This window comes from Chelonoidis abingdonii, chromosome 16 (genome assembly GCF_003597395.2).
Source record: "Chelonoidis abingdonii isolate Lonesome George chromosome 16, CheloAbing_2.0, whole genome shotgun sequence".
In the NCBI taxonomy this organism is placed as follows: Eukaryota; Metazoa; Chordata; order Testudines; family Testudinidae; genus Chelonoidis; species Chelonoidis abingdonii.
The window spans coordinates 20,157,021-20,226,627 of record NC_133784.1 but is presented as its reverse complement, the minus strand read 5'-3'; the positions used below and the strand labels follow the sequence as shown (position 1 = coordinate 20,226,627).

Genomic DNA, 69,607 nt, shown 5'->3' with positions numbered 1-69,607 from the left:
GCTAGGGGCCAAGGCCAGGGCCGGAGCTGTGGCTGGGGCTGCGGGCAGGAGTGGAGCCACGAAATTGGGGCAGAGCTGGAGCTGAGGGCAGAGTGGGGCTGGGTGGCGCTCCCTCCCTGCCCTCTGTGGAGGCTGGTCCGGGCCCTGCGGTGTCCCCCCTGCATGTTCCTCTGTGTGCCCCTGGGGGGGCGGGGGTGCCCCACAGTTTGGGAACCAGTGATCTGGACAGATATTCTGGGACTGCTAGAGAAGGACTCAGCAAACTTGCCAGACTGGATCAGAGCCAAGATCCATCTAGTCCAGTGTCCTCTCTGCCTCCAGCGACACCCGCGGCCCTTTGACGGGGTGATGGAACCCAGCCGCTGCAGCCCAGCCCAAGAGCATCCAGGAGAGCAGCGAGCTAGGACAGATCAGCTTAAGCTGAGACACCCACCATCTCCGGTGAGCAAAATGCTGGGAAGCAAAGTGATCTTCTGGAAAGACTTGAGAAGCGCTGGCAGGTGGAGGGGCTCCTGTGATCACCTTCAGTAGCTTTATTCCAGAGGGGTTTTTAACATGTGGGAGGTTCTTTTGTCAGCCCAGAGCTCCCCAGCTGAACCCGCATTAATATACAAGGGTAACCCCAGGGCTGGCAGAGCGTGAGAAGGAGCAAGGGTGGGGGAGGGGAAAATCACTGACTGGGGCAGGGCAGGGCACTTCACCTCTTTGTACCAGTGCTTGACCAGCCGCAGCAGGTTCTTGAGCTTGGCCGGGCGACGCTTCACGAAGTCCCTCTGCAGCTCAGTGAAGGAGGTGCAGAACTCACCGGGCCCGGCTCTGGCCTGAATCAGATCCTCGTAGACCTGGGGGGAAGGTTTGATGCCAGGAGTCACCTGCCCTGGGGGAGAGAGTGGAGGAAGGGTCACCACACACAGATCTGAGGGGAGTCCTGTCCCAATGGGCCTTGGGCTAGTCCTGTGTCCCATACATAGGCTGCACCCTCATTCCCATGAGCTCTCTCAGGAGAAGCCCTGGGGCCCATGAGGACGTTGAGAGGGGTGGATAGTCCCACACCTGCTGGATCCCTGGAGGCTGAGCTGAGGGGCAGGGATATAGTCCCTACCTAAGGCATCGTAGGCCGGGAGCACATCCACCTCAATGGATTCCGACCGCCTCTTCGACTGGATGGTGATGGAGAGCGAGCGTGGACAGGTGCCCTTCTCCTTCGGCTGGGAAACCTCCACGTCAATGCTGAAGGCAATGGTCTGTCGGCACCGGTTCAGCTTCTGCTTGATGATGTGGAGTACAGCCGCACGGTTCTCCATCTGGTCCCGGTAGCTGGAGAAGCAGCTGAGGAAAAGGACCAGATCCGCATCCGAGTTGTTCTTCAGGGCTGTCCCCTTCCCTGCGGAGCCGCCCTGCCAAGGAACAGAAGCATTTGCTCACTGTGCTACCCTCTCAACACTCCCAGGGCACTGAACCGTACGGGGTCCTGCACTCCTGCACCCGCTGAGCCAGGTCACCTCTCTGGAACAACCCCCACTTCTGGGCAGCCAGAAACAAACCAGAAGTGTTAGGATGGGATAGAAAATATTCCTGGGATGAATCCTGTGTTGTAGTGTACACTGCTGGGGGGCCCTCTCCCCGCATCTCCTTCTGATCACTGAAGATGGGGCAGAGCCTTGAAATTTGGCAGCAGGGTGACCTGAGTCTCAGGGATGCGCCTTTTGCCATGCCCGTGAAAATCCACCCAGCTTTGCCCAAGCTAAGAACCTTTGAAATATCTCCCTTTGTACATGCTCAGTACAGATGTGTCAGAGTTTGGCCAGCCCTACAGATGACGTAGCATTTATATAGCATGTTGTACTGTCAAAGCCCAGCTCCCGTTGGCTTCAATCGCAGCTGTGAGCACTCAGCAATTCTGCAAATCAGACCCTGGGGGCTCTAATTGGGCACCCCAAAAATGAAGAATGCACACGTTGGGAACAGTTTGGGTTAAGTGACTTGCCCAGCATCACACAGGAACTCCAGAGCAGAGGCAGGGATAGAGTCCAGTTCTCCAGGGCAGCATTCAACTGTCTTACCCAGGAGACTTTCCTTTCTCTCTCTGGAACCCTCTGCCCCATTCATTGCACATCTTCCATCTGCTGCAAAGTTCTGCAGACAACAGTCTCCTTTACTACCTGGCCCTGATTCACCCGTAGAGCAAGTCCACCCTGTGCACTGAATGAGGCAGGGTCCCATGGGAAAAATCATATGTGATCATGTCATTAAAGCTTGTATTGTAAAACGTATGCACAATGGGGCCGAAATGAGGTTAAACAGGCCACCTTACCTCTGGCACATCCTTATGTTTGAGTTGCAATCTCAATAACTCTTTTTCAGTGTAATTTTTCTGGACGTAATAAATGGGATTGGGGAGAGGTTTTGCAAACTTCCTGTCCTGTTATTGGTAAAGGGAGTGCTGATTACCAAGGTAGAGACCCACCAGGGGAAAGGTTGAGAGCCATTGATTCAGAGAAGATGTATCAGATGTCTAATAATGCTAGATTAAAAGGCAACACATTTAAAACAGCTCAAAGGTACCTTTTGTGACACAGCATATCCGTGGAACTCACTCAAATGAGGCCATGAGCTTGTCAGCCCTCTCCACAGGATTAGACATTTGAATCATAACTAGAACATCCCTGTTTGTTTTCAGCAGAAAGGGAAATGTACGAGGGAGAAAAGACCAGGAGTACATGTGGCACCTCAGAGACTAACAAATTTATTTGAGCACAAGCTTTCGTGGGCTACAGCCCACTTCATTGGATGCATGCAAAGAAAGTAAGAGAACGCCATTAGCGTCACCTTCAGCCCCCAACTAAAACCTCTCTAGCGCGTCATCAAGGATCTACAACCTATCCTGAAGGCTGATCCCTCACTCTCACAGATCTTGGGAGACAGGCCAGTCCTCGCTTACAGACAGCCCCCCCAACCTGAAGCAAATACTCACCAGCAACCACACACCACACAACAAAAACACTAACCCAGGAACCTATCCTTGCAACAAAGTCTGTCACCAATTCTGTCCACATATTTATTCAGGGGACACCATCATAGGACCTAATCACATCAGCCACACCATCATAGGCTTGTTCACCTGCACATCTACCAATGTGATAGATGCCATCATGTGCCAGCAATGCCCCTCTGCCATTTACATTGGCCATACCGGACAGTCTCTACGCAAAAGAATAAATGGACACAAATCAGACATCAAGAATTATAACATTCAAAACCCAGTCGGAAAACACTTCAACCTCCCTGGTCACTCAATTACAGACATCAAAATCGTAATTCTCCAACCGAAAAACTTCAAAAACAGACTCCAATGAGAAACTGCAGAATTGGAATTAATTTGCAAACTGGACATCATTAAATTAGATTTGAATGAAGACTGGGAGTGGATGGGTCATTACACAGAGTAAAACCTGTTTCCCCGTGCTAATTTTCCCCCTACTGTTATTCACACCTTCTTGTCAACTGTTGGAAATGGGCCATCCTGATGATCACTACAAAAGTTTTTTTTTATCCTGCTGATAATAGCCCACCTTAACTGATTATTCTCGTTACAGTTGGTATGACAACACCCATTTTTTCATGTCCTCTGTGTATATATATCTTCCTACTTTATTTCCATGGCATAAATCCGATGAAGTGGGTTTTAGCCCACAAAAGCTTATGCTCAAATGAATTTGTTAGTCTCTAAGGTGCCACAAGTACTCCTGTTCTTTTTCCTGATACGGCTACCACTCTGAAACATATCTCTATACAATGGAGACAAACTCTCATGCTTCAGAGCATAAACTGACCACTAACAGCCTGTGGTCAGGAAGAAACTTCCCCTATAGGCAAATAATTCTATAATTGTCCACGAGGTGGGATCTTGTAGCTTCCACTGAAGCAGTTGGTGTTGGTCACTGTCAGAGATAGGTTACTGGGCTAAAACTGCTCTGACCTGACAATGCAGCTCCTACGTTCCTACCTGACCCCACCGGCAACTGGGAAGCCAGGGTGGCTATGGGATAATGCCCTCTGCTGCCAGCTGTAAGTGGGAGCCCTGTTTGGCATCCCTTGGCCCGTCCAGCTGGTGGTTTCAGCTTGCCCTGATCACAGTGTAGGCACCCAGGCTTTTGCCTGCACCAAAGGAGCCCTGACAAGCTCTTTCGCATTGGCAGCTGGTCCAGAACAGACTCACCTTCACCGTCTTGAACACCTTCATGTCGTCAAAGCACGTCTCCTTCAGGAAATCACAGATCCTCCGGACAGTGTCTTTCACCTGCTGCTGGAATTCCTCGCTGGGTTGGAGACGCTCCGCGATCCAGGCATCCAGCGAGCCTGCGGGCACCTGGTACACCTCCATCTCTGCTGCTTTGCTCCCTGTCCCTGCCTTCCTCTGCTGCTGTTACTGCTTTTAAGCAACCCCATCAAAGCCCAGCCCTGCTGATCTCCTCCCTGTGGATGACGTCAGACTGAGCTTGTTAAGGTGGCCCGGGCTCCAGAACTAGAACTGTCCACCAGATGCCTGCTGGGCATGGCCAGGAGAGATGCCTGGGGGCTGGTCCTCATCTCCAGTTCCAGGGGCAGCCCAATGCACTTCCCCCATCCCCAGCTGCAGGGATTGCTAGGAGGGGGCTGTCCCTAGGCCCTGCTTGTGGGCGCTGTCCTTCATGCCAGCCCCTAACCTGAGTGTCTATCTCCCCCACACCGCCTGAGAGTGACACTGACCTCATCCGTGTCAGTTTCATGCTCCCAGGCTGGGACACAGGGACTCTCTGGTAACTGCCCCAGGGAGTGCAATTAACCATTGGAACAACTTACCAAGGGGGGTGGTGGCTTCTCCATCCTTGGCCATTTTTAAAGCAGGACCTGATGTTTTGCTGTCAGAGCTGCAGCATGGTTATTTTGGGGCAGGTCACTGGCCTGTGCTGCACAGGAGGGCAGAGTCCATTCTGGCCCTGGAATCTAGAAATCAGGGAGAACCAAATGAAGGGCCGTGTGCAGGGACATGAACCCCCAGCCCAGAGTCTTGTTAATGTCACTCTGCTGCCTGCTGTCTGGACACCTCTGAGTGCTGGGGGGTCCTGGAGCCGTCTGTCTGCAGCCTCACGGCAGCCTCCCCACTGCTGTGCTTCGTCTCCAGCAGCAAGCCTGCCAGGCCGGCCCCTTCCTTTACAAAAGGGCTGGTTAAATGGTGCTGAGATTCCCCCTTGACCCGGACAGTGACTACCCGCCCTCTTTCTGAGGGGCATTTTCAAGCCTGGCTGAAGGAAGAACAGCAGGATTTGGAGGGCGGGGGCACCTGCAGCGCACCCCAGTGTGGGAGCCAGGGCAGAGGAGCACCCAGGTGAGCACTTTGGAGCTGCTCCCTAAGGCCACCTTAACTGGCAGCAGCAGAGCTAAGGGTTTCCCGGTTTTGATCTGCTAAGTTTCATTTTCCATTCACTAGAGAAACGAAACTGCAAAGGCCCAGCTGGGTGACAAGGGAGGGGCCAGTGTGGGCTGCTGCTGGAAGCCGGGGATCACTCCTTGGCACTGGGGCAGGAGCATCGGATTCGGTTTCCATCTCTTCCCTTCGTGGGAAGTTCCCATGCCTGCCTGGCCTGGGGCAGAGGGGTGGCACAGCAGGTCACAAGGAAGCAGCTTGGCCTGCTTTGTTTGGAAGTAGAAACTGAGCAGTGCAGATTATGTCACCTGCTCAAGGAGCAGCAGAAAGCTCCCAGCAGCGCTGCCCACCAGAGAGCAGGCGATGCAAAGCCTAAGCCAAACGAGGGATTTCATGTATGTGTAGAGTAGGGGGAGGGGGCTACCTTTACTAGCTTGATGCTGATTGGGCGTGAAGGGCCAAAGAGACAGGAAGGGGCAGCTTGGGACAAACCTGCCTCTCGGTGATTCCCCACTCCTGCAATGTCCCAGGGACCTGAGAGGGGCAAATCAAAGACTGCAAGGCCAGAAGAAGCCATTGCTATCAGCTAGTTTGACCCCCAGCCCCTGTCACAGGCCAGAGCCCTGCCCCCCACTAACATCCAGGGCAGAGCACGTGGAAAACCAGCCAATTTGGGTGTAAGACTGGCCAGTGATGGAGCTCCCACAATCTCCTCCTACAGTGCAGGGCGCTGCTCCAGGCTGAGGTACCTGCACTGGCATCACCCCTGGCCTGGCGCGGAGACTTGCGGAGATCAGTGCATGGGAAGCTGTCACAGTCAGTCAGGCCTTGGGTGGCACCAGGCAGCATGTGCCCAGGCCTGTTGCTGCTCTCAGGTGGTGCCCATGCAATGGGCCCTTGGGTCTCCCTTTGCCCCAGGCCCAGCCCTTGGGTTCCTACCCCCAGTTCAGACTCCCATTATGGCCTCAGTCCCCCAGTCCCTCCCTCTGAGTGCCGGCACGCTGTCCCCCTGCCAGTTAGAGCTGCCTGCCCCAGGGCTAGGAGGTGCCAGTAGCTGAGAGAGCCCCAGTGGGGGGTGAGCAATAACAGCCCCTAGTGCTGCCAGAGGAGCCTAAAAGGGCTGTAGTGCAAAGGAGACTCAACCCAGGGCCGTCTTTAGGCATAGGCAACGTAGGCAGCTGCGTAGGGCACCTGAAAATTTGGGGCAGCACTGGGTCTTAGTGTCCCCCTCTTCTTTTCCTATCCCTGTTCTGACCCTTCCTGCAGGCTCCCACATATGTTTGTTTTAGCCTGGTGAGTCTTCCTTGGGAGGGAATCTAGTAGTTAAAAGTGAAAAAACCTCCAGCCTGCCAGACCTATTAGCACAACATTGAAACTGTTAAAGAGACATTCAAGGGGTAATAAAGCCATTTAACAGGCATTTGCCAATCGCTATCAGTAGGTAATATATATGGGCGACAGTCAGAGTGGCAGTCGCTGTTAGTCGTAGCAGCAAAAGAACAGAGGAGCTGATTGCTTGGTGTGGCATCCTCAGAGAGCTATATCTAAACATATGTGGCGGACATAAGCTTTGTGCTAGAACGCGCATATTCATCACGCTGTCCACAGGCACTTCTAGTCCAAAACTAAGATGTATGTTGATAACGTCAGTTTCTAACTTTATCACTGACATAAAAACAGATTAGTGACACGATCCCTAATGTACATATCTTAGCACAGAAACACAATCAGTATATCTACAGAACCTGGAGTTTTAGAATAAAACTTGCTTAAATTTGTCCATCAGTGAGAGCTGCGATGAAGATACAATATGAAGATCACAATTCTAAAAGAATGCTGATAAGAGTATAGTCGTGCCACAAATTGGCATTCTATTTAGCTGCAAATCCTGTTCGTTAGATGCTGTATCAGACAATACACAGTTTTAAATAAATCCTGACAAAGACTCCTTAATCTAAAAATACCATTGTAATTACTATAATTAAAAAAAAAAATAAAGTGCTTACCAAGTCTTCACTGCCTTAATCTGTCCATCCTTCAACCACCTCTCCCACCTGACCTCCACCACTGAAGAGAGCCCTTAAAGGGAAACAACAGTCCTTCCTTCCCAGAATTGGTGGACAAGAGATTTTCGACCTTATACTTACTTCTGAACTATCCGATGAGACTAGCATAAGTTTAAGAGAACCAGCCTTCACAGCAAATAATCAATCCTTATAAGAACATAACATCCTTGTTATATTACCTAAAATCTTTGGAAACATATTTTTTTAAAAGTTGGTGAAATTTCTCAAACCATAGGCTCCTTGTATATGAGTATAGCACACAAAGATAATTAGCTGTTCCCTTTTTTCAAAAAAGACAATGAACACTTGTTTGAACATCAAGACTAATAGCGCTCTTGTGATGATCAATTTAAATAATCGGGCGTTGGTTTCAGTGAGGTTTAAATCATGTTAGTTGAGATGCAGGAAGCGCTGAGGCCTTAAAGTTTGAGTACATTTAAAATATAAATTCAGCTTAGAAATACTGATTAAGAAAATGTAAAACAGAGAAGAGCTGCATCATGTATTCCATTATATGTAATGTTGTATTCAGCAGGACAGCTGACTCACCTTTACTACAAAGTTTTTGCAAATAAATCCCTGACAAACATCAGGGCATATCAAAAAACCTGTGACTGACATTTTTTATTCCCAAGTTTTAGTGCTTTCAATTAGGTACTTTCTTCATGTCCATTCTGCATGAGGGAGAGGGTATGGGAGTCTCTCCGGGGAACTGTGACTCTCCGCCACCATGAGGCAGGCCGGGCATCTCATTATCCTTTGCTGTCTCATCCCTCCTCCCCCTCCCCCACCAGGCTGTGAGCTTGGGCTGCCATCCGGCATAGGGGCACCAGTTTAATAATACTGCTAAGGGCCCCATAAATCCTAAGGACGGCCCTGACTCAATCCTTGTGTCTCCTGCCCCCAGTTCCCTCCCATGCATGCGACAGTTCTGGCTGCTTGCCGGGGCACAGACCCCCACCTCCACTGGCACTGGGGAAGGGCAGGGGGCCTGGGCTGCCTCCCAGCCACAGCCCCCGAGCTCAGCACTGGCCCATGAGTGCCGCAGGTGGCTCCTCCCTCCTCTAATGGCTGGGAGCTGGTGACCTTGGTGCTGCCAGCTCTCACAGCCAGGGAGCAGGGGGCAGCAGCCAGACACAGGCATCACAAGGCTGATAGCTGGTGGGGGGTAAGGGGAGAGCTCTCAGTGCTCTAGGTGAGCTGGGGGGCGTGTGCACACCTACAACCCTGCCCAAGTCCTACCGGCAGGGTGCTGAGGCCGTGCAGCTGTCCCAGCCCTGCCTGGGCGAATGGGGAACTGAACAGAGCCCAAGGTGCAGCCTGGGCTGGGCTGGGCTGGGTTGGGCTGCGCTGCTGTGACAGGACTTTGCCTGCCCTGTGAGTCACCCAACCACCCACTGGGTGGCACCATCCCACCCTCCACCCAAAGGTCACCATGCAGGCACCCTGCCCAGGCCAGAGCAGGGTCAGGCAGCAAGGCCGGGGCAAGGGGCTAATGGACAGGGTGTGCGAGGGGACCTGCAGTGGACTGGGGAGGGGGTGATAGGGCTGTAGGGCGAAGGTGGTGGCACAGCAAGAGAGAGCAGCTGTGAGGGGAATGGTTAGAGATGGGGCAGCTGTGAGGGCCACTGGGTGGAGAGGGGCAGCTGTGAGGGCTACCATGGGATGTCCAACAAGGATGTGGGGGATGAGATGGGGCAAATGTGAGGGGTGCCTCCAGCCTCCCCAAAGCCCTCCAGGCTGATGGGCAGAGTAGCTGGGTGACAGTCGACCCCCTCCTTTCCCCCAGTGCGATCCCAGCCCTGGCGAGGGACCCATCACGCTGCATACTCAGATGACCCTGTCCTGTGGGGAGACAGCTAGAGAGGATCCCCAGTCAGAGCGGGGCCTGCTAGAGCCACTGGGACCAGCCACATGCAGGCACCATGCCCGCTGAGCTTCAGGATCCAGCCATCACTCCTGGGGTGTCCCTTTGCTTCCTGCCCCCTGCCCAGCTCCCAGCCTTTTCATCCAATTCTGCACACTATAATAGCGCCCTCTGCTGCACATACACTACTATACACCTGGTGCCTGCTGGTCCAGCCTGCAGAGAGCAGCTGAGCCTCTTTGAGCCCAGGAGGCTCAAACCAAAGGCACCTGCTTCTTAGCTCCCAGGGCCCCAGGTTTGATCCTGGCTACATGCGGCTCCAGTAGCCCAGGCTCCTCAGCGTGGCTCAGCTACCTGTAGCAGGGGCAAAGTGCTGCCCGAGCAGGTTCAGCCCATTTCAGAAAACCAGCACAACGGTTCATCAACTGCTTTTATTGTGTTAATACATTATAGTCCTGCTGGGCTGGGTCCAGTTCTGTGCCACGCTCCCTTCTCCTGCATCAGGGCTGCACTGGCCTACCGCCTCCTTCCTTCTCTTTCCACCCCCTATTTTCCTGCCTCACTGTCGCATCCACGTGAGCTGGCTCCTGAAGACCTAAGCAGCACTTTCCTCTTTGCTCACCTGCGTCTCCACAGCAGGGTCAGTGGCGTCACACCCAAAGGGGAGAGGAAAGGCAGGAGACCCAGACTGATAGGTTTCGAAGGGGCTATGCGACCAACATATCCACCCAAGCGCCAGATCCTCCAAGGTCTCTAGGAGCCCAACTTCCATTGAATACAACAGGAGTTAGGAGCCTAAATACCTCTGTAGATCTGAGCTAAAATCTCGTCCTCGGGAGAGAGGCCCCATTTTGATGACCTGCTGCTGAGCCTGCTGGGCCATACACTCCATTCTGTGTGGGCATGGCCAGCCAGGGCTCAGACTTAACGTAACACGCAGCTCGTACCTGGAGCATTTTGGTGACTGTTCTCCATGCGCTGGCTGTTCCCTGGGCCTCGTGGCTGGGGGGAGGAGGAGCCAGAGAGGTGAAGGCACTTGGCCAAGGTCCCCTGGCAGGGCAGTGGCAGACTCCTGGTCACCTGAAGCCCGCTGGGCCACCCAGCTGGTGAAAGGTACTGCACGGATGCAGCCTGGAGCTGAAATGCCTTGTCTCTGGCCAGGAGCAACTGGGAAAGCCGCCTCCACCCACCCCAGGGCAGCTCCTTCCCCTGACCCTCCTCTTGGGTGAGAGCTGCTCTCCATCCCCAGACAGGCCTCAGGCTTCCGGTGGTGACACCCAACAAGGGAGGCCAGTTGCGATGGGCTCGCTTGTTTAGTGCCGGCCACCCAAATGGCCAGCAGCCAGAGACGGCCGCTGGGCACTGCCAGAGCCAGGCTGAAAGTGCCTGGTCTGGACCCAGATCCCACTTCCACAAGGCCTGCGGTTATTCTCATCCCACAGAGCCAGGTTTGGGATGGTGGTCGTGGGGCAGCACTCTGTGTCTCAGGCCTCAGGGCCAGCTGGCTCCTGGCCTTGAATGCCTGGCATGCCCCATGGTTCCCCACGGGCCATGGATCAGTTCTCCCTGGGTTTGGGGTCAGGCTGAAGACTTGATGCATTGGGGTCACACAGATGCTCCCACTCCCCACCACTCACTCCTCCTTCCCCCCACCCTGCAGGAATCTGGAGCCACCCCAGCCACACGGTGATCTCTCCTGTGCTGCCTCATTAGGTAGGCACCCTGCCCCTAATTCCAATCAGGGAGCATCCCAAGTGAGGGGAGAGGCTTGGGCTCTGATCTCCTGCCTGCTGTGCCCCCCCATTGCACCATGGGACCACACACACCCATCCCAGAAACCACCAGCCAGGAATGTGCTCACGTACCTAGGACCAGACTAGTGCCCCCAAGTCCGCTTGGGGCTGGGGTGTAGCCTGAGGCGGGTTTACATTCATCAGTAACAGTCCATTAATAAATACATCAGTGGTCGTGTCCCCAGGGGAGCAGGGGGAACCCAGGTACCAGCCTCCCTGCCCTCCAGCACATGCCAAACGGATGTGCAACGAACTGTCTCTGGGAGGTTCCTGACTCTGGAGAGGGCCGGGTTATAGGATGTCGGGTAGGGGCCAAGGGCCAATCGAAAAAAAACCAGTCCCTGCTGGACTGATCTGCCCCTCGGGGGATGATCCAGGCTGGGGCACGGCCAGATCCAGGAGGCGTCTTCGGTGTCTGGATGGCGCAGGGTCCCTGCTCCTCTCCCACTGGCCTCCCAAAGCCTTTGGTCTGAGGCCTTGGGGGCTCCCCCCACACCTGGCTGGGGAGAAAGGTGTCTCAAGGGTGCGGCTGCCCCCACCTAGCTATGTGCAGAGGGAACCCATGGCCGGCTCAGCTCGCCGGTCTCCCCCGTCCCCAACCTCCCTCCCCCCGCCTCCTAGCAGGAGTCCGGTGGGTCACCAGGCGGCGGCACTGCGGGGTCCCCTCTCGGTGCGGGGCAGCTCATGTGTGCGTCGCTTGCGGGCTTTCCGTGTCTCCTCCACATGCTTCCATTTGTGGGGCTTCGCTTGGATGCTCAGCGGGGGAGGCCGGGGCGGCTTCTTCTTGGGCTGGTGGCTTGTGCGGCCCCACAACTGCTGGCAGACCTGATCCATGGCGCTGAGGTTGGGGTGGTCCACCAGCTGCAGGAAGTCCTGGTACCACAACTTGCTGCTGGCTGGCTCGGCGGGTGCCTCCTCCCGGGCACCGATCACCTCCAGCGAGAGGCGGAGGAGGGTCTGGGTGAAGCCGTGCTCCGTGGCCTGGCAGTGGTAAAGCCCGGCATCCTTGCGTGTCACGCTGCGGAGGAGGATGCCCCGCTCCGTCAGCAGCACCCGCTCGTCCAGCTGCACCTGCGGACCCGGGAGAAAAGGCAGAGCTGGAGCTGGAGGAGCAGGACCAGCGCCAGGGCCAAAGTGCAGTGCCTCAGTGTACCACCCTGGCCTCCCAGGCGGGGCCGGGTAGCTCAGAGGCAGGGCTTGTTGCTAGCAGGCCATGCGCTCCGCCAGTGCTGCTGGGCGGGAATGGGCTGAAAGGGCATCAGAGCACAGCGATGCCTGATAGGTGTTGAGAGCTCGCTTCAGAGCTGGAGCTGACTGAGCTGGCATAAGGGAAGGATGGGCCCGGACAGCTGGAGCGGAGCAGGGTGGGGAAGGGCAGGGTCAGGCTGGGTTGGGTGTCCTCGTGCCAGGGAGGGATCAGGAGGGGAGAGTGAGGTGGTGGGGCTGGAGGGTCTATGTAACCAGGAGGGGTCTGGCTGGAAGTGGCCATGTGTCATGCATACACAGCAGTGAGTGGGGTGGGAAGGGGCAGAGGATGGGAGGGGGGCTCTGGAGCCCAGCCGGGAGGGCACAGGGATCCAGGAGCCTAGGGTATGATAGGTGCCAGCCTGTGTCTTTTGGCTCTGATCAGCCTGGGCACAGCCAGCCCAATGCCCCGGTATCAGTGCGGCACGTGGATCAGGACAAGCAGCCCTGCTCCTAGGGATGGGGGGCCCTGTACCTCCTTCCTCGGGGTGTCGCTGGCTTTCTGGTAGGTCCACAACACCCGGGCCTGCAGGGACTTGGGCACGCACTCCAGGAAGGCACTGCTGCCCTCCACCCCGTACAGCTTCTTCTCCGGCACGCTGCTCTGGTGGGGATCTGCTGGGCATGGCCCACAGAAAGCATGAGCATGGGAGACACACCGGGGCACCCGCGCCATGGGGCCAGAACAAGCAAACATGCCTGAGCCTTTAGGTCATGTGGCACGGAGGAGGCATAAGTGAATGCACCAGGGTGGCTGGGCCAGGAAGAGTGTGGCTGGCATGCGCTAGAGCCATGGGCCATGCAGCAGGCATAAGCTATTGCCCACCAGGTGTCTGTGCTGAGGGGGCAGAGGCATGGCCATGATCTGTGCCCATGTCTCATCATGCCAGGCGTGTGAGCAGGGGGAGCGCCCCGCCCCACATCCAGCGGCACATGAGCAGGCAGCAGTGGCACTGCCCAGGAACGTCTCTTTCTGGGAGGATGGGCACGCAGAGGGCTAAGGGCTGAGCTAGTACCCCAGGGACGGGGAGTGGGCACACTGACCTCCAGAGCACAGCATGTTGGGGTCTCCGTTCCGGACGTCCTGTCGCCGAAAACGCCTGTAGGGAAGAGCAGGGAGAGGGGTCAGGGTGGGGACACAGCGGGGGACGGATAGACGAACAGACATTTTCTGAGGAGCACAGAGGTTCTGGCAGCCTCTCCTAGCACCTGGGGAGCGAACCCCCTTCTCCTAACACCCGCCAGGAGCACCCTACATCAGGCACCCTGCTGGACCTGGGTGTAGAGCCCCACAGTTCTGCAACACGGGGCCAAGGCGTCTCTCCCGTCAGTCCCTAGTGAGGAGTTGTCGCTGTTCTGAACAGGCTGTTGCTGTGCTGACTGCTGGCAGCGCCAAGATTCCTACCAGGCCCCCCCCTCACCCTAGTATCTGGGTGCCTCATGCTCTTTAATGTCGCTCTCCTCACACGCCTCTGGGCGGCAGGGCAAGGCTCTTCTCCCCATTGCACAGATGGGGAAACTGAGGCCAAAGTCACCCTGGGAGCCTGTGGCATTGAACAGGGGCCTCCTGCCCTGGGCTGGATCTTATCACTTCAGCTAGGCCCAGGATAAGGTTGGCACAAGATCGCCACAGCACCAACCCTACCCCAGACGTCATCCCAAGCCCTGCAGTGTAGGGGGCAGCTCTGATGCAGCTGGCATCCCCTGCGTGCCTCTCCCCGGTCCCCCGGCTTCCTCTCCGGTCCCATGGTATCCTCTCCATGGCTCAGCACTTCTAGGAGCAGCGAGGAAATGATCTGAGCGAGGAGCCTCTGGGCCCCATGTGGCTGGAGCAGAAGGGGCCGTACCTCTTGGTGTTTGGCATGTACCGGGTGCAGCTGGTGCCATTCCAGGCGCAGTAGGGATCTCTGGCCAGGCAGCACTCGGCACAGCCTTTGCCGTAGATCCCGCAGCGGTGCAGGGGAAGCTGGGAGAGGGATGTCGGGGAGCCCACGTAGAGTTGTTGCTGTTGGAGAGGCAAGGCCAGACGGTTGGGGGCGGATCCAGCACCCGGGCACAGGCCACGGCACCACATCCCCAGGAAGGTGCCCACGCAGCATGTGGCCAGGGGGTCACCGTCCCCATGGGGCCTGTGTCTCAGAAGGTGCCAGACTGGGGAAAGGAGGGGAGAATCTTCCCCTGGGAATGAGGTGGCCACAGTGCCCAGCCTCATCCACCGGGCGCCCATGCCAGGGCATCTGGGGGCATTTGGGTCAGGGCGGGTTAGGACCAGCCTAGCTCTCCTGCAGGGGATGAGGCCAAGGGAGAGCCGTGGGGACAGCAGCGAGGGCCCTGGCACAGCACACCAGCTGGGGGGAGGGGCAGACGGCTGCCCAGGCCCGCGCCCACCTGCACTGGCTGCCCTGGACATGTCACCAGGGCAGCCCTGAGCTCTCCAAGTAATGGGCCGACATGTGGGTTGGTCTCCCTACACCTCCTCCGGCCCCTGTACCCAGGACTACTTTTCCTCGGTCTCCAGTGGTGCAAGGACAACACTGTGCCAGAATACGGAGCTAATCCCCAGCAGGCCCTACCCTTGTTATTACAATGGCTGGCTCCAGGGCACTGGGTGCCAAGGGCTGCAGAGACACAAATGGGTCCAGTGCCTCCCCTGGATCCAGCCACGACTAGCACCCCAGCATGGCTGGCACAGTGCCACAGCTGGCACCCTGGCACAATGCCATGGCTGGCACCTTGGTATAACTGGCATGCCAGCACAGAGCCATGGCTGGCACCTCAGCCAGCACCCTGGCACAGTGCCATGGCCAGCACATCCCACAGCTGTTTCCCCATCCCCATCTCTTCCCCTCCAACCCTCTCAGATGCTGCCCATGCCCGCCGGACTCCTTACCCGTTTGGATGAGATCTGCATGCTGGTGATGGGGGACAAATCCTGCCGAGACAAACAGAGCACAAGGCACATTAAGGGGGAGTCCAGGCAAACACCAGGCTCCTAGCACAGCCCAGTCATTGCTGCTTTGCCCGTCTGTCCAGGCCATGCCTGGGGGGGGTCTCACTGCACTTCTCTGGGGATGGTATCAGCCCCATTGACCCGCTCCATGGGCGGGGCACCAAGAGGCCAAGTGACACCTGAGAGCACAGAGTGGCCAAGTGACACACCTGAGAGCACAGAGTGACGGAACCATGGATAGAACCCAGGAGTCCTGGCTCCAGCTGCTGAGTCAGGCTGGCGATGCAGGGTTAACGTGGGTGGCAGGCTGCCCGCCCACGGCACCGCCGGCCCCACCCAACATGGATAGAGGGGGATGGGCCTATGTGGCAGGCACCCAGTCACACACCTTTCCGGGGGGGCTGGTCACCACATGGCCACCATTCCCTCAGACCCCATCTCATTAGCACTCGGAAGGGGAAAGGGATATGCTGAGGCAAAGCAGTTCCAGCCCATGGCTCGGGTTGCTTTTTGCCAGCTCCGAAGCACGGAAGAAGGGTAGAAGGTAGGGGCGGGGGGAGAGGCAGGGGCATGACTGCGCCAGCCTGCAACGAGACAGGTGTGTGTGCGCGCACGTGTGTGGGGGAAATCAGGCCCCTGGCACCTCCCTGCCCTGCCCACTGTCCTACCTTAAACACCTGTAGCTCCTCCAGCAGCAGCTCCTCCATGTTCTCCCAGTTCTCCTTGGGCACCGAGACCACCTTCAGCACCGTGCCAACGTCTGCCGGGGGGAAGGAGGGGGTGACAGGGCATGACAACATCCACAGCGGAGATGTCCCACCCATGGGCAGCTCCCACACACTCACACTCGGCTGGGAAGAGATGCAGGCCCAGGACTCCACTGCCCAGGGTCAGCCTCCCAGATCTGTACGTGGGCATCAAGAGAAGGGGGCCCTGACTGGCAAAGGCAGTCCCAGGGAAGCCAAGGGGGCACAGTCATGGCTTAGTGTGAGCAAGGACAGCATAACCCCCTTATGCTCAGCCCCCACAGCTCTCAGGCCAGGGCAGTATCGTTATCCCCATTTTACCGAGGGGAAATTGAGGCAAGAGCGGGCGAGGGACTCATCCAGCAGGCCAGTGCCAGGGCAGGGAACAGAAAGCCAGTCACTGAGCCACTGTCGCTCCCCTATTTGTCCTTGCACTTAGCCACACACCCAGCTCCCTGCGCTGCAGGAGGGCCTCAGGGCAGCCGAGGTGCTCACTGGGCACGTGCTGCGTGGGCAGAACATTAGAGGTCCCGGGCTCTGCCTCTGACAGCTCCAGGGAAATCTGGGGCTGGCAGGAGTGACCGGGGTCTGGGAGGGGCAGCAGGTGCACCTGTGCCAATGAAGAGGACATCATAGTGCCCGTCGGCGGCTGTCACCCGGTCCACGGCAATGCGGGTGAAGGTGTAGTCCCCGCTGGTCTGCAGGAAAACGGGCCGCTGGTTCTGTGGCAGCACAGGGTTGGCCATGAGTGGGTGGTTGCGGGCGAACTGGATCACATCGTCGGGGAAATCCTTGGTGGAGCTGAAGGTGCCAAAGGTTTTGCTGGGGCACTGAGAGGGCAGAGAGGGGTGAAGTCAGCTGGGGAAAATGCGGAGACGGGCCACAGCACATGAGATGCTGCTGCTCGTCACTCCCAGCCCGCTGCCCCCCAGCCCTCCGAGCCCCGGGTTCCCCTCACAGCTCTGCCGGTGCCCCTCACTCCTGACCACAGCCCCCTGCTATCCCAGTCCTGGGCTCCCCCACAGCTCTGCCAGTGCTTGTCACTCTTGACCCTCAGCCCCCTGCCCTCTGAGCCCCGGATTCCTCCCATAGCTCTGCCGGTGCCCCTCACTCCTGACCCACAGCCCCCTGCTTGCCCAGCCCTAGGCTCCCCCACAGCCCTGCCGGTGCCTGTCACTCCTGACCCGCAGCCCCCTGCTATCCCAGTCCTGGGCTCCCCCACAGCTCTGCCAGTGCCCCTCAACCCTGACCCACAGCGTTCTGCTATCCCAGCCCTTGGTTTCCCCCCCACCCCAGCTCTGCCGATGCCTGTCAATCCTGACCCGCAGCCCCTGTGGTTCATCCTTTCCAGGCCCCTTGGCCAGAGCCAACTCAGTCATTTCCCTTTGGGTGAGGGTGGGGGCTTGTTTTGGCCAATGGACCAGCTCTGAGCTGGGCATCCAGCTCCCTACCAAATCCACTGGTGCTGAGACCTGGCACACAGCCCTGGCTCTGCTGCTTCCTGCAGAACACTGACAGCAGCTGAGCCTTCCCTGCTGCCCAGACCCCTCTCTCAGCTGGCCACTTCCTGTCCCCACAGGCCTCTTGGTGGGGGCAGGATGGACTCTTCCCCCAGGTCAGGCTGGCAGAGCTGTGTGTGGGCACCGAGGCACAAGGGGTCCAGGATGGGGGCAGAATGCAGATTTGCAGGTATCAAGAAGCTCAGGCAGCTGCATAGCCCTGCTGAGGGACGACCCTGGGGGAGGTGCCTGATCCCCACTGGCTGCAGGGGGAGCCCCCTGCCCTGTGTCCCTCCCGGCCAGCTGGGGACCATGGCACATACCATGCCCGGGCGAGGGTAGGGCACACGGCCCTGGTACGACACCCACTGGTAGTTGGGCCCCTCCTTGTGAGCGAAGGGCCCCAAGAAGGCTCGGCGGATGTCGTGCATGTTGTACAGGCAGACGGCGGAGCCCCTAAACACCGAGCTGTGGGGAAAGCAACAGGCAAGGGCATGAGGGGGGCACTGGAAGCAAAGGGGGCATTGAGTGGGGGAAGGGCAAGGGGCACAGGGAGAAGGGGTCAGAGTGGGCATGGGGCAGGAAGGGAAGGACTGGGGTCCCTGGCCCTGAGCACCCCTGTACGTCAGGCCCAGCTACAGAACCTGTGGGTGCTCTGGTGAAGGGGTTGTGGAGGGGTGGCATGGAGCTGGCTCAGGGAGGGAGGCGATGGGCAAGCTGGGGTTGGGTGAGCTGGGGGGGGGCTGATGAGTGGGGGCTGATAAGCTGAGGGGGCGGGATGAACTGGCTGAAGGGGCTGGGCGCATTGAGGTGGGCCCGGTGAGCAGAGGGTCAGTGCGAGCTGGCTGGGAATAGCGAGCGGGGAGACATGTGGGAGGCAGGTGCTGAGGGAGCAGGTGAGCTGGGAGTCGTGCAGACTGCTGGGACTGGGCATGGGGGGGCAGCATGGAACTGGGGGGGGCGGGCAGCGGGGGGAGCGTGGAGCTGGAGGGGCGGGTGGGGGGCCTCGTCGTACCTGGAGGCAGAGAAGACGCGTAAGACGCAGGGGGTTCCGTGTGTCCCTCGTCCTCAGCAGGAAGACGTCACCTGTGAGTGGCATAGGGGGATCGGCATGTCATTGATCAGCCCCCCTGGCACACAGTCCCCCCCACCAATACCGCCCCCCGCCTGATGTGACCAGCCCTCCCCCACAGCACGCAGCCTCCCCACATGCACTATCACAGAGCCCCCCCCAACCCAGGCAGTGGCCCTGCAGCTAGTGCCCGCCCCACGCCACTCACGGAGTTCGTCAAAGAAGGTGTCGCCCCCGTCGCTGCCTGGCACTGAACACACCAGCCTGGCCTTCAGGAATGTCGTCCACTTGTTCACCAGGCTCCGCTGTCCACCCAGGTCGTTCTGTGGGGAGGGCAGACAGGCTGAGTGGGGACCGGGCAGGGGGCTCAGCAGGATGCCCACCCCCAGAGAGCCTCTCCACCCACCAGAACGCCAGACCTGCCAGGTCCTGGGGCACGACAGACAATGGACTCCCCGTGCCTGGGCCAGACCTGCTGCAGTGGCACGGAAGAGCCCGACTGAGCTGTTCCCAGAGTGGGGCTCATGCCAATGCAGCTGGGGAACGATCACACAGGTCTGGCTGGCAGAGCCGCTGCCCACATGCCAGGAGGGCTCGGCTCCAATCGCAGTGTCGCTGCTGCACAGGTGGAGCACAGATGGGGATCACACCTATCCCTCCCGGCCCCCCAGGGGTGCAGTGAAAGGGACCAGCCCCATTGTGCCAGCTGGGCCAGGTGGGTACAGGAGCACTCACCCTGCAGATCTGGCCGATGCGGGCGAAGCTGGCCTTGCCCAGCCCCTGCTGCCCCTCCACTGCCGTCTCGCGGAAGAAGAAGTAGATCTTGTCATCGTCCGGGTTCTCGCTCTCCGGGATCCAGAACACGTCCACAAACTTGGGTTCTGGGCCAGGCAGAACATGAGGAGGAAGGGAGGGTCAGGCAGGGGGAGGCATGAAGTGAGCACCGGGCACCCATGCCAGCCAGCACAGGCGCTTAGGCAGAAAGTAGAGTAACAGTTGCACTCAGCCCATGTTATTGGGGACAGGAATAGCTCAGTGGTTTCAGCATTAGCCTGCTAAACCCAGGGTTGTAAATTCAATCCTTGAGGGGGCCAGTTGGGGAACTGGGGTAAAAATCTGGGAATTGGTCCTACTTTGAGGAGAGGGTTGGACTAGATGACCTCCTGAGGACCCTTCCAACCCTAATATTCTATGTCAGGGCTGCCAGTGCTTTGATATCTGATTCACATGCCAATCCACACAGGGGGAAAATGAGGTACAAAGAAGGATGTGAATCAGTGGCACGGCAGGACCCAGGAGTCCTGACAATCACTGCTCTAGCCCCTGGCCCTCCTTTCCCCAGAGGTGAAGCTAACAGCCTGAGCCAGACCAGAGGCCACATGGGCTCTGCACTGCCAGGAGATCAGCTGGGCCCTTTGCTGCCTGAAACTGGCTTGGCAGTGAATGGGGCCTGGGGTCGGAGCTGCAGCCCAGGTCCCCTGCCTGTCTGGGGAGGTTCAGGAGAGGCTGGAGGGCACCCACAGTACCTCCCTTGCCACAGGCAGCTCAGTGCTCCCCCAGCACCCCCCTCATCCAAGCAGCATCAGAGACCAGACCAGGCTGGGATCGGGCACACCTGGATGTGCTCATGCCCCTGGAACGTGCAGCTGAGGGGATCCCCATGTCCATGCAGCCAGACCACCCCCCACCCCAGCTCCATCGCTCCACAACTGCCCCCACTCAAAGGGGGCCCTGCAGTCACATGCCACTAGGTGGCAGCCTTGATCCACCAGCTCCCACAGGGAGAGTCAGCCCAGCCATGAGAGCGGGTTCAAGTCCAGCGAGAAGGGAGACTTGGTATGGGGCAGATGGGTGATGCTCCTCAGTCCCAACCTCCTGCTACTCCCACCCCCAGCTATACCCCCTGCTAGCCCAGCCCTGGGCTCCCCCCCAACAGCTCTGCACCCAGTCCAGCCCAGCTCTAGTGCCCTCGAGGCAGAGCCTGGGGGTGCAAGCTCACTGCACTGTCTCAGGGTGATCTCGAGCCGCTCCCAGGGGCGCTGCTATTCTTGGTGCTGCCCATTTCCAGGCGATGGCACCTTCCGGGCAGAATAGGGCTGGGGCTGAGCATGGGCTGGGGCCATAGGCAGCCCCAGCCTGGCAGCTCCCCCAGCAGGGCCGGCTTTAGGAAGTGCAGGGCCCAATTCAAACAGTTTCGACGGGTCCCCAGCAAAGATGACTTAAAAAAAAAAAACACGCAAAATACCACATAAGGCTTGTACTCAGTGGGCGGTGCTCCGAGTCTTCTGTGGCACTTCGGCGGCGGGTCCGTCACTCACTCTGGGTCTTCGGCAGCACTGAAGGACCTGCTGCCGAAGTGCCGCCGAAGACCCGGAGCGCCGCCGGGTGAGTAAAAATTAAAAAGGTGCCTCTCGCCAGAGAAGAGATTCTCACTGGGCGGGGGGGCCCTCTTAGGCGCGGGGCCCGATTCGGGGGAATTGATGGAATAGGCCTAAAGCCGGCCCTGCCCCCCAGCCACTGCCTGCAGGGATGGAGACACTGGGAGAGAGCCAAGAGCAAATCCCAGGGTCAGGCATGGCCAGGGGAAGGATGGGAATGAGGCCCCCCAAGGGTGAATGAGGCCAGAAGCTCTTGCAGGATGAGGAGTTCATTATCTCAGCATGACAGATAGTGGGATTCAGAGGGTGAGTCAGCGAAATGCCAAAGGGGATGAACGGAGCATAGATGCCCACAAGATTAGGGCCAGGAAAGTGTCTTCATCAGCCCTGCTGGTGCTCCTCACTCCCAACCTGCAGCCCCTGCTAGTCCAGTCCTGGGGTCCCCCACCCCCACAGCCCTGCCAGTACCCCTCAGCCTTTGGGAAATGACCCCCAATCAGAGGCATGCACAAGGGGACAAGCAGGGGCACAGGGCCCCCAATAATGGGCAGGAACACAGAACACACACCTGCTCCCGAGTTCTGAAATCTCCCCCCAGAGACAGACACCCAGGACCCGGCTCTGCCTTCCCCCTGATGTCACTGTTCCCACCTGTGCCCAGCGACTGGCATGCTCAGATCTGGGAGCCTCCCCTGGCCCTGGTGCAGGGGGCAGGGCCGGAGCCGGGCCCGGACGAGTCTGTGACAGGGAGTGAAATTCACTAGGAGCTTGGCTGAGGCTGCCAAACTCATCACACTCAGGATGTAGCCCAGCATCCTCGAGCCGAGGATCATCCCCTGGGCAGCAGCCCCCTTCCCAGACTCCCCCCTAGCCCTGGCACTGACCATTGAGCCAGCGGGAGTCATGCTGCTCGGTACGAATGGACGGGCGCAGCCCCAGGCTGCGGAAGATGGTGAAGTCACGGCCCATCAGGTCGGTTGCCACCCCGGAATACAGCTCCTCTCCTAGGGCAGGGATCAGAGGGGTGGGGGGCATTGAACACAGGCACGGGCCTGCCCAGTCCTCCCTGCCTACCTCCCCCCATCGCCAGGGGAAAGGCCGAGCGCCCTGCTCCTCAGACAGCCAAGGGATCTGCTCTACCCCCTCACCAGATGTCACTGGAGGGGGGAGGAATTTACAGGGGCACCCCCGGCAGATCAGGGGATTAACAAATGAATCCCGGGTCCCACAGCCTGGGCCCTGCTCCCCCCTCCCCCACAGCTCAGTGGTGAGTTCAAGGCTCAGATTCCTCTGCTGGGACAGTCCCCAGTGACCCACAGGGGCTCTTGTGTCCTGGCTCTGCACAGAATTGGCATCTCGCCCTCGGCACCCCCCAGAGGGCACAAGCCAGCAGCATCTCAGCCAGCCCAGCCTCTTCTCACAGGGAGCGCTGTGGGGAGCTGGGTAGGAGCCCTGGCTGTGGGAGGAGCTCCCAGCTACTCCAGCCCCAGCCTCTCCCAGTAGGGGGTGCTGTGGGGAGAGGCAGGGGCATGTGGCAGTTAGCAGGGCCCAGCAGTTGATACAGAGGGCCCCACGTGCCAGCTCAGACCCGTGGCTCTTACCCACGAGCACCGAGGCAGCCACGTGCCGCGGGTCGTACGGGCTCTTCCCTTTGCCGTCCTCCATGGCTGCAGGGTCCAGCTTAAAGACGGGCTCCTGGAGAGAGGGAAGAAAGCACATCAGCAATGGTGGGGGAGGGGGCATCTGGGGTCAGGGCTGCTAACAGAACCAGTCCTCCCAATCCCAATTTAGTTGATTTAGTTGGGGACTGGTCCTGCTGTGAGCAGGGGGTTGGACTAGATGACCTCCTGAGGTCCCTTCCAACCCTGATATTCTATGATTCTATGAGGGGGAGCAGTCCCATCTGCCCCAGATGGGGCCCCTGCAGAGCAGGTGGCAGGCAGGGGAAGCCCTGGGTGTTGGGGCTGGGAGAGCATCTCTCATTTGCCCCTTAGCAGGGGTGCTGCTGGGCCCTACCTCCATGCGCTGGCCGACCTCCACGAAGGCACAGGTGGGGTGGAAGGCGCCTGTGCCACAGGCATACAGGTGGGTGCGGTTGTACAGGTGCAGGATCTTGATGAAGTTCATACACTCGGCCTGAAAGACAGGGGTGGGGGAAGCTGGGGGTGAGTGGGGCGGGGCCTGGCAGGGGGCGTGTTCCCTGCTGTGCCCCCATAGCTGGCACCACCCTGGTCCAGACTTTGCCCTGCTCTCTGTGGGCTCCCCGCTATCTGTCCTTCTGGGCAGGGCAGCGGCTGCCCCGGACCCACTGCTCCCCCTGCCCCCCCAGGATACAGCTCACAAGGCTGAGACCAGAGCGACAGCCCCCTTGGGGTTTCTGGGTGGGTTTGGCCAACAACACGTCTGAGCCCAGGGCTCCAGCCGGCCCCCTGGCCCCTCTGCTCTGGCCCCTGGAATGCAAGGTCCAAGTGCTGGGATCCATGGCCAAGAGTTGGAGGCTGGGATGCTGGCTCCCTGCCTCGCCTCTGGGGGTGCTAGAATCCCTGGCCAACAGGATCTCATTGCAGCACAGCCCAAAGACTGCTCACCCCCCAGCACCTATCTCAGAAACACACTGAATTCCCAGCAGCCCCAGTCTGCCTAGCAGGGACACTGTGGTGAGTGGGGCAGGAGTGCTGGCTGTGGGGGAGCTCCTGCCCCCCACAAGGAGCCCCCAGGCCAAGACCTCCCACACGTGGACTCATACACCAGGGCAGCTGGCAATGGGAATCCAGGCTGGTTCTTCCCCCCTGCGGTTGCCCTGAGCCATTCCAGGGGCACAAGGATCCAGGCTGGTTCCCCACAGGTCCCCTGGAGCTGCCCCCAGGGCAGAGGGGCCTCGCCTGTATCACTGCCCCCCTGGCCTGGCCTGGGCAGTGATTCACTGTTCCCAGGCATGTGCACAGGGATGTTCCATCCCAGCCCTGAGTCACCTGGGCCTGGTGCCTGGTGAGCGGCAGGGCCTGCCCGTCTGGAATTGCCATCTCAGGCAGGCACTGGCCTGGCTGGGGCATGACCCCAGCCCCCACTAGCCAGGCCAGTGAGAGAAGGGAACCCCAAGAGCAGTGGCACTGCTCCTGGAGCGGGGGGGCACCAGGTGCTGCTCCAGTCCCTGCTGCTTGGCTTATAGCTGCAGGCGGGACAGATCAGGGTACTAGGCCATGGCACAGATGGTGCTACCCAGGGCCTGGGCACACGTCTGAGCCTCCACTAGTTGCCACTTATCATGGCCATGTTGGTGCCGTGGGCAGGACCGTGGTGCCAGGAGAGGGCGCTGTCAGGAGATCCTCACATGACTCAGAGTGAGGGTCTGACAGCTCCTGGAAAATGAGTAACACTAATGAGAACCCAAGGGAAGGGAACAGCTGGGCTGGGCACCCCCACCCTAGACTTCCAGCCTGGAGCTGAGCTGATATTGCAGTCCTGGACCCTCTCCCTGCTGCCCCGCCAGCTCTGCCAGTGTCCTCAATCCTGACCCACAGCCCCCAGCTTGCCCAGTCCTGAGATCTGCCAACAGCTTTGCTGGTGCCCCTCCTCAATTCTGACCTGCAGCCCCTGGGTCTCCCCACAGCCCGGCTGGCGCTCCTCACTCCCGACCCACAGCCCCCTGCTGTCCTAGCCCTGGGCTCCCCCCAGCTCTGCAGGTGCTCCTCATTTCCGACAACTATCCCCAGCTGCAGGGGGTGGGGAGGCACAGAGCCCCAGCCAGCCCCAGGAGCTGGATCTGGCCCCAGGGACCCTGGCAGAGGGCAGAGACGAGTGGGAGCAGGAGCACTTGCAAGGCTACTCCTGTCCAGCATCTTCTCTAGGGGCAGCAGCTGGGTAAACAGTGGGACCAGGACTAGCAGGGGCCAGTCAAAGCCCCTAGACAGACAAACAGCCTCAGGCTGCTTGTTTGCTGCCCTTTCGGCACAATGCAGGAGCCAGACTCAGTGCTGCCGGCAGGAAACCTGATGGGAGTGAAGTCGCCATGGCCATATCCAGCCAGACTAGTGTGCCATGCAGCACCACCCTACCCATCCTGCCACCTGCCCCCAGCCTCGCCCTGCCCGGGCCCCTCCAGCCACCTGGCCCCAGCCCCGCCCAGGCCCCTCCTGCCACCTGCCTGCCCCTGTCCAGCCCCCTCCTGCCACCTCCCGCAGACCTGCCCTGCGTCCTTCTGCCACCCGCCCCCCAGCCCCGGGCCCTCCTGCTGCCTGCCCTCAACCCTGCCTGGTTGCCTCCTGCCCCCAGTCCTGCCTCCTACTCCTGCCCTGCTTGGGCCCCTCCTGCCACCTGCCCCTAGCTCTGCCTGCCCCTTCCCACCCTGCCCGGGCCCCTCCTGCCACCTGGCTGCCCTCAGCCTGACCCTGCCCGGGCCCTCCTGCCTCCCACCTGGTGGGATTGAGGGACACCAGTGGAGGGAGCTAGGGAAATATTATCCCCATTTCACAGTGGGAAACTGAGGCCCAGAGGGAGGCAGCGACTAGCCCAAGGTCCCTGGGAGGAGCCCAGGCTGCAAAAACTCCTCAATCTCCTTCACCTCCCAGCTCAGCACAGAGACAGCCACCCACCCACCCACCCATTCATCCAGAGGACACATCCTGCCTGCACAATGCCACCAGGCATTTCAGAGTGCACTGGGGCAGGAAAACACAAAGCACCCCTCGGGGAGCGCCTGGGACTGTGACCCACATCCCCCCTCCAGGCGGGGGACCCTCAGACTAGCACATCTGCTCTGAACGCCACCCCTGCCCGAGCCCAGCAGACAGGCTCAGCACTTGCCCAGCCAGGCAAACAATCGGCCCTTGTTTCTCCCAGCCACTTGATTGATGAACTGGGGGGGAGGGAGGGGCAGCACCCGTCAGTAGCTGGTACTGGGGCCTTGGGGAGGATCCCGGGATCCCCTCCCCCTCTGCTGGGCATGGCTAAGGCTCTGAAGAGCAAAGTTTGTGCTGGAAAGTAGCAGGCAGGTGTCCAGCTGGGAAGGGGTTAAACGCTCAATAAACAGTCACTTGGGCGCCCCCCATCCCCACCCCATAGGAGCTCAGCCTCTAACTGCTGTGGGGCTGGGATTTCACCCAGCATTTTCCCAGCTACCTGGATCAGCCTTCCCTCCTCCCACCTCAGGCTTCCCTGGATCTGGTCCTGCCTGGGCCCGATCCAGCCTGGGACCAGCCTCGCAGCAATTGGTCCCTGGAGGATCTCTCAGCTCAGGGGGACTCGATACCCATGACGTGTCCCGCAGCCTGCTGACTGCTCACTGCTGCCCCCCTGCATCACTGCACTGATCTCCCTCTTGGCCAGGACTACTTCCCAACCCCCGGACAGTTCCCAGCTGCCTGCCAGGATGCTTCTTCCCTCCTCCCTCCTGCCCAGGGGGCTCCCCAAAGAGACCTTGGCCCCCCAGCAGTGCTGTGCCTCCCCGCACCCCCTGCAGACCCCGCTGCTGTGTGCTAGCAGCTCCGGGAACCCCCACTACCCAAGCCAGGGGTGGGTCCCAGCACCCAGGCCTTGTCTATCTCCAGAGAGGGCAGTGGCTCGGTCAGAGTGGGGCAAGGTCCCCAGATGGCACGGCCCACGCTGCCCAATAGGAGCAGAGAGGCTGGTGGGCAGCTTCCGGCTTGGCCCTCCAAGTGCCACGGCAAGGGGGCAGGGAAAAACCCCTTTTGCTCCCCAGGGACTCACCCCTGCCCAGTGGGGACAAAGAACCTCCCTCTGTGGGGATCAGTGGAAGGGGGGCCGTGTAACCCTCAGCTCCACAAGGGCCCTTTCCAAAAGCACACTGGCTAGGCCACTTTGGGTGCCTTGGCATCGCCCAGTCTTTGGGGCCCCTCAGCGTTGGGGCTGGCAGAACCATTGGGGGCAGTGGCCTCAGCCTGTGGCAGCCTGCTCACCCCACGCTGTCCCTCTGCCCCTTGGCCAGCCCCCTGCGAGTCAGATGTGGTCTCATCCCAGCCTGTCATGGGACCCCAGGCGGCCTGTGGCCAAGAGATCTGGGCTCCGCAAGGCCCCACGCCCTGCCTCAGGGCAGGAGAGATACGAACAGGGTGTCCCGTCTCCACTGAACGGAGGGCAGACCCCAAACACTTGAGGTCTGACGCGCTCCAACATATTTGGCTCCCATGGGGCAGTGCTGGGCTAGGCTGCCCACTCTGCACTGGGCACCACACAGTATACCCCCAAACAGACCAGAGCAGGGGAGGGCGGTCAGAGCAGGGCTCCATTGCTGCGACAACGCGCTGTGGGGAGCTGCTCCAAGGTGCCCAACTCAAAGGCCAGGCTAGAAACCCCTGCAGGGCATGGGGGGCTGGCAACTCCTTCACAGCCAGCAGGGGTGCTCTGGGGTCAGTGGGGAAGCCTGCCCAACCCCCGAGTTAAATCACCCTTAGCTCAACCAGGCTGGAGCACTTACATTGATGTCTTTGCCGGCCCAGTTGCATTCCTCCCTCCACTCCACAGGTGCTGGCCAGTAGATCTGCGGGAAGAGAGTGGAACAGATCAGGGGGAGGCATCTCCCTCTCCCCCCATGGACCCCTCAATCCCAGCCCACAGCCCCCTGCCAGCCCAGCCACGAGTTCCTGCATGAACTGTGGTGCTGGGCTCAGGGGAGGCTGGGGGGGATCAGCCTGTGGAGCACGAGGCCGAGACCCTCCCAACTCAGTTCACATCAGGAACCGAGGGGCAGAGTCCCTGGAGGTGGAACAAGGCCCCTGCCCTGACAATGTGCCCCACCATGCCCCATGCAGAGGGGCTCCCAATTCCCCACTCCATCCCATGCCCTGGGACAGCAGCAGCCAGAGCAGCCTGGGGATGTGGGTCGAGCGTGCCAGTCCTCAGCGTCTCTTTGGGCAGGGCCGAGCCTGCCCAGCTGAGCACCAACACACCCAAGACATGTAACGCAAGCTGCACAGCGTCCTGGGAGCAGGGGTTCCTCCAGCAGCTGTGGTGGGGACGCAGGGTCTCAGGAGCGAAGGCATCAGCCGCCCCCCCGCGGCGTTCAAGCCGGAAGGTCGCTATGGGCGCTTTCACAGGGGAGGCGAGATGGCTGGAATGCCAGCAATGTTGCCTCCCAAGTGGGCGTCTCTGCCCACTGCCCCTCCCCCCAGTGGGTGCCTGGATCCCTCCACCCTCTGCTGTGCAGCCCTGTCACCTTCTTGTCCTGCTTGCTGATGTTGTCCAGGCTCAGGGAGGCCAGGTGGTTCTTGCCGCCCACGAAGAGCCGACCCCGCTCCTCGTCCAGGAGCAGTGCCTCATAGCAGCAGGAGCGCTCCAGCCCATAGGTGCGCAGCCCATGGCGCAATTTTAACTCTGTGGGGAGACATGGGGGCTGGGATCAGGCCCGTTTCGCCCTGGCTCTCAGCTTCTCTCAGGGGTCAGAGGCCAAGGGAATGGAATGCAAAGACCCCGGGCCTGGGTCCTCAAAGTTATTTAGACTCCCACCCTCCATGGGAGTTAGGCACCTCTGTGGATCTGAGCCTTGGAGATGGCCAGTGTCAGAGATGCCAGCACAGGCCCAGAGAACAGCGCCACCCCAAACCCCATGTGCACATCATCTGGTTCCTGGCACCTGCCACACAGGATTTGCCCTGGATGCCACCATGGTCAGTTTTGAACAGCACTCAGGGCCCGATTTTTCAGAGCAGGGCAGCCAGCATGCAGCCATGGGCACTGCCCCTCTGAGAGCTGGGCCACCAGGGGTGCGTCTCCGCTGCAGTAAAAGAGTTGCACTGCAGCCGAGGCTGGCCTGGGGCAGCTGGTTTGGGCTTGGGCTGCGGGGCTAGAAAATTGCGGTGTAGGCGTTCGGGCTGGGGCTGGAGCCTGGGCTCTGGGACTCCACCAAGGGGGTGGATCTCAGAAACTGGGCTCCGGCTGGAGCCTGAATGTCTACATTGCTTTTAGCCCTGTGAGCCTGAGCCAGCTGATCTGGGCTCTAAGTTATCACAGTGTGGACATATCCAGGGACACTGTCACAGGTGGGAAAAGAACCCAAGAATCCTGACTTCCAGTCCCCTGCTTTAAACACAAGACACTACTCCCCTCCCTGAGCCAGGAATAGAACCCAGGAGTCCTGGTCCTCAGCCCCCACCCCCATTCTAACCCATCCTGTCAGACCCCCTTCCCCCCCAGTAATAGAGCCCAGGAGTCCTGACCCCCAGTCCCCTGCTCTAATCACTGGTGGATTGCTCTCTTCGGAGTGAAATAAACACAGTGGATGCCCATTAGGGCTGCTGCCCTCCCAAAGTTCTGGGGGTTCCAATGGGATCAGAGACATCACCCCCATTTCTGGTGCTTTTCCAGCTCTGACAATTGGGGAAGAGACCCAGGAACAAAGTCTCTTGCACATGAGTCGTGTGGGAGCCAGCCCAGCCCTCTGGAAGCTTTGGAATGAGCACTGTGCTGCTACGAGGCCAGGCAGCACCCTCTGACTGGCAATGAATATGAGGACATCGCTCCCCGGGAATGAACATTAACCCACTGAGCCCACCACCCCAGCCATATGTGCACTACCAGACGGTGACACAGTCACACCGCTGGCGTCGGCATCAGCAGGTGATGTTGTCAAGGCTTCTGATTGTTTTCTCTGAGTGTGCGAGCAAGTTTTGAGTCTTGGGAAGACATTAGTTGTAGTAATACAGGGGTTTGCGTAGAGGCAGCTTGAGCAGAGGAGTGTGTGAGCAGGAAGAGAGAGAGTCTGCTCTGTTGTTGGCTCTAACTGGAGTCACTTCTCAAGGCTGAGTTGCTCTTGGGAGCCGAGCGCTGCCCTTGGGCTGAGATCGCTGGGAGAAGGGACTGCCCTGCATGCTGACTGACCATCTCTGTTCAAAGACTGGGGCATGCACGTAAACAAGTCACCCTAACAGCACAACCAATGCTCTGTGTCACTAATTTCTCCTCCACTAGGAAGGGGACCCCATTTCCCTCCCAGGGCTGCGGACAGAACCCAGGAGTCCTGACTCCCAGCTGCCCTGCTCTAACCACTAGATACCACTCCCCTCCCAACGCTAGAGATAGAATCCAGGAGTCCTCCCAACCCCCACCCCCACGCTCTAACCACTAGACCCCACGCCCTTCCCAGAGGGCAGACTCAACAACACTCACGTCACCCGAAGAGTTAATGTTTCCCATTTAGCCCCCGCTGTTCTCCATAGGATCTCATACCACAGGCTGTGTGCAGCTCAGGCACGCTGGGGCTGGCAGCGTCTGCAGGCCGGCCCACAGCCCCGGAGCTGTACTTAGTCCATACCTGAGGCAGCACTGAAGAGGTTAATACAGAGGCTGGAGCCCTGGGTTAGGGAATACAGGGCCAGGCCAGCTGCCTCCTGGCAGGGTTAAATGCCAGGGAAGGCAGAGGCTGTGGAATTAGCCCTGGATTCGGTCCCAGTGCTGCCAACACTGGCACTGCTGTCCCCCAGCGCTGGCCAGCTACGTCTCCTGCAGAAGGAATTAAGCCTTCAGGGCCAGGTGCCCCATAAGTAATGCTGCCTGGTGTCAGGATACCCAGGGACCATGGCATTGGTGAGAGGGCTTCCCTGACCAGCAGGCACAGTGCTGTGCCTTAGGGGAGCAGTTACAGGCCCCATTGTGCCAGACCCTGAGCGAGAGTCAGTCCCCAGCACTCACAATCTAAATAGACTGGGGAGGAGAAACTGAGGCACTGAGCAGGACTGGACACTAGTGGCTCTGAATGTCTGGGGCACCCCAGCGCAGAGAAACCCCAGATCCCTGGGGGGGGCCAGTCAGCTGGATGCCATGATCCCGGAAGCTGGGCTGTGGCAGCTATGCACCCCACAGCCCTACTCAGCCTGCCCTGACTGGGGCAATCTAGGAAATGGGCAGAGGGTGCATGAGGTGAAGGGGGTGCCCAGGGGCTGCTGCTTCCCTCTGCATCCCTGGCTCGTCCCTGGATCCTCTGTCCTGGCACCCCCTCCCCCTGCCAGCTTCACCACGTCAGTGGCAGCACAGCATAACCGGCTGTTCCCCAGAGAAGAGGCCCTTTCTTTGCCCCACAGTGCCTGGTCTGCTGGCCACCGCAGGAACAAAAGGGCCATTGTGGGGAGGCGGGGGAGAGCAGCTGCAGGGGACAGGCTGCCTGTGCCAGAGGGGCCTGCAGGGACCACACAGCCTAGCATGGCTCAGGGGCCAGAGCCTAGCCAGGTCTCTGCCCTCTCCCCCGCAGCACCAGTTCACCCCCTCTCTGCCCCCTCTCCCACCCCCACCCTGCCAGCCCACCCGCTCTCTCCCCCTCCCTCACTGAGCCAGCTCACCCAGTATCCTCCTCCCCTGCAGCATCAGCCCCTCCCCTTCCCCCACAGCTCCCTGCCCCTCCCCCGCTGCCAGGCCACCTCCCCCATCTGTCCCCCCACCACTCCATGTCCCCTCCCCTGCTCCCAGGCTACCCCTTCCTGCCTCCTCCCCCACTGTGCCAGCACATCCCTCCCTGCGCTCTAACCCCTTCTTGCTCCTGCACCCCCTGCAGCCTCTCCTGCCGTCCAGGAACGTGGAGCCAGCCTAAGGACGGGAGGGCTCAATGCAGTGGTGAGGAAGGGGCCCACAGGGAGGAACTTGTGCCTAGGACCCCACTGCCTCTTGTGGCTTTACCTTTTGCACAAGGCGGGCAGGTTCCCGCTGCTGCCAGCACACGAGGGGCCAATCGCCTGCCTGCCCCACGGCCTCTCAGTGCTAACTGGCCAGGAGAGCAAAGCCAGGCCGGTCAGTTTCACATTCCTCTCTAGTCAGTATGGCCGGGAGGGACCACAAGCTAGCCCCAGGCTCTGGAGCTGGGGGCCAGCACAGCACTGCTGGCTTTGTGACTAGGCATGGACTCGCACTGCCCTGGCTGCCCAGCTGGGTCTCCTCCCAGTGGGAAGACACAGCCCCAGCTCCAAGTATGAGGGACCCTCAGCCTGGCCGCCATGGCCCCTGGCCAGCAGCGGGACACTTGGGAACAAGGCACTGCTGCTCCCCGAGCTGAAGTGGGGATGGGGGTGCGGGTTCAATCCAGGGGTCAGTGCCACGCTGCTGAAACCAGGTGTGAAAGTAACACAGTGGATACAGGAACTGGGAGCAAACACACTTCAGTGGGACTGGGGACACTGACAGCCAGCACCCCTGCCTGCATCCTACAGCACCCCCTGCTGGGAGAGGCTGAGGCCCCACAGCCAGTGCTCCTGCCCCACTCCCTGCAGCGCCCCCTACTGAGAGAGGCTGCGGCTGGAGAAGCCAGGAGCTCCCCCCCATCTCACAATGAACCCTCCCCCGTCCCACGCTGGCCGTTTCCCCTTTGGTTCAATCCCGCCTGACACCGGCTGCTCAGGGACTTGACTGGGAGCATTCAAAGACTGGCATCACGTGAGGTAACCCAGCAACCTCACGCTGCTGCTTAGCAACTATTCTGGAAACTGCTCAAAAGGCAGCTCCCTCCCCACTCCCACATACCTCTTTAATGAGTTTCTGGCTGATGGACAAATTAGTGGAAAGGGCAAAGGCCTCCCAGAGGCCTCTGCTCTCAGTGCAGCAGCACCCTGCCACCGATTGCCCCAGCCACCTCATGTCCCAGAAGGGAGGACACAGAGCCCTGTTTTGGGCTGCACCCCAGCTCCTGTGTGCTGCCCTGGCCGTGGGAAGGGGTCAGAACTGAACTGATCTGCCCACTGGCAGGGTACCTTGGGGTTAGGGGTGCTCCCTGGCACAATGGCCTCATGCCACCCTCTCTGGCAGTCCCCAGTGTGGGGAGGTGGGGAAATCAGAGCAGTTCACAAGGGCATCAGAGCCCTCCCTGGCCCCCAAGGGCACCAAGGCCCGCACCGGCCCCTGAAGCCAAGAGGCGCCTCAGTGCCGAGGCCAATGAGCACCAGACCCCTTGGCATGCTGCGTGGGGGATCAGCACTGAGGCTAGGCACTGCTGCAGCCCAGCCCATTGCCGTGCCCAAGCTCCTGAAGCACCCTGGGCTCCTGGCGGAGCTGGGGTCAGCTGTCATGTGGCAGCAAGAGGCTGTCGGGAGCTGTGCCTGGGATGGGTGGGAGGCAGGCTGCATGGCTTCCACTCATTCCATATCATCACCCCCTTGAAGGCCTCTTTCTTCCTGCTGCTGAGAGGGGCCGGCTCCAGCCCTCCAGTCCCCTCCCCAGAGAGCTGGAGCAGCAGGGCCAGCCCCACCTCCACCTGCCCCAGGGGAGTCCTATAAGGAGCAAGAGGGGAAGATGTCTCCACCCCACAGTTGCTTGGGTTTGAGGCTTCCAGCAAGGGGACAAGGCTGCCTAAAGGGTAGGGGCTGGGGGACACCTGCTACCTCCCACCCCCAAACCCATGTCACACGGTCATTAACCCCTGGGAAATGCCGGGGGTCACTCGCACCCTTGGGTGAATCGGAGAGCAGCGGCTCAGGCCTACACTTCCCAAACCTGGGGCCAGCCAGTCCCCCGGCTCCAGGGCCGGATCAGAACTGGGGACCCGGAGATGAAAAGGTCCAGATCCCTTCCTCGAGCCAGCCAGCTCCCAAGACATATACATGTCCCAGCAGGGCAGGGTGTACAGGCTGGGCTGGGGCTAACTCCCGTTCCTCTTGCTTTGAAAATGTAACCCTGAGACCTTCCAAAGATGGGGCAATCACAGGCTGGGGTATGGGCAAAGGGGGAGTTCACATCTCCTTGAGATGAAATCTGGATCCTACCTGAGAAGCTGGGGGGGGAGGGGGGATGATGGGGGAGGTGACCTAAGTTATAGCCCTGCCCCCACCGCCAGACAGGAAGGCAGCTGCTCCCCCAGCAACATCAACCATCCACAATGAATGGGGCGGGCCAGGCCCTCACACAGTGGGGCATCCAGCCAGGCTGCAGACATCCAGCTCCCGGACTGGCCTGCAGCACCGACAGAGTTCACACGTGTGGGGACAGAGTGCTGTGGATGACGTTGTTGCCTGCCCGTGGGCATTCCTGGGCCACCAAGGGGGATGCAGCATCTCTGCACCCCAGGCTCTCTCTGCAGCATCAGCTGGAGCCCCTGGCCCGGGTGCGGAGCCAGCCCAGTGTCAGCCTGGCAGGGGTGAGGGGCACAACACACTGCCAGGCGGCCTGGCATGGCTGTAATAAGAATTCATTGCAAGCCCCCACCTGCCCCTCAGGTTGGACAGAGCATTTGCTTCGTGTAGGCTGGCTCTGATCCCAGACAGAACCCCACAAGAAAGCCCTCCCGGTGCCATAAACGGCTCAGCCCAAAACCCCATAATCCCTCCCAGAACTCTGCCTGTTGGAGGTCATCCAAAGCCGGGGGCACCCACATAAGCTGCAGCCAAGCCCTGGGGGCCAGATCCCCAGCTGGCACCAACCGGCACAGCTCTGCTGAAGTCACTGTACAGTTACCCCCGGCTTGGCCTGCTGGGGATCTAGCTCCCGAGGCTGCTGCAAGGAATCCAGCCTGAATACCGATCACCAAAGCCTGCACCAACGCCACCCCACATGCTGCAGGGCATGGCAGGACAGCTGTGGAAGGGCAGCTTTCGTTTCCAGGAAAATATTCCTTCTTCTGTCTCTGGGACTGGAGGCTTTAACGTACCATATTCACAAAACGTGGAGTCAGAACCTGATCCTGGTTACCCTGACCGAAATCCGGAGTAATTCCACTGGCTAGCTCAGGATTTGGACCTGCTGAGGCAACCGAGATCAGAATATGGCCTGGACTTCTCGGCAGCCAGTGGGGCAACAGGATTTATGCCAGTGGCAGCTGATGACAGAAATTGTCCTGCGAGGATCTGTCATTCATCACCGCGTCCCGTATTGTTTAACTCGGGCACACGTTTCCGGATACAGCTTGGATAAGATATGCCAAAAGGGTTCAGCGCGACCGCCCATCTCACAGGGTGCGGGGAGGTGCAACCCACCAGAGACACCTACCGATCCAACCGGGTCATTCACTCCCACCTCCTCCCGAGGCCTGGTGGCAGTATGGGGATCCCACGGATCCGCGTGCTCCGGACGGGACCACTTTCCCCAGACAGCGCCTGGGCCGCGCTGCGCTTACCTTGGAAAGACAGTCTGAGCCTGGGGTGGGGGCCAGCCATCCTGCCCCATCCGCCCAGGATCCAGAGCAGCTGCAGCAGCAGTGCGAGGATCATGGTCACTTTTCCAGCTCCTCCGCAGGCTGGACTCTGAGCCTCAGACAGCTGGAAAGGCAGAGGAGCGAGAGAGACAGTGAGCTCAGATTACAGCCCCCTCCCCAAGGCGTGGGTGGGAGGGTGATTTCAGAGTCCGCCTCAGGGGAGGAGGAATGACCCTTGGCAAGAAACACATTCCTCCTGCTCTCCCTGGAGTGGGGCAGGTGGCCGGGAGGGACTTGGGCCTGATCCGTCCAACCCAAAGCCAGCAGCTGGAGGGGTTTCTGCTCTGGATGAGGGGCCAAGACGGAGAGTCGCTCACCCTGCACCTTGTGCAGCTGTTTACACCCAGGCCAGCCCCTCTGTGATCCGGCGCATTGGCACTCGCTTGGTAAACAGCAGGCAGCAACGGCTCCAGGCACCAGAGCAGCAAGTGCATGCCTGGGGTGGCAAACCAGGGGGTGAGGCGGCCTGCCATCTGTCGTTAGGGCAGCACTCAGGGAGCCTTTGGCGCCATTTCTGCGGGAGGTCTGCTGGTCCCACGACTTTGGCGGCAATATGGCTGCGGGTACGCCGAAGCTGCAGGACCAGGGACCTCCGGCAGGCAAGCCACCAAAGGCTGCCTGACTGCTGTGCTTGGGGTAGCAAAAAAGCTAGAGCTGCCCCTGACAGCAGGTGGGTCATATCTGGCACTGGAGCGTGCCCATATGGCCTCCTGGCAGGATCTGCATCTGGCCTGCTGAGAACTGCCACATCTGGGCTGGGAGCCCCCCTTGGGTTCTGCACATGTGGAGCCCAGCTGAGCTGGGCTTACGCGGAACCGACATGGCTGAGCACTAAGGCCGGGCAGGGATTTTGTGACTCAGTGTGTTTTGTCAGAAGATGTCGATTCATTGAAACTGGAACTGTACCCAAAGCAGGGACGGGCTCGGCCAATCTCCCAGCTCAGAAAAAAGTTTCAAAACTTGCCATCGGGTTGTTTTGACAGTTTTGAAATGAAAAATTCCAATGTGCTGGTTCAAAACCACTTTTCCTTTCTAAACTGAAGCAAACTAGACTAAAAACAAAGATTAAAAAAGGTGGAAATCATAGAACCACAGGGATGCAGGAGTGGAGGGGACCTTGAGAAGCCGTCAACTCCAGCCCCCTGCGCTGAGGCAGGACCAAGTAACCCTAGAGCAGCCCTGACAGGAGTTTGTCTGACTTGTCCTTAAAAACCTCCAGTGACAGGGATTCCACAACCTCCCTTCGAGGCCTGTTCCAGAGCTGAACTAGACAGTTTTTCCTAATATCGAACCCAAAATCGCACTTGCTGCAGCTTAAGCCCATTACTTTTTGTCGTACTTCTCAGTGGCCATGGAGAACAATCTATCCTCATCCTCCATATAACAGCCCTTAACGTAATGGAAGACTATTAACAGGTTCCCCCTCTGGCTTCTTTTCTCAAGACTAAACATGTCCAGTTTTTTTAACCTTTCCTCACAGGTCAGGTTTTCTAAACCATTAATCATTTTGTTGCTCTCCTGTGGGCCCAGAACTGGACACTGTACTCCCGCTGGGGCCTCACTAGTGCCAAGTAGAGAGGGACAAGAAAATATTTTAAAGGAAACATTTCGATTGACCCAAAATGGAAAAAAATAAAGATAAAAAAAATCAGTGTTTCAATTTGCAAATATTTCCGAGATTTCCACTTTTCCTCCTCACTTGATCGGGGGGAAAAATGTCAACTCTCAAAACTAATTGCGGGTTGAGGAAACTGCTTCCTGGCCAGCTGCTGTGAACTCCCCTTGTGAAGATCAGTTCAGTTACAACAGAGCAATTAGCGAGGCAGTGCCATCCAGTGGGTAGAGCAGGAGGCAAGGGGTCAGGACACCTGGTTCTAATCCCAGGTCTACCATTGACCTACTGTGAGAGCCCAGGCAAGTCACTTCAGTTTCTAGCCCTCAACTGTTTCGATGGTATGTTCTTTGGCCAGGGACAGTCACTCATGACCCATTTGCACAGCACCAAACACAACAGGGCAAAATTGCAACTGGGGATTAATGTAGCAGCACTGAGAACTCCAGCGTCTGATCTTGTATTAGCGACTTAGGCTGAGTTTATTTTTATTTATTTACATATTTTAATGTCAGCCACTTCTCAGCTGTCTCCTTTGAAGTAGGGCCTACAAGAAGAGCCAGGTTTTGTGTCATTGAGTGCCCCCTGCTGGTTCCCCGTGGCCAGCACTGCTCTCTGTGCCGACTGAACACAAACCAGCCAACAAAAGCTCTTTGCATTCCAAGCAGCAAGAGACAAAGAGACCAAGTCGGGAATGCAAATCTGCATTGCAGAAGTGGTTATGCAAAGGACAGCGGAAAACTGCCATGAAAAACCAAAGGGGATGATGAAACTTTTGTATTCCCCAAGGGAAATGCCACATCTGCAGATGGGCTGGAAGGAAGGAGTGAATCGGAGCAGAAAGACCCCTCTGTACCCACTTTGAGCTCAGTGGTGACCCCCAGAGCTAATGGAGAATCGCCATTGAAGGCACACAATCTAGGGCTTATGACATATAGGGGTGCAATTCTGATGTCATCCAGCAGAAGGCAAAGGCGCACATATGCATTAGCCTCTTCATTACTGTATTATGGAGCAGCGACATCATTCAAGCTAAAGCCAGGAGCTTCCTGTCACAGCTCTGATTTGACACAAAGCAATCCCCTTGAAATCCCTCTCCCCAATAGAATTCCACAGGGAGGTTGTGGAGTGGGGAGAGAGATCAGCAAAGATGTCTACACAGTAGGATTTAAAATTAGAACTTGAGCTGCTGCTGCCCCTGGCTACACCCTCATGTGCGTTGGGGAGGGCAGGGGGAAACAACAAGAGGCTAGGGGACAAATCCAGAGGGGCAGAGGTCTGCTGGTGAAGCAGGGGGGGTCACAAAGATGATGGCAAAGGCAAAGAGGGCCAGGGTCTAGTGGGGTTAGAACAGCAGGAGACTGGAGGAGTGTGGAGGGGAATGAAAGGGGATCGGGGAGCAAGTGGGGTGTTTTCGGGGTCACAGAGGGGACAGGGAAGAGAGAGGGTTTATCATAGATGATTAGGATTGGAAGAGACCTCAGGAGGTCATCTAGTCCAGCCCTCTGCTCAAAGCAGGACCAACCCCAACTAAACCATCCCAGCCAGGGCTTTGTCATCACCACCTCCCTAGGTAACCCATTCCAGTGCTTACCACCCTCCTAGTTAAATAGTGTTTCCTAATATCCAACCTAGACTTCCCACACTGCAACTTGAGACCATTGCTTCTTGTTCTGTCATCTGCCACCACTGAACAGCCGAGCTCCATCCTCTTTGGAACCCCCTTCAGGTAGTTGAAGGCTGCTATCAAATCCCCCCTCACTCTTCCCTTCTGCAGAGAAATAACCTCAGTTCCCTCAGCCTCTCTTTGTAAGTCAGGAGTAAGCCTCTCCTCGTAACTTGACCCACATTAAGACTCTAAGGGTGAAATCCTGGCCACACAGCCCCCAGCTTTCACCCCACATGTTTAAGATCTTCTAGAGAGAAAGCTTTAAGCCCCACGTTTCCAGTGTGGATTAAAGCCTACCCCTGCCCCACACACCACAGCAGGCGGCTTGGAGGGCAGAAGGGAAGAAAGGGTTGGAGGCTGCTCTGGTACGTGACTGCAGCGGTGCTGCCACCAGAACAAACTGTGCATCTGGGAATGCGCTGGCGCTCCCCAGCCTCTGACTAAAGCCACTCTAAGCTCAGCATGATGCGGGGCCATAAAGCAAATAGCAAAGGAACACATTCCTCTCTGGTCTGAGTACAGGCAGCTTCCCCTAATAAGCTGAGATCAACTGAGCATTACAGCAATACAGCAACCTGGAACATTTGGGCACTGGGCCAAGAAAGAGCCAGCAATCTAAAAGGACAAGACAAAGGACGCGCAGGGAAACTGAGGCCCAGCAAGAAGACGTGACCTTCCCACTCAGGGCAGATCAATGGTTGACCCACATCTACAGAGTCCCAGCCAAATGCCTCTATCCACCAGTCCACACCCCCTAGGACTGCAGCAATAGCCCAAGCTCCCTCACGGGGACCCAGGCACAACCCATACAAGAGGCCAGCAAACAGCCTCTCCCCTCTGCATGGTAGCAGACCCAGAGGTACTGGCGCAGAGCCTGCCTGTGAATGTTGAAAGAGCATTTGATTTTAATCTTTGGTTCTCGCTGACAAGCCACATGAAATTCCCCAACCCAACTCTCCGTTCAAACTGAGCGAGTTTGGTTAAGCAGAAGCCAGAGGCTATAATGTTCTCCTGAAACCTCTTTACACTTTCTCTGCCCAGATCCTACCCCTGAAAAAGCCCTCAGATGTCAACACCTGGAAATGCACAATAAAGAGATTCAGGTAGAGTGACGATGCTGGATTGTTTGCCGCAGTACCCCAACACACACTGCTCAGTGAGGTGAAACCTGCTCCTTTGCTCTGTTCCGTTACTGCAATACGCTGCAGTGGGTTACATGTTGCTTATTAAACATGTAATAATTTCAGAAGGAATATAGTGGGCGCACATTGTTAGGCCAGAGTTCTCTCTCATGTCACAGGCTGCTGTGTGGATGGAGAAGAATATTTCTGTGAATGAGCTGTTTGCTGTTACGAAGTGCGTCAATTATATGGTCATGTAGGTTTTACGTTCACGCCCATTAACCTTGCAAGTCTGTATTTTTAACTACATTGCAGAGTAACTCTTGCATGTCACTTTTTTGCTAGCGGGGAACGTTATGGGCCTTCCCTGGGGAAGTGAACTTACGAAGATTGCTTGCAGGGTGGGGGCCGCAGCCTATTGGGAGCAGCTCCCTTGAGGGTATGAGTCTCAATGATCTTCCAGGCACTGCTTATTTCTACCTTTGCATATATCTTCACAAATTTCAGGGGGCAGAGTTAAGGTCATGTGGGTAGGATGAATGAGGGGACAGGACTGGATGGTGAGGGGGCTGGGTGGGGCAGGCACTGGCTTGGCTGTTCATTTCCAGAGTTTCTAGCATAACGGTGTCAAATTTAGAGTAATATTGCACTGGGGAGTCCACTGGGCCCCCCTAAACCACACTTCGAGCCTTAACTCTTTCTTGAGCAAAGTTTTATGGTTGGAAGCACTTGCCCTAGGTTTGCTTTGTCTGCCTCCCGCTAATGCCCCGCTCACTCCCAGCCACACATACAGCGCCACCCCGTGGCCTCCAGGAGAAAAATAACCTGTCTGGATTTCATTACCCCTTCAGTTCTCTGGCTGCATTATGCAAGAGATCAAACTAGGTCTGCCCGGGCTGAAGGATCTTCGGCACAGTTAGCTGCATGTGACTGAGGAGTGTGTTTCATGAGACAGCCTGGGGAATATCAATAATCCGTATGACATGCAATGTCAGGACAAAAAGATGATTTTGAAATATTTCAGTCCCAGGGCTATGACCCCACCCTCAGCAACCACAGCTCAACCCACCACCTTTTACGGATCTACCGAACAACCTACTATCTTTTACGGATCTACTGAACAACAGGGCAGGGCTCATGTCCCATTTCACAGAGGGAAAACAGAGGCACAGAGAGTAGCTGAAAGTCTGTGGCAGAGCTGGAAATTGAACCAAAGTCTCCCACAGCCCGTTAGTGCTCTAACCACTAGACCGTACTTCCTCTCCCCCAGAGCCCTGTGGAGTGAATTGCGGCTTGCAGCCCTATGCATGAGGAGCAGACCAGACTGAGGCAGTCTGACCACTGACTGGCCCTGTGACCTGGGCAAGCCACGTCCCTGCTCTGTGCCTCAGTTTCCCCCACCTTTGGGAGCTACGGACAAGAAGGGCTGGGTGTCGTTCTTATGCGAGTGACTTTAGAATGCTTGCTGGATCAGTGCCCAAGCCCCAGCACATCTGGATTATCTGTCCGATATCATTTGATTAGACACAGAAGAGGCTAAATGCTGCTCTATCCTGCCCCTGGGCAGTCCATGAGGGTCAGTGGGTGCAAAGGAGAGCAGAATGAGGCCCACTAACCTCTGCCAGCCAGAAGCTCAGTGGAGCAGAGCTGCCAGGCCCCACTCCCGCACCTAGGAGTGAATCCCCCTTTGAGTTTGCTCCTCCTGGCTTCCCTTCCCCACAACACCTGAGGAATTATTTCCCGGTCCTGTCTTGCTCCTCTGCCAAGGGAACAGACTGTGGCATCACAGCCAATACGGCCTGTGCAATGGCTTCCTTGCACTGGCTGTGATTAAGTGACATCAACTTCCCAAAGCAATTATGGAGCCAGCACAGAGCATCTCCTGGAGCTACTCCAGGGGCCACGAGTCTGCATTCAAATCAGACAATCAGCGAGCTCTCTGCCCTGGGAGTCCATGGGAATGAGCACAAGAAAAACCACTGGATCCGAACTCTTGAGCCCCCTGGAATGGATTCTGCTCCCCCCACGCTTGCTGTCCCACACCCTGCCGGGCTGGGCTGCTCCAGCCAAAGCAGCTTTCTCTTTGCTTTAGATCAAAAAGTGGAAAATTCCCCCATGCGATTGACTGGAAGCTGCTGCCTCCTTCGACTGGAGGAGAAGGAGAAGATGAAGCCAAGAAAACACGGCCTCTTTCCCCATAGCATCAGTCCCCTGGACTGTGCTGGGGGCAGCCCGAGTCATCAGGGCTCCCACACGGAGGTGCAGTTAGCTGGCTGGGGAGGCACTGGGCAGGCCACAGTGCTGGGAGCTGCCTGCTGGGGTGGGGGGAGAGCTGGGAGCCAGGATTTCCTGGGTTCTCTCCCCAGCTCTGGAAGGGGGAGGGGATTTGTGAGGCTGGGGGCCAGGACTCCTGGGAGTCTGGGATCTATCCCCATTTCTTGCTTGGGGAATGTAGTCTAGTGGTTACAGCAGGGGCCTGGGCACCAGGACTTCTCGGTTCCAGTATTTAGGAAGGTAACATCTACACATACGTAACATCTTTCTCCTCTGCCAGGCAGGGCTAAGCCTAGTGAAGTGGCTGCCGGGCAGGCAGGTGGCCACCTCTTGGCTTTTGCTCAGGGAATCAAAGCACCATGGCCCAGCACCGCGATGCTCCATCATGTCATCTGTGCCACGCGCCACGACCCCTGCCGCCTGGAGGCCATTCCATGCCCTGGGCTGAAGACGTGGCCGCATCATTCCGTTATGCTGGAGATCAATCTGTGCCCTCACTGCCTGGAAGCTGCTCCAGGGGTGCAGGGCTTGGACCCATGGAATGTAGGTAAGAGATGCAGCTTGCTGCCCATTCCAGAGCAATATACAACCCCCACCAGTTGACCAAGCTGGGGAGCCATGATCTGCCTCGGGTGACACATTGTGACGAAGTGGGACTGTTTTTAATGTTTCCTCTGAATACTGTGTGGGTACCTCAGTTTCCCCTATGCATTTCTTAAGTCTCTAGGTGGTGAGATAAAGGCCAGTGTGCATAAATCACTGACATTGTGTCTCCTGGCAACAAGTGGCTGGGGCCCTTCCCCTCTACAAGGGGATAGCTAAAGGTGAACAAAGAGATCAGGTGACCTCTTCGCCCAGGAAAGAGACAAAGGCCAGAAAGGAGGGGCTGGAGGGAGTTTCAGTCTGGAGCTGGCTGGGGATGGGAAGTGAGGGCAGACGGGGTTGTGTGGCTCGCTGGGCCACAGAATGGACCTGGCTGAGGGGTCTTGTTCTCTGTACCTACAAGCTCTGTTTTAGACCGTGTTCCTGTCATCTAATAAAACTCTGTTTTACTGGCTGGCTGAGAGTCACGTCTGACTGCAAAGTGGGGGTGCAGGACCCTGTGGCTTCCCCAGGATCCCGCCTGGGCGGACTAGCTGTGGGAAGCACACGGAGTGACAGAGGATGCTGAATGCTCCAAGGTCAGACCCAGGGAAGTGGAAGCTGTGTGAGCTGCTTTCCCTGAAGACAGTCTGCTCCTGACTGGCTTTGTGGAGAGCAGTTCCAAAGCATTGTCCGGGGACTCCCTGATAACTGGTCCTTAGCCAGGTAGGGAAGGCTCAGGGCATGCTGCCAGCTTCTCACCCTGTGCCCAGCTGTGTCCTTAGTCACAGGAGTCAACAGCTTCTCAGCATGCCACGTGTGGCTGGGCGGGTGACTGAACTGTCCCTAGAGGATAGAATCACTGCTCATTCCCAAAGAAACCCTGCTGCGAGATCTGTGAGCACTCATTAGCCCTCCGCCAAGACTAATGGCCTATCGCAGTCATTAAAAAAATCCTGTGATCCTGTTGAGTGCTAATCCCAGTGTCCCGGTCAAACCACATTCCAGTTCTGCCTCCTTGATGGGTAAGATTTTCTTCACTCCCCTCCCCCCATGAAAAAAAACCACTTGCTCCCTCCCCATTGAGTAGTGTTGTTCCACATTTTGATGGTAGGTGGGTCTGTAGGGGGATAGAGAAATAGAAGTGTACGTATAGGGATGGACAGATGGATGGAAGTGTGTGTGTGTACAGGGAGGGATGGGTGGATGAGTGTGTGTGTACGGGGATGGATAGGTGTATGTGCAGGGAGATGGATGGGTGGATGGGTGTGTGTGTAGGGGGATGGATGAATGGGTGGATGGGTGTGTGTGTGTACGGGGATGGATGGATGGATGGGTGGGTGGATGAGGGTGTATGTATGGGGATGGATAGATGGACTTTGATACAATTCCCTAGAGAAATGGAAGGTCTCATTACTGATTGACCAGAATAACACGCATTCCATCGAGGAGGTAACGCCTGTGTGGGCACCATAGCAATGCAGAGTGCAGAATAATCCAGCTAGGTGACCCTTGTTCTCCCATGAGAACAGAGGAGTGAGGTGTCACACACACCTCCCATTCCAGTCGAAGGTTTCCTGGAAGGTGGTGGGACACCCCCAAGACATTGCTCCTTTCTGAGACAGTGCTGTTCCCACAGGATGCGCTCCCTGCTCCCCACTGGCCAAAGGACGCACGCTGTCCCTTTAAAGCAAACTCCAGCGCGGCTGTGGCTGGCTGGCGGGGCTCGGGCCGGTGCCAGCCGGCGAACTGCTGCACACTTGAAAGGCTGTAAAAGTGTTTTACGGGATCAGGTGACAAGCAAAACAGAAGTCAGCTGGGAAGGCTATAGTCCTGCCCCCTCACCCCAGAGCCCACACGAGCTGCTGGTTGTCAAGGCCAGCACTGGATGCAACTGTGAACCCAACATGCTTAAAAACGTCCCCCTCTGGGTCTGGGACAGACCCCTCGATGAGCCTCCTGCAGTGGGAGAAGCAGGAGGAAGGAAATCAAGGCCAGCAAGGCAGTACATGGCGTTGCTGGATGGGAGGTTGGAGACTGCAGGTGATGGCTGTGGTGGGGGGCAACCCGTCTCCTCTGCAGGTGCCCTGGCTCTACCCTACAGGCCATGCCCACTATCTAGCCCCCACCCCCACAGCATTCCCCCTCCTGCTTTGCCCCTGCAGCCCCCTTCTCCACCTCTAATCTGCACTAGCATGGCTCCCAATCCCAAATGCCTCAGGACCAGCCATCTCTGCCTTCCACAGGGGCCTGCCACCAGATGGGGGAAGGAGAATGATTAATTAATTAATTAATATTTGGAGATATACCTATCTCCTGGAACTGGAAGGGACCTTGAAAGGTCATCAAGTCCAGCCCCCTGCCTTCACTAGCAGGACCAAGTACTGATTTTTGCCCCAGATCCCTAAGTGGCCCCCTCAAGGACTGAATTCACAACCCTGGGTTTAGCAGGCCAATGCTCAAACCACTAAGCTATCCCTCCTCACTGGGACAGGGGGACACTGTAGACAGCAGGGGGGGTTGAAGGCCCCCCCCCCACACCTGCTTAGACCCTAGATCTGGTGGAATCAGTCCCTGGGGACCCAGTTATCTTGCCCAAACAGCCTTTTCCAAACTGGACACTCCAGATCATGGCTGGGAGCAGGGGCCCTCTGTTCCCTCCAGCCCCCTCACCATCCCCTGGCATCCAGGCCCCTCATTACTACAGCACTGTCAGAGAGAGGGGTGGCACTGAGATGGGGGAGCAACAAGCAGAGCCTGTATCTATCACAGAGCTCACCCCTGGGCCTGTCTCCATCCCATCCCCGGCTCAGGATCTGCCTAGGGAAGTGCTGACGCTGGGAAAGCCAGTCACTCTCCTGAGACTTAACTGCATTGCACAGCTCTGGAGGCTGGAGCACCTGGCTCTGACATCTCTGTCTCAGCCCCCAGGAGGGCCTGATAGCCCCAGTCTGACCCTGGATTCTGTGCCCCTGCCCCTACACACACCCCATCCAGCCAACAGGCACTCAACTCAAAGTGCTGTACATGGGGCACTTGCATTCTGCAGCCAGGGAAACTGAGACATGGAGTGGGGCAGTGACTGCCCAGGCTCACACAGGAAACAGCTGGGAATTCAAACCAGGTCTCCTCAGTCTCTCCCCTGCGCACACACCGCCTCCAAGAGCCAGGAATAGAACTCAGGAGTCCTGACGTCCAGCCCAACCCCCCTCTAACCACTGCACCACACAGCCTCGCCATCGCTCCCTCTGCACCCCCAGGATCCCTCCGTCCGCTGGTCGCCGCGGCGTCCACCGCCCCGCAGGAGCAGGAAACCAGCGGCTCTGTGGAAAGGCTCCGTCCGCAACACCTGCTCCGAGCGCTGCCCCTGCGCCAGGGCTGGCCGGCCGGGACCCATCTCCCGCCTGGGGGACCCCAAGAGGGCTGCAGCAAAGGGAGGAGGACGCCCGGCCCGGGCCCTTCCCGGCGCCCCGGATCGGGGCTGCGCCTCCCGCCTGTGGCCGCCCCTCGGGCAGGCAGCGCTGCAAAGCCCGCGTGGACGGGGAGACCGACCTGACTCGCCGCGGGCCCCCGGGGGCCCGAACTCAGGGAGCAGGGGCGGGTTCCGGCTCGGGGCGCTGGAAGGAGCCGGCAGGACGCAGCTGGAGTCCCCGGCAGCCGTGCGCTCGGCACCACGCGGCGCCTCTCCTCGGACCCGGCCTGCGCCTCCGCGGCGACTGCTCTGCTGGCTCCAACCCCGGGGACCGGCGGGGCCAAGGGGAGGGGAGCGCCCAGCGCAGCCACAGGCAGGGCGGCTCCCTCCCGGCGCTTAAAGGGGGCGCTGCCCGGCCCGCAGGCTGCAGGGGCGGAGGGGGAAACGCTCCCTGGGCAGTGGGCTGGGGTCCGGCAGAGCTACGCGGGCGAAGAAGCGGGGCTGTAAAGTTAGGGCGTGCGCACATCCCTGCTCTCCCAGGGCACCCCTAGCGCCCCTTCCTGCTGTACCCCATTGCACCCCCACACCCCTCATCGTACCCCCTGCACCCCTAGTGCCCCTTCCTGCTGTATCCCATTGCACCCCCACACCCCTCATCGTAGCCTCATCGCACCCCCTAGCGCCCCTTCCTGCTGTACCCCATTGCACCCCCACACCCCTCATCGTAGCCTCATCGCACCTCCTAGCGCCCCTTCCTGCTGTACCCATTGCACCCCACACCCCTCATCCACCTCCTGCCCCCAGCGCACCCTTCTGCTGTACCCATTGCACCACCCACCCCTCATCGTAACCAGCCCTGCAACCTCTAGCGCCCACTCTCCGCTGTACCCCTTCGCACCCCACACCCTCATCGAGCCTCATCGCACCCCCTAGCGCCCTTCCTGCCTGACACCGTGCACCCCCACAGGCCATTGCACCCCCTGCACCTCTTCCTGCTGTACCCCATTGCACCCCCACACCCCTCATCGTAGCCTCATCGCACCCCCTAGCACCCCCTCCTCCTGTACCCTATTGCACCCCCTGCTCCCCCCAGCGCCCCTCCTGCTGTACCCCATTGCACCCCCACACCCCTCATCATACCCCCTCCTGCACCCCCAGGGCACCCCCAGCATACCTCACAGCCCTCATTGTACCCCCAGGGAACCCTCCAGTGCACCACACATCTCTTGTACCCCCACGGAACCTCCCAGTGCATCCCTCCTCCTGCACCCCAACACACCCTCACACTCCTCAGCAACCCCCAGCACACACCTCTGTACCCCTAGTGCACCCCCACACCCTCATCGACCCCCAGTGCACCCCCAAGGCACCCTCAGCGCACACCTCCTCCTGCACCCCCACACGCCACATTGTACCCCCAGCACACCCCAAACCCCTCCTGTACCTGTAGAGCACCTCCTGTCCTCATACACACATCCAGCGTGCACACATAGCTTATCATCATACACATCCACACACCCTATACCCCAACACCTCCTTGCACCCTCATCATGCACCCCCAAAACCTATCCACCTCATACATAGCCCTCCCCCCCACACATCCCCAGCATGCAGCTACTCCCAGGCACACATCCCGCACACCCCTGCTACACTCCATCCCACACAACCCCCACACCTCTCTCCCTCCCAGCCCCGTGCACAGCCATGCTCCCGCCAGCAGGGTCCCTCACACACCAAGGCCCTGACCCCTGCATTTGCTCCTGCCCTTATCTTGGGAAGTGAGAGGGGTGGGAAAGGGGCTTAGGGCCCATTTGCCACCCCATGGGCTGCAAGTGGCTCACTCCTTGGCTCTGGGAAGCACCTGACCACTGCAACCAGCATTTTGCCCAAGGCGGGAGCTGACCTTCTCCCACCCTGCCAGCCACAGCATCCTGCAGAACCGGTTGTTTGCTGGTGCCCCAGGGGCTGGCAGCCGCCCCTCTGCACAGCCATGGCTGCCCACGGAGCCACCACTGTCCAGCCCCCTCCTTGGCCAAGCCCCACGGCTGAGCCTGGGGCTCCGCGTGTGATCCTTGGGGGAAGGAAGGGGTGACAGGCAAAGAGAGGGGCCCAGTCTTGTCTCCTCCCATGAACTTCAGAGCGGCGGCCAGAGACTCCCTGGAGCATGGCCAGGCCCCTGGGTTGTGCGCCACCTTCGCCCTGAGTCCTCGCCTCCCCCGGATCTTTCAGGATGTGTGTGGGCCGAAATGGCTCTGGCAGGCCTGCAGCTGCGGGACGGAGCCATCCAAGTGCAGTGACCTTGAGCACATCTCTGTTCCCCACACACTCCTTGGCCTCTTCCCACTCCTCTCCCTGCTTGCACCCTCCTTCAGACTGATGGGGGCCCTGGAGCCACTACCTCTGGCCATCCAGGGCAGGGACAGGACACCTTTTCCCACTGCTTAATTTGTGCCAAGCTTAAGCCCCAGCACCTCTGGGCCTGGCAGGTCAGAGCCCTGGCGCCTCTGGGCCTGGCAGTTCAGAGCCCCGGCATCTCAGGGCCTGGTAGGTCAGAGCCCCAGCACCTCTGGGTGTGGTAGTTCAGAGCCCCAGCACCTCAGGGCCTGGTAGGTCAGAGGCCCGGCGCCTCTGGGCCTGGCAGTTCAGAGCCCCGGCATCTCAGGGCCTGGTAGGTCAGAGCCCCAGCACCTCTGGGTGTGGTAGTTCAGAGCCCCAGCACCTCAGGGCCTGGTAGGTCAGAGGCCCGGCACCTCTGGGCTTGGCAGTTCAGAGCCCTGGCATCTCTGGGCTGGAAGGTCAGAGCCCCGGTGCCCCTGGACTTGGCAGGTCAGAGCCCCAGCACCTCTGGACTTGGCAGGTCAGAGCCCTGGCGCCTCCAAGCCTGGCAGGTCAGAGCCCCGGCACCTCTGGGCTTATGTTAGTTATGAAAGTAAAAAAAATTGCTTGAGCCCCAGCCCCTATTTCATTACAAATTAAGTTCTGCCCTTTCCCCATCCCACCCCCACTGCACAGCCACTCAGAGAACGCCTCCTTCAGTCCTGGTCCCCTTCACTGCAGCTCCCATGTGGGGTAGGCACAGGCCTGTGTCGGATTAAAATGCTTAAACTCTGGCCTTGATCTAGGGCCAGACATTGTGCCCTGTGTGTGTGTGTGGGGGGGGAACAGAGACTAGACACCTCCATCTTTGGAGAAGCTGCAGATCTGGGCTTCACAGGCAGATGCCGCGTGAGCATCTTGGTGGGTTTCTGTTTCCCTTCCTCTCCGAGACACGGCTTTCCCCCAGGCTGCGGGGCACTGGCCTTTGAGGCTATTGTTCCATGGGTTCACCGATGGGGGGCACTGGGGATTCAGCAGCTGGGTGGGAATTCGTTGAGTGGTGGGGCTGAGTGTATGGGGGTGGGGGCTCAGGACCATCCAATCCATCTGCTGCACAGAATTAGCGCAGTTTCAGCCCAGGCCAGGCTGTGCAGACGGGGCTGCTGGCAGGACTCAGGAGCATCAGCAGAGCTGGGCAGAAGCCCAGGATGGGAATAGGCTGATGCAGTGAGGACATTTTCCCTGGAGATTGGCCTCTCAGCTCATGGATGCTCCATGCTGCCTGTAGGATCCCCTGCAATGCCAGTGCCTGTATGGCTGTGCCCAATGCCGTGCACCCAATGCTGGGGCACAGCAGCTGTCCACCTCCATCCTCGAGCAAGGAGCCCAAGGAGCTCGGTGCCTCCTGATTGCTCTCCCGGGCCAAAGAAGGAAGGCGAGAGAAGCCCTCTAGCGATGCCAGAAGATAGAGATCGTCCTACTGAGCTGGGAGGATGCTCTATGGCTCTCCACCCCGCCTGCAGGTGGAGAAATAATGGGGGGCAAATGGTCCCTGTTTGTTGGGAGACACCAGGAGCTTGGTCCCATTTCCTCTGGTTGGCTCCTGCAAGGGCTGGTTTGGAGAGTGGGGATTGAACCTGGAATCTTCAGTCACTACAACATGAGCTGGCAAGCTAAGGCCCGCAGTGATGGCCCGGCAGAGCACCTATGTACCCAGTGGGGTACGTATGCAGCAGAACCAGCGTGCGCAAAGGCAACATAGAATGCATGGAGAAGCCTGCTCAGGTGCAATGATTTCATTGGGGCGGGGGGGGGGGGAGCGTGTCACAGATCCCACGGACCAAGGCTTTGGCCATTGGCTTAGAGGTAGATGATGGAATCCATCAGCCTCCTCCTTGCTCAGCTGTGGCCCAGCTGCCTGGCTTTGGCCCAGCCAAAGGAAAACAAAATTCTTTTGATGCTTCTAATTTTCCACCCGGCGCTGCCAAGAATAGCAAGTGCCGTGCAGTGGATGGTGCTGTGCACTTCCCACCTTTCTGCATGTCCTGTGGCCAGCTGGGGGCTGCCGGGTCACATCGATACCTCTGCACTCACCCCTTGGCCACTGGCATTGCCACGCTGGCGCTGCGCTCCCAGGGAAACATGGGCTCAGGGATGGGAAAACAACGAACGAAGGGGGGCAGGGTGGAAGCAGCTGTATAGGCAGATCTGCCCTCTGGACTGGGGCAGTTCCTTGCATGCTCAGGAAGGCGCTAGCAAAGATGGGGAGTGGGGTTCAAATCTAAGCCCTGCTCAGCAGTCGCCATGAAGTCATTGCAACATACCAACTTCCAGGGACCTGGGTGACCCGAGTCGGGAGTCCTGGTCCATCCTTTCCCAGGCCACTGGTCCTCTTCCACCCACGGAGGAGTCCTCCCAGGCCAGCCGGGCGGGGGGAGCTCATGGTGGCCTTGCGCTCAAGGGGTATGTAGCAGGCTCCGTCTCCAGGGCTGCCAGACCTGGTGCTGGCCCAGAGCTCAACAAGAACCAAGTGATGGGATGATGGCAGTGCCTATGCCAAAGCTGCTCCTGGCATGGCATCTGGTTGCCCCGCTGTTGCTCCCAGAATGACACCAGCCATGGTGCTACCTGTCAGCTGGTCAGGCCTTTTAGGTTGCCCAGGAGCCAGGAAAGCTATCTGATGCCCAGGGAATTGGGTAGTCAGGGGGAGGTGGTGTAGTTGTGGGGAAGAGGAAGGGCAGATGGGAGCCTGTGGGGAACCGTCCCATTGCCTGGAGCCCCATGCTCCCAGCCTGCCCTAGCAGAGGGAAGAGCGGGGTGGGAGCTGCGCCATATCTGCCTGCTGAGTGCTGGGGTCCTGCTGTTCGGAGCGAGGTGTAAACACTTCCCGCCAGCGCTTTGGGCCCGGTGGGAGCAGTGAGCATTGGCTGAGCTGTGTTTTGGCTGCTGGCTGGCATGTCCGCAGCTGAAGGTCTCAGCCCGTCGCAGAGGCTCCTCTGGGGAGAGGTCAAGGCCAGCACTGAGCAAACACCTCGCTTGGATTTCTCCCTAGCACCCGCGAAGGTCCATCAGCCCCATGCCCAAGGCTGGTTCCTCATGGCACCTCCTCCACAGGCCAGCACAGTCCCCCTGGGGACCCCACAGCATGACCAACCCCCCATTAGAGAGAGCTATGCATTGCACATCGTCCCACGATCCCCTCACTCCCAGTCATAACCCCGCGTCTTAACAGCCCTTCTCCCACGTTCCAAAACAGCCTGGGATCTGCCTTCCTCCCTCAGCCTCCTTCTGCATAGTAAGTACCCCACAAATAGCCCGATTGCAACTGACAGTGCCCAGTTTGTACAGCTCCACGCACGATGAGATTCCAGAGCTTCTCGGTGCTATAGCAATACAAGCTAATAACTCGGCCAGGGCCTCATTGCACCAGCCCCCGGCCCAAAGAGCTCTCCAGCTAGCCAGACAAGACAACCAGCATGGAAGAAAGGCGATGTCTCTTTTTCTCCTCCCCTCTTTGCCCCCTACATCCACAGGCTGTCATGCATCCCACCGCCTCCAGGGGGCAAAAGACTCCGGAAAGCATGACCAAATGCACCATCCAAAGTCCCACCAGGTTGTGGAAATTTTGCATCTGAGTTGAGAAACTAAGGAAAGGAACAGCCTGGGCTTTGCAATTGTCCTTGCACCAAAAAAGAAAAAAATCTCAGGGCCCAGCATGAACCACGTGGGAAAGAAAGAAAGAGAAAGTTCATTAGATCTGGGCAAAAATTCTCCAGCCAAACTTTTTGACACAACATTTTTTTTGCAAAGCCAGAAATTTTCACAAAAATTGTTAATTTTTGTCAAATCTTCCACGTTGTCCCTCTCCCCCACAAACTGCAGCTGTTTGAGGTTGTAGCAATTGAAGCACAGTTGGGGGTTTCCAGGTTTTCAACAAAAACTTGAAACATTTCTAAAATATTTTAAAAAGAAAATGACCAAAAAACCTCCAAAGTGTTTCGATGATTTTTGTTTTTTTGGCAGGGAAACAATCCTTATTTCCCCACCAGTTCTGCTAGCCCTGGCCTGACTCGGGGAGCTGGCAGTCTATAAGTGAGGGAGAGTGCTCTGGCATCAGGGGGCTTTAAGAGAGGGGAGATTACAGGCCACGCCAGTGGTTTTTACCACCCGTAAGACCACAAGAAAGCCACCATGTGCCTCATTAGCTGTTGGTACCAGCTGTGCCCACTGCCCACCGGATATGTGACCGAGGTGTCCGGATGTGCTCACCCTGCCCCTCTGTGATCTGGCCCTGAGAGCTGCCTGCTTTACTCAGCAGAGAAGCCGGCTGTACCTCACGAGTGAAAGTCCACAGCCATGTCACCGCAGAATTTCTGGATGGCTGGGCGGAGAGGTCCGGGAGTCGATCAGGGAGTAGGGTTGGTGTGTGTCTGCCTGGCACGGCAGCAGGCACTGACAGGGGATATAGGGCGTGTGCCGGCAGCGTTGTCCATGGCTGGCTGCCTGTGCCAGATGGCCGGGATACCCAGGTGGCGCTGCAGGGGAGGGACGTTATCGCTTCTTCTCGCCCACGCCCTCCCGCCCTGGCTTGTTTGCTTAAACAAAGAGTTCCCAGGGTGCGTGCGGACACATAACCCTTTCACTGCTGGCCCAGCGGGGAGCATGCTGGACCCAGCAGGGACCTCGGCCCAGCCCCATTCTGTTTGGGGACATGCCCACTGCAGGTCCTTCTGCGACTACTCAGCCTGGGCAAAGGTGTTGGAAGACCCCTGGTGGTGACAACAGGCAGCCCAGGCTGCGAGCAGGAGAGCCCAGGAAAACCATAGCTCTTTCTGTCCAGCAGCTGCTGTGAAGAACCTGCATGATCAGTGTCTTCTCCTCTTTGCCCTGTGCTTCCTGTCCGCCTGCCTGTCTGCTCCTGCTCACTTCAGCCATAGGTTGTGAGCTCTTCGTTATATGTGGTGTCCAGCACCCAGTACCTTGGGGTCTGGTCTGGGAGGGTGCTCCTGGGTGCTCCTGCTATGCAAATAATAATGGCGTCCAGTCCATTTCATCCAGCGTCAGACATGCCAGGGCCGCACTGACTGGGACATCTGCAGGGACTGGACCTGAGATCACGAGATCTCAAAGCACCAGTCTCTCCTGCTTGGGCTAAACAGCCACGTCCATTATCTTGGGTGCAGCAGGAGACTCCCAGATTCTATAGCCACTAGAGAGGGGCAGCAACCCACATGGGTTAGTCTGGATCCCGCTGGCACAGATTATCCCCCACAGGGGCCATGCCCTCCACGGATGTGCTGGGCAGCACTGGCTGGGCTCCCTGATTTTGGGAACGCCTCTCTCAGAGAAGCCCTAAGACCCGGGGCTTCTCAGCGTCTCAGCTCCTGCTGCTCAGCAGCAGTGTCTAGACTCGCACTGCTCAGCAGATGGCGGTTTCCGCAGCAATTCAGCCATGCCGGCCAAGGTAGATGCAGTAGTGAGTCCTGCCAAGGGCATGGGAGGCTGGGCAGATAGGGCAGCAGCTGGCAGACAACGGCTTGGATGGTGCAATATCCCATGGCCTGGCATCATCCCGAGCAGAGAGCACTGACTCAAGGCCAAGAAAACAGCACATGTGTGGCTCACAGACTGGGGTCTGCGGCAGCCTGTCTATGCTCGTCCCTGAGACATATCTCTGTGGAAGGTCCCATCTTGCTCATCATTGGAGATTCCTTGCCTCAACCTCCTTGGTGCACTGGGTGCCTTCTCCTGGCTCCAGCAGGCCTGACCCCTAGTGTGCAGAGCCAGAGCAGCCAAAATTGACGGGCATGAGCATCTCCTCTGGGCACCATCCCAGATGCTCCCTGGGTGCTTGCCCACGTCTCATTTCATCGGCTCTGCCTTCCCTGCCTGCCTGTCCAGGGCTGTTCTTGAGTCCTCTCTCAGCAGGGTGCTCCAGAGCTCGCGGAGGCTGTATGGGCTGCTGAAACGGCCCTGCCTGCTGCCTACCGGATCCTAAGGACAGCCCTCGGTCAGTGCCAACCAAAGAGGTTCTTCCTTCTGCAGGTATCGCCCAGGGCCACCACTCCAGCAGCTATTCCAGGCTAATGGGCCATTTCTGCTCCGTTACCAGGCGGGATGGAAGCGTTGATAGGACAGAACCAGACCCACCTTCCATGGTAGCAGACAGAGCCCAGCAGCCATGAGCCGCAAGACCGAGACATGACTGTAATCCAGCCCCATGCGATGCCAACATGTTCCTTCCCGCATAGTCCAGCTCAGCCCCTGAGAACTTCCAGCAATTTGCCACAGGAAGTCCAGACACTGCGACCTTCTGAGGCTCCTTCACTAGAGGCATGGAGGGGGGATTTCTCCTACCAAGCTGGGTGCAGCATGGAGGGTAAAGCTAAGGGCTCCACCCTGAACCCAGCAGATGCTGCTGCTTCTCCAGAGGTATCGGGAGAACATCTGCGGGCCATCTGCCTCCAGTGCTGAGTCACGCAATGCCTGGCGTGTCAGCACAGGGGCCTTGGCAATGCTGGAGGAAGGGACGGGTGAGTAGCAATCACCAGAGCACTCTGAATCCTGACTCCCACTTTCTGGAAGCTCCCAGAGGAGGTAAAAGTATTCAGAGGGGGAAACTGAGGCACCAGGAGAGGAAGTGACTCGTTCAGTGTCATAATGAATCAGCAGTAACTATGAACACAACTCAAGAGTCCTGCTGCCCAGTCCTCTGCTCTGACTGTTAGATACCACTCCACTCCCAGAGCTGGGAAAAGAACCAAGGTGTCCTTTCCTGACTCCCAGCCAGTCAACAGGGGGCAGTATGTGGTCTCTTGCACTGCCACCAGTGAACAGGGGGCAGTGCGGGGTCCTGGCACCGCCACCAGACAACAGGGACAGCACCGAGTCCCTGGAACTGCCACAGGCCAACAGGGGCAGCACGGGGTCCCTGGGACCATCACCAGCCAACAGGGACAGCACCGAGTCCCTGGCACTGTCACCAGCCAACAGGGGGCAGCACGGGGCCCTTGGCACTGCCACCAGTGAACAGGGGGCAGCACGGAGTCCCTGGCACCACCACCAGCGAACAGGGGTCAGCATAGGGTCCCTGGCACTGCCTCCAGAGAACAGGGTTCAGCACACGGCCTCCTCAGGATTTATGGCTCCTGGAACAGCTAGCTCCCACTCCTCCCGCACATGCTTAGTGCCAGTCCCACTCAGCTGCAATTCCCAAGCAGCGGCCCAGCCCTCTTGCAAACACCTGGCACAGCAATCGCCTGGATTCCTTCTCTGCTTAGGTCATCAGGGGAGGGGTGTGCTTGCCACATCCACTCCTCCTGCGCCAGCCTCTCTTACCGCACAGATGGGTGCAGGCCGGTGGCTGGGCGCCGGGCTGCAGGGGAGAAAAACAAACTCCAAAACTAGCCAGAGGAGGAAGGAAATTTGAGCCTGGCCATGATGTTGCAGCCTCCTGGAAGAGAGCCGCCTCTTTCCCGCTGCAGGCCCCTGCTCCTGGAAGAGGGGCTCTGGTGGTGCCCCAGCTGGGTAGGAGAAGCAGGACTGAGAACTCATTCCTGCTCCGGCATGACTCCTGGGGAATCACTCTCCTGTCTGCCGGGGGAGGAGCTCAGGGCCTGGCCCATCCTGGCAGCCTGCATGGGAGGAATGGTCCCCTGTACCCTCTTACAGAGGAGGAAATAGAGGCAGGGAGCAACTTGCTCAAAGTCATCGAGGGAGCTAGGGATAGAATTCATGAAATCCTGACTCCCAGCGTGCTAACTACTAGACCCTGCTCTGGAGCCACGACTAGAACCCAGGAGTCTGGATTAGTCCCACATGTGCTGGCTACTAGACCCCACTCCCTGCTCTGGAGCTGAGAACAGAACCCAAGAGTCCTGACTATTCCTGCATGTGCTAGCCACTGGCACCACTCCCTGCTCAGGAGCTGGGACTAGAACCCAGGAGTCCTGACTCCTAGCCTACCTGGTCTAACCACTAGCCCCCACTTCTCTCCCACCCCTGGGAACAGATGCCAGGAGTCCCGATTAACAGCCCCCCGCCCCACCCATGCTGTAGTCATGAGAGAACTCTCCCTTCCCAGACCTGAGAACAGAACTCAGGAGTCCAAACTCCAAGCCCACCATGCTCTAACCATTATATCAGGCTCCCCTCCCTGCCCAGATCCATGAAGAGAACCCAAGAGTCCTGACTCTCAGATCAGTGCCCTCCCGCTCCAGCCACAGATGGCAGCATATGGGCCCTAAGTTGTTCAAACTCAGAAATGGATGGATTTCCTCTCCCCTCCCCATCCCCCCCAAATTAAACCCATCCCCTAAGAGGAAGTGAGGCAAATTCGAGTTAAGAGCAACATCTGGTTTGTGCCTTAAAAAAAAAAGTGTAAAGAATACTTCAGGGAATAGGAGAAAGCTCCTCGGTCATTTGAAGATACACCATCCAACCTTAATAAATAAACAAATAAATAAATAAACGAATCAGTCAGAATCTAACTGAGATCAGCACTGGAACAGGCTGACTGTAAAAGCATAATGAGAAAAGGATCCTTGACTCCTCCAGCAAAGGTTACTTCTTGTTCAAAAGCCTCAAATTTAATTGGCTGGCAAAGAGATGCCAGAAACCCCAGTTGTTGATGGTTTCTCCATTAGGAAATGTGATTTTCTAGGATGTGAGCTGGCGAAAACAGCAAGGAGAAGGTTCTTCCTGCGGTTTCGTTCACTTCATTTGTATCAATGTATTTCGGTTTCCACGAGCAGCGTTGGGGGCTCGTTCCAGTGGATTTGGTGGGATTCAGTTTTTATTTCGTTAATAATTTGGATGGAGGAGATCAATGTGGTTTTTAAGCCTTTTTAAAAAAATTTCATTGATTTAAATTTTCACAGTTGCAGGAAGTTATGGGGGGGTCGGACAGTGGGGGGATCAGACAAATGATTTAATGACAGCAGGCAGGGAGATCTGCAAAGTTAAGACAAAAATTGTCGATATAACATAACAGTAAATCTCCTTCAATTAAACTCCAATAGGTTCTTAAGCAGCATTTTCCTTACCCTGCCTATCGGCACATTTCAGTCATTGTGATGGGAAGAATTCTTGGCTGGTTTGCGAGTGCCCCGTGGTTCCCCCAGCTGGTGCCACCTGCTCAGTCTGAGCCCCAGCGCAGCCTCCCCAGGCAGGATCGCCCACCCAGTCCATCCAGCTCCAGAGCCCACCCAGTGCCCACAGCTGCGTCCGCCCTGCAGCTGCCAGCTCTTGGCCCGTCCGGAGGCTGAGCAGGCCAGACGCTCCTCAATTTTTTGGTCACCTCTCCTCTGCCCCAGCCCAGAATCTTCTGCTCTTTTGGCAGCCCTCGGATCTTCACTGTGGCTCCTGAACCCGCCCCAGTGGTGCCAGGGGTGGATGGCAGAGGCTGGGTAAGGCCAGGACAATGGGCAGGGCCAGATTAACCTTTTGTGGGCCCAGTGCCAAACATATTTGTGGGCCTTCATGGAGGCAATGGGGCATGGCGTGGCAGGGGAAGCCCTGCTCCACCCAATGCGAGGGCACTATTTACAAACTGGCAGTTGCCAGACACACAGTGGCCTGCCCGGCCCTGTGCTGCCAGCATGTCCCTTCCCCTCAGGTGTGGGCCTATGCCATTCCACACAGCCCCGCCCCACCAAACACCCCCCAATTCCCTATGGCCAGAGGTTCCCCCAGACCCACCCACAAATGCACAGCGCCTTGCACACCACCACCCCTGACCACATCTGAGGTCAGACCCAGGAGGTGCTGAAGTCAAGGAGGCGCCTTGCCCTGGTCAGAGTGCTCCCTGAGGGGACATGCTGCCCCAGAGTCCTGCCTGGCTTCACTCCAAGTGGTTCTGAGCACCGAGCCTGGGACTCTGTGACAGATATTGGGAGCTGCTGCTGGGCCCGAGGACCTTGGGAACGGCTCCTGAACGTACACGGCAATGAGGCCTGTGTTGATGAGCATTGCCAAGAGCTAACGCTATCAGGAGATGTCATTGATGGCAAGGACAGCTGAGCTTCAAGTCCAGGAAAGGAAATCTCTCGCTGCACATGGCCAAGCTCTGTCGGGAGCAATGAGCGGGGTGGGTGTTTGTCTGTCCCTATCTTCACAGCCCTGTACACCCATCAGCTCTGCCGACTCCAGGGACTGTCGTCCTCCTGCCCAGGACTCATTTATACTCCAGAGCCCCTCAGCTGTTTTCAGGGGCGACTCCAGGCACCCGCGCTCCAAGCGCGTGCCTGGGGCGGCAAGCTGCGGGGGGCGCTCTGCCGGTCACTGCTAGGGCGGCAGGCAGGTTGCCTTTGTCAGCGTGCCTGCGGTGGGTCTGCTGGTCCCGTGGGTTTGATGGACCTCCCGCAGACGTGCCTGTGGAGGGTCCTCTGGTCCTGTGGCTTCGGCGGACCTCGCGGAAGCCGCGGGACCAGCGGACCCTCCGTGCTTGGGGCGGCAAAATGTCTAGAGCCACCCCTGGCTGTTTTGGAAAGAATCCCCTTCCAGAGCTGAACAGGGATACGAATATACTATTCCTTCACCATCAGCCTCTCCTGGTGAGGCGGCTGCAGCTCTGTAACATGGCGCAGGTCTGGTGGGATTTCAGGTCCACTCTGGCAGAGCTGCGTATGTTTCTGGCAAGTCTCCTCCTTTTGCCAGGCACTTGAATTGCTGCCTTTTCCAGAGACTTCAGTTTTGTTCATCTCTTGTTTGGGGCTGTCTGACCTCCAGAGAGAGCGTTGTGATCCGAGATCCCTCCCTAAGGACTGTGAGGTGCAGAGAGGAAATTGGCACGGCTGGTCAGAGCTGCAGGTCCAGAGTGGAAGGTTACAAAGGGCTTTGAATCCTCTGGAGCCACAAAAGGCTTCGGGTCTGTCTCCGTCATAAAAGGCCTAACCGGATGCTGCGTCATGGCTGGAGCATCTTTGTCCACCTGCATACCATGCTGCGCTGGCTTGGAGAGCTTTCTGCATCCCTGTGTGCAGATCTTGGGCCTCCTGCTGGTGGCCTGGCTGTAAGCACTGCTACTAGACATGCAGCAGCAGCTCGCCAGATGTGGGGCCAGAACAGGTGGAAATATCAGTTGTTCATTTCAGTCCACTCCTTTCGTATAGACTGCAGCCCAGCTACACAATTACACCTGTCACAGGGCTCCAGACTGCCCCCTTATGCCTGGGATGGGGGGAGGGGCTCTGCAGCAGCCCCTGCCTCAGTTTCCCCTCACCAAGTTTTTCCATCTCATCCTGGGATTCACACAGCTCAGGCCTCTGGCTTGGTTGCTCAGAATCAGCCCCTTTTCAGAGCCCTCGCAGTCCCTTGGACATCTCCATCATCACCTTGGATAAGAGACCCCAGCTAAATAAACAAAAGGTCTTTCACCCCTCCAGGCTCAGCTCCCAGCAACTCTCACATTGGCTCCCAGGGCTTTTCCTGGTGGCTGGCCTTTTGCCTGCCTGCGCAGGTCACTCCTAGCCCTACCTAGCTGGAGTCCTTCCCTCTCCTGCTGCTCAGAGTCTGCTGCAGGAGCTGGTTTCCTCCCTGCAGCACTGGCAGCCATCTGCCAATCCATCAGCACCCCTCCCTTCCCTGTCCTCAGGGCTGGATAAGGCAGAGGCTTGCCTGAGGCCCATCATCTTCATTCTTCCCATCTGGGGAGGAAAGGGGGCTGTGTCCTACGTGAGGGAGAGCCCCATCTCCTTTGCAAGGGCCAGCTGCCATGGGGCAGACTGTGTGGAGTTTCTGGTGGCTGCTCTGAGTCTGACAAACACGGGGTATTGTCCAGAGCCAGGCATGAGCCCCAAGAGATGGCTGGCATGGGAAATCACTACCCCTCGCGGGGACTGGCCCAGTCTCATGGGCCTTCCTCAAGGGATCTGAGCTGCCTTGTCAGAGTGCCCTCCTGGGTGGGGCCTGCTCGGAGAGGCCGTCTCTCACTGCCGGCCAGAGTACGGAGGGTGGATAAGATGTGCCATGGGGCTCCTGGTACCTCCATGCTTTGAAGAGATGTTCTTGCCCCTGGCTAAAGGCAGCAGCGGGGTGTTGCAGCAGGGGAAGGTGATCAGGCAGCAGAGGGGCTGAGGGCACTTGGCTGGGTTCTGCAGGAGAAACGAGCCCACAGCAGCAGGTCATGGCACAAAGCCAAGAGGAGTCAACAGAAAGGCCGGGCTCCACACCGCCAGCTGCTGCACCTGGACTATCAGGCTCGGGATCCTTACTGGGATGATGCTGACTGTGCAGAGGGGAGGAATGGTGGAGGGACCCGAAGGGTCAGGGGGATGCCCGAGAGAGATGAATTACAGTGTAACGAGTTGGGTGAAACCCTGGCATGGGTCAAGTTCAAACCTGACTGAGTTAGAAGGGTGTGAACAGGGCCAATGGGGGCGGGGAGGCAGGAGGGCCATTTGGCCTGGCCCTCAAGCTCAAAGGGGGCCTCAAATTTAGACACTTGTTAATTTTTTGGCATTTGATAATTTTTGCAACTTGTTTTTATGCGCATCCCTATCAGACCAAAATGTGACACACACTCTCAGCTTAGAGCTGCAAATTTTAGCAAATAAGAGATGTGATTTGGTAAAAGACATAAATTTTTTGTTAACTGATATAGATTCTGTCATATTAAAGAGTTAAAAATGTTCATAAATATTAATAGAAATATATCAGTTCTGATGGCACAAGATTAGACCGAGATGAACGTGTCCTCTCAGATCAGCTGATTATAAAAACAAACCACTACTAGTGGCTGGTGCTGGATCAAGTGTGTGTTAAAAGGCAGAGAATTGTCACATGTTAGTGTCTTTATAGTTTTACTTCTAGTTGACTAAGGAATTATTTATCTGTGAGAATTCCTCATTATTATCTTCATACGGTAGCTAAAAGAAGTGACTGGCTGGTTGATTGAACCTTAGCTTGGCTATCATAATCTATAGGCCCAGAGTCAAGGTGAAAATTTGTGAGGATAATCTTGTACACTGAGTTTTGTGAGGACACACGTTTGAAAATTTTGGACATTATCCCTATGTCTGTGTCCGTGTCTGTGATATTTCAATGCCAGACCTGAACATGAGGACAGTAGTCAAGAAGGAGATGTGCCAACAATAACAGATGCAGCAGAAGATCCTGTGTACGATCAAGAAACTCAACAGCAACAGGAAGATCATGATGTAGATCTTACGCGGCGAGAGCAATTCATGAGTACTACAGATTTGACTGTGACTGACATTGGAATTATTGACAAGAGCAATGCTGCCCAAATGCAATCTTTTCTTCAAATTAGTTGTTTTGAAATTCCAGGTGTAAGCAGAGTCAGGATGAACTGTACCCTGACATCTGGTGGTGAAGTATGGGAAGTGTGGAAAGAATGTCTGGAATGCGAAATCTCAAATATTTGCATAGGCACGCCTACCCCATCCCAGACTGCCGAGCTGTGGGACTGCTTTGTGACAGAAATGACTCAACCTCAGTTGGGTGGTACTTGCTAGACAAGGGACATGGGGTTCCAAAAACCCTGTGAATAGAGAGAGGTTGGGGACAGGTATTTGTGGCTGGTGGGCAGGCTCCTTGTGGAGCTAGAAGCACATTGCACCCCTCCTCTCTCCACTGGGTGTAGGTTGATTTTTTATTCCTTAAGACTCTAATCGGTGGTGAGCTGACTCACTTTGGGCTATGGTGGCACTAAGCACTGGGCTCCTACATGTGTGAGATCACTAAAGAGTGAATCACAAAAGAGCTGAAAAAAAAAATTTATCGAGCTGCGGAGCACTGAGACGGTGTCTAACAGATAGTGGGGGAGCCTGAGCTATACTGCCTGCGCAACAGAGCAGCTGGCGCGCAGATTGCGAGCAGTTTTATCGGGAATGGCTGGGCCGGACCACAGCGCAGCCTGGCCGAAGTGGAGCGGCTGGCCCAGAGCAAAAACGGGACTAAGTGCTGTGGGGCGTGTGGAGCAGCCCCAACAGAGCAAGCGACGGCGAGCAGGTTTGCTGCGGAACAACTGCGAAGCAGCCTCACGAGGGCAGTCTGGATGGAGCTCGGAGCAGGCTTTTGTGAGCGGTGGACCAGGTATGGTGAGCCAGAGTGGAGCGCCTGGGTAAGGCGGGAAGCAGTTCGCGCGATAAGGCAGAAGCAGAACCCACGGAGCAGCGCCAAGGGCAGTGTGGCCCTGGACCACGTTAAGGTGTCCCTTTCACCCGGCCTGGATGGGAGGCCGACCTCTGACAGATAGACTCTTGTAAATTTGTACTTGTCCTACAGTACTGTGTTGCTCAACGAATGGGTGGCTATGACGCCAGACTTTGCGGTCGATTTTGTATGCGACTTTGGAGTGATTGGACTTAAGACCTTAAGGGCGAAAGCGACAGTTGCAAATGTACGTGGGGGTGGATATGCCGTTTGTGTTTGTATAACTCGTGTTGAATGTGGTGTTCTCCAATGCGATGCCACATTGGATTTCCTCCTTTAATTAAAAAGCATTTCAGCCTACACTCAGACTCCGGGCTTGTTTCATCGGAGAAGGCGGAAGTATGCCTCATAGAGGCCGCCCAGGAGAGGGTACTTTATGGTTATGTAAGTGTCCCAGGTCACTCGGTGGTGGGCTCGAGACCGCGTTATGCCATTGTGATTATTGAAACGAAACCCCTGCTCGCATACTGAACCTGGCCGCTTGTTGCCCGGATGACAACTACAGAGGCGGCAGAAGGTGTTTACACAGGTAACATTCACCGAGATGCCCTGATTATCTGCTTTTCCCTGCCTTGTCTTTATGACAAAAACTCTTCCAAAGGCAGAGACCTGCCACAGCAGACTTTGTTATGCGTTGCCCGCAGTATGCGAAAAACAATCTCTTGTTGCCCATGTACACCCTGTTTACATTTTTTTTTTTTTTTTTTTTCAAACAAAAGTGCTGAAATCATAGATCACTTAGAAGTCTATAGGGTTGGAAGGGACTCAGCAGGATCATCTAGTCCAATCCCTCTGCTCAAAGCAGCGCCAAACACGAACTAATCATCCCAGCCAAGGGGCATTTATCAGCCCAGACTTAAAAACTCTGTAAGGCGAGGAGGATCTCAACCAGCCTCCTACTGGTTACCCATTCCAGTGCCTTCACCACCCTCTAGCATCTGCAAAAAGTTTTTCCTAATAATCCAACCTAAACCTTCCTCCCCACTGCCAACTTTGTAGGACCATTGCTCCTTGTTGCTGCTTCATTCTGCCACCACTTGAGATATCAGCCAAGCTCTGTTCTGTCCTCTTTGGAACCTCCCTTCAGGTAGTTGAAGGTTGCTATCAAATCCCCCCTCACTCTTCTCTTCTGCAGACTAAACTATCCCAGTTCCCCCAGCCTCTCCTAGTAAGTCATGTGCCCCAGTCCCCTGATCATTTTAGCTGCCCTCTGCTGGACTCTCTCCAATTTGTCCACATCCTTTCTGTAGTGGTGGCCCCAAAACTGGATGTAAAACTGGATGCAATACATCGGTTCTCTCTGATCAATCAGGATGGAGCATCAACAAAGGTTGGAGGAAGTTGAAAGAGCCAATACCATCACATGAGAGTTCAACATCACACAAAGAAAACTATGTTGCATGGAAATCAGCCAGTAGGGCAACATCAGCTGAAAGGTAAGTTGAGAATTTACTCTTGACTGAACGATCTACAGAAACTAATAACTGGAAAAAACTTCTTGAGTGCATCCTGAACGTCATCCTTTTTCTTTCTGAGAGGGGACTGGCTATCTTTGGCTCCAGTCAACGTACTGGTGATCGTGCAAATGGAAACTTTCTAGGCATAGTTGAGCTCCTCAGCAAATATGATCCACTTTTATCAGAGCATGTTAAATGTGTTTGAGAATCACAAGAGAGTCAAAAGCACATGGAAGTCCGTTCTCTCTCCACATGCATGCAAAATGAGTTTATTGAGCTATGTGGGTCATTCGTACAAATAACAATTCTTGATGAGATTCGAAATGCCAAGTATTTTTCAACCATTGTTGTTGCCACTCCAGATTGTTCTCACAAGGCACAGACTACTATGGTTATTCAATATATTAAGATTGTAGACAGCTCAACATTTTCAATTGAAGAAAGGTTTATTTTGTTTGATAATTTTATGAGAAAAACTGGAAAAGAAATTGCTGCTCGAGTACTAGCAATTCTAGAATGTTTTAAGTTAGATTTTCAAGTCTGCATTGGTCAAGCCTATGAGAATGAATCTAATATGGCTGGGAAGTACAAAGGTGTACAAGCAGTTCTGCTTGAGCATAATTCAGACTGTATTTTCTCCAGCTGTGGAAACAACACACTAAACCTTGTAGGTGTTGACTGTGCTGAATCATTCAAGGAGGCAATCACTTACTTTGGAACTGTTCAGCAAATGTACAATCTCTTCAGTAGCAGTCCACAAAGGTGGGAAATTCTGAAGCAATATCTTCCTGTTTCACTGCATGGGATGTCCAAATCTAGATGGTCTGCACAGACTGATCATGTTCAACCAGTTGCACAGCATTTGAATTCAGTGAAAAAGGCTTTAAATGATTTTGAATCTCTCAATGTCATTGCACAGGCTTGAACTGAACTTCAGTCTATTCAGAAGCACATGTCCAAATTTGAATGCATTCTGACGTCATCTTTGTGAACAAAGCTACTTATAATGATCCACCAAACTAATCTGGTAATTGAAGCATGCAATGCTACACTTGATGTCGAGAGGGATAACATTGAAAGTCTTATCAATGACATTCAACAGAATTGTGAACAATGGGATGTGATCCTGACTGAGTCCAAATTAGTAGCACAGAATATTGGCATTTCATCTGAGTTCCCCACCAATTGCAATTTACCTACTGAATCCGATGCTGAGCAGCATTGTAGGGTCAATGTCTTCCTTGTCATCATTGACTCTATTCAATCGGGTCTTACAGGTCGATTTGAGTCACTGCAACTAATTTGTACCCTTCTTGGGTTTCTTTGGCAGTTCAACAGATTGAGTGATGAAGATCTACTTTCTGCAGCTGAACAAATTCAGTACAACAAAGCAATCTCAAAAGAGCTCAGTGACGAGGTCATCTTCCTCAGACAAAAATATTCCATGAACTTTAAATTGGATTGCAAGCCAAAGGAATTGCTTCAAGAAATACTCAGACTTGGACTCTCTGGGGTGGTTTCACAATACCACGATTGCATTGCATATTTTTGTCAGTTTTCCTGCATTAGTGGCTTCAGGTGAACGCACCTTCAACGTGTTGAAGCAGGTAAAAAACTACGATCGTTCAACTAGGGGACAAGAGCATTTGAATGGGCTTGGCATGCTTAATATCAACTGTGACACTGAACGAAATCTAAATTTTTCCTCAGTAATTAGTGCATTTGCACAGAAAAAGTCTAGAAAAGCATTTGTAAAATAAAAAATATTCAAATTATGTCTCACTCTTTTTTTGGTCCCCTATTTTGTTTTCGTATGTCCTCATTTTTTATTTTTATTATGGCTAGGGGTCTCAAAAGCTGGAAGTGGCCTGGGCCTCTCTGGGCCACTGAGAGGCCCTGAGTGAACTGCCCTTTCAATTAACAAAATGGCATTCCTCACCAGCGCCCACTTAAGGCAGGTTATGGGAACCCCGGAGCTGTGGGCTTTGCTGGGTATTGATTTGGGGAAGGAGGTGGATGTATGAAAACAGGCAGAATGCAGGGACACTGAGAACAGACCAGCACAGAGAGAGGCAGAGGCGAACCGCAGGGCAGCCCAGCAGTCACTTCTGAGCAAGGAAAAGCTAGAAAGGGAACTCCGGGGTCTGCTGGCTCCTGAGGCCTGCAGCTGCATGTTCTTGTTCTTTGCTCCTCCTGTGGTCAGAGAGGGCCTTGGAAATAAACAAGCCAACACCAAAGAAAACACCAGACTCCAACAATTTCTCCTTCCAGCTGGAACGGCCCCAGGACCCTGAACCGTGAGCAGCCCCTTGGGCAATGACAACCTGGTGCAAGGGGTGTAGCTAGGACGGATGGGTTGAAATTCAGCATAGGTGACTATCAGGAAAACCTTACTGGATGTATGAAGTTGTGGCAGCATCTCCAATCTAGCTAGGGGCTTCTTTGGCCCCCCTCACTCTAGTATCTGGGCACCTCCCTGTCTTTAACCTTTTATCTGCACACACTCCAATGAGACAGGGCAGGGCTGTCATTCCCAGATGGGGATGTGAGGCACGGTGAGACAAAGGGGTTTATCTATGCTGCGTCAGCAAAGCGCACTAGAGGGGCGTAATTTGTGAAACGTGCTCCTGTGCTGTGCTCATACCGCCCTGTGTAGAGCCAGATGGTGGCGTGTGCTAAGAGGTATCCGGCTCCCATTGGCCTGTTTCAAACAGGACCGTGTGAATGTGAATGAGGTACTGTTAGAGCACACCAGCAGGGTCTGTGCAAGCCAGGTAGAACATTCTGTGATTCGCAGCCCTCTAGCGGACTCTGCCGGAGCCGTGCAAACAAGACGTAAGCAGCTTGCTTGAGACCCCGCAAGAGCTCTATGGCAAAGCAGGAATTGCACTCCCAAGTGCTGGGCTAGCACCTTGATCACACACCCTCCTTCCTCTCCCTCAGGGAAGGGGCAAAAGCTCCCTCATTTGGGACATTTAAATTCGGACGGGCATTAAGATTGTGTTTTAGGAAAGAATCCTTCTGGCCCAAAGGCAGTAGATTGGAGGAGATTTAACAGGGCTTTTCCAGCTCTAGTGCTCGGGAGAGGCTTAAAGCTAGAATGGAAGAGCTGGGCAGGGGGGCCCAGCACAGGGGTGGCAGGGGGCTGCAGGTCGGGAATGAGGGGCACCGGCAGAGCTACATGTGTAGCAGTTCGAGGCGGCTGCAGGCCCAGAGAGAAAAGGCCCCAGCACAGAGCCCGGCTCCCACAAGTGCCGCAGCCACTGTATCTGGGAGGGAGGCCGCAGCTCTGAGCTACTCTCACTGGAGGGATCGCCTGGCACCACAAGGAAGAGGCCAATTATTGCTGGCTCCTCACCAACCCCCCTCCTGGAGACTTCTGCTGATAAATGATTCAGGGGCCAGGTACTTGCAGTTTTTGGACGTGCATTTAACCCCTCTGGGAGGCTCATCAGTCACCCCTGCAACATCCGGAAGTCAGGCTCCTCCCCCAAATCCATCACTGCGGCTTTTGGGTTTCACGCTCCTGCTTCACCAAACCCCCTCTGGCCCTTTCTCCTCTGTTACTCTCAGGCCCTGGGAGGGCAGTGCCATGTGCCCATGCAAGCCTGCCCTCAGCTGCTGTGAGCTGCCCTGCTGTACAGGGGTACGGAGAAAGACATCGGTGCTTCTGAGGCTCCCGAGACTAGCCCCTCTCAGAGGTCCAGAGAGGCCTGGGCCACTTTCAGCTCTTGAGGCCCCCAGCCATAAAAAAATTAAAAATGACCACACATGAAAACAAAATAAGGCACCAAAAAAAGAGTGAGACATAATTTGAACATTTCTCTTATTTGCTTAAATTTGCAGCTCTAAGCTGAGAGTGTGTCACATTTGGTCCGATAGGGATGTGCGTAAAACCAAGTTGTGAATCTTATCAAATGCAAAAAAACTAATAAGTGTCTAAATCTGAAGCCCCCTTTGAGCTTGAGGCCCAGGCCAAATGGCCCTCCTGGTCCCCCCCGATTGGCCCTGGTGCCATGTGCCATCACTCAGATGCTGTGGGCTTCCTCACAGCAGTGCCCTGGTCCAGCACTCACCCAGACTCCAACAGTGTGACCTTTCTCACAGCAGTGCCCTGCTCTTGCCAGCTATACAGAAGCATCTCTATGGCTGAGCTTCTGGGACTGCAGACTAGTGAATGCACTGACAATGCCAGCTGGGCCTCCAACCTGATGGCCTGCCTAGGGCACAGCTTGTGCCAGGGGGCACTGTAGCAATGCAGGCTTCCTCCATCTCTGCTGTCATGTGTCCCCCGTGCCGGAACAAAACTCTGGAGAGCTCCTCAGCAAAAATGCAATCCATCACCCGGAGAAGGAGGTTAAAGACAAGCCTGGTGCACTGGCTCCTGCCGCAGGGGGAATCCATCAGAGGCTGCCTTTCGGAGGCGCCCAGCGGACACTCTGACAGGTTTATACTCGCTTGACTGATGGCTCACACAATATTGAAATAATCTTTGTTCAGCTCCCCTCGGCTGGCACAGGAGGGACGGAGAATGGCTGTGCCAGGGGCTGGACAGCAACAGCCTGATCAATGCACCTTCACCTCCCAAGGGCGCCCTTGCTATTGAGGGTCCACCTGGTGCTGCTGGCAGGGAGGCATTTCCACACCCACAAGCCTCCCTTTGCTGCTGGGATCCAACACTGTTTTGCAAGGGGGGATGCTGGAAGGGACAAGAGCTGTTGACCAGAGGGGGTGTGTATCCTCCTGAAAGAATCTTAGCAAGGGGAAGATTAAAGTAAATCCTAACAAATATAGCTTTGATGTCAAAGGTATTTAGGCACCTTACTCCAATTGAAATCCTTTGAAAAGTTCGATAATATCATGTGGCAGGGAGTCCCTCAGATTAACAACAATGTATTTCCTGGTATCTGTTTTAAATGTGTTGGCTTGGACCATCCCCCTGCTTTTGTATTGCAAGCTGGTAAACAGGAGCTCTGTCCTCCATACTGCTCACAACTTTGCATGTCTTCACCGTATCCCCCATTACACAGCTCATCTCTAACTAAATTGTCCCAATCATTTGATGTCTCCTGAACTGTCTGTCTGTCTTGCCAGTCTTTAGTCCTTTCCTACTCCTGCTACAGTGGCGGTGAGGGAAAAACTCATTAATTATCCACAACGGCTGCTTTTCAAACAGTGTTTTGTCCTTTAACAAAACGGGGCCAGCAGCAGTGGGATTGCGGGAAACAGGCTTTTGTCCTTGCTCTCTGGCACCCAGGAGCAGGGTTGGGGTGTGAGGGAAATAAATAAAACAGCCCCGGGATTGTCTCTCCCCACAGAGCTATCTTTGGTGAGTTAGGAGACAGATATCAACAGCCCATTTCTCCTCCTGGCTGGAAAACGCAGGGCTAGGCCCAAAGGCGATTGCTCTGACCCTAACCAACAGACAGAAGCTCTTGGAGGTGGTGGGCACAGAGCCCACTGGTTCATCAGACACTAATTGCCCCCTGGTGGCAGAGGTGAAAGTAACTTACAGGACTTACCAGTACTGCCGGAGTCCTAAGGGGGGCGTGGCCTCTCAAGATTTAAAGGCCCTGGGGCACCAGCTGTGGCTGGGAGACCCAGGGCCTTTAAATCAGCCAAGGCCTCCCAGCTGCAGAGGTAGCTGGGAGGTCCCCAGAGCTCAGGGGCAAATTAAAGGGCCCGGGGCTCCAGCTGCCGCGGGGAACCCTGAGCTTTGCGGGGCTGGAGCAGGTATTTAAAGGGCCAAGAGCTCCTGCCGCTGAGGGGTGCTCCAAGCCCTTTAAATCCTGGCCCCAGCCCGGCCACCGGAGCCGCGGCCAGGATTCAAAGGGCTCTGGGCTGCCTGCA

The 69,607-nt window shown here is 57.0% G+C and overlaps 2 protein-coding genes across 2 annotated transcripts in view; both read right to left on the bottom strand.

Moving 5' to 3' along the window:
- The window catches only part of LOC116835995 (2'-5'-oligoadenylate synthase 1-like), a 7,982-nt gene extending 3,539 nt beyond the window's left edge, over nt 1–4,443 (bottom strand). The window contains exons 1-3 of the mRNA XM_032799303.2: nt 4,220–4,443; nt 1,103–1,397; nt 702–877 (exon numbers count right to left, since the gene is read on the bottom strand). Coding sequence (XP_032655194.1) covers nt 702–877; nt 1,103–1,397; nt 4,220–4,384 — 636 coding nt within the window. The 5' untranslated portion in view covers nt 4,385–4,443. The remainder of the gene's footprint in view (nt 1–701; nt 878–1,102; nt 1,398–4,219) is intronic.
- Nucleotides 4,444–11,611: 7,168 nt separating this feature from the next.
- Nucleotides 11,612–46,055, bottom strand: SEMA3B (semaphorin 3B). Its single transcript, XM_075072875.1, has 18 exons — nt 45,950–46,055; nt 35,062–35,203; nt 28,195–28,352; nt 27,457–27,519; nt 23,040–23,159; nt 22,625–22,718; nt 21,908–22,027; nt 19,381–19,526; nt 18,854–18,968; nt 18,617–18,659; nt 17,897–18,065; nt 16,685–16,904; nt 15,997–16,088; nt 15,269–15,310; nt 14,226–14,383; nt 13,423–13,478; nt 12,854–12,993; nt 11,612–12,204 (listed from the first exon to the last, which is right to left on the bottom strand). The coding sequence occupies exons 2-18, from the start codon at nt 35,153–35,155 to the stop codon at nt 11,770–11,772; spliced, it is 2,265 nt and encodes a 754-aa protein (XP_074928976.1). The 5' UTR covers nt 35,156–35,203; nt 45,950–46,055; the 3' UTR covers nt 11,612–11,769.
- Between the last annotated feature and the right edge of the window lie 23,552 nt (nt 46,056–69,607).

Coding starts and splice junctions, on each gene's coding strand:
- SEMA3B (XM_075072875.1), bottom strand. CDS start 35,155: ATGATCCTCGCACTGCTGCTGCAGCTGCTCTGGATCCTGGGCGGATGG. Junction 15,311..15,996: donor AGGAGCTACAGGTGTTTAAG/GTAGGACAGTGG, acceptor TTGTCTCGGCAG/GATTTGTCCCCCATCACCAG. Junction 13,479..14,225: donor TACATGCCAAACACCAAGAG/GTACGGCCCCTT, acceptor TCTTCCCTACAG/GCGTTTTCGGCGACAGGACG.